The sequence below is a fragment of the Falco peregrinus genome, chromosome 2, assembly GCF_023634155.1.
Source record: "Falco peregrinus isolate bFalPer1 chromosome 2, bFalPer1.pri, whole genome shotgun sequence".
Classification (NCBI taxonomy): domain Eukaryota; kingdom Metazoa; phylum Chordata; class Aves; order Falconiformes; family Falconidae; genus Falco; species Falco peregrinus.
In genome coordinates, this window is record NC_073722.1 from 122,588,773 (window position 1) to 122,660,861 (window position 72,089).

General features: G+C 40.0%; 3 protein-coding genes across 4 annotated transcripts in view; 1 reads left to right on the plus strand and 2 right to left on the minus strand.

Annotated features, from left to right (window-relative positions):
- Window positions 1-24,124: 24,124 nt before the first annotated feature.
- Window positions 24,125-29,478, minus strand: COPRS (coordinator of PRMT5 and differentiation stimulator). 2 transcript variants are annotated; one of them, XM_055795373.1, is made up of 4 exons: window positions 29,159-29,478; window positions 28,270-28,357; window positions 27,436-27,690; window positions 24,125-25,426 (listed from the first exon to the last, which is right to left on the minus strand). In XM_055795373.1, exons 1-4 carry the CDS (start codon window positions 29,189-29,191, stop codon window positions 25,257-25,259), a joined length of 546 nt encoding a protein of 181 aa, XP_055651348.1. In that variant the 5' UTR covers window positions 29,192-29,478; the 3' UTR covers window positions 24,125-25,256. The 2 variants fall into 2 exon arrangements, with proteins under 2 accessions (XP_055651348.1, XP_027633060.1); XM_027777259.2 differs by lacking the exon at window positions 29,159-29,478 and adding an exon at window positions 28,758-29,086.
- A 1,515-nt stretch (window positions 29,479-30,993) lies between these two features.
- UTP6 (UTP6 small subunit processome component) lies at window positions 30,994-43,989 on the minus strand. Its single transcript, XM_055795371.1, has 19 exons — window positions 43,830-43,989; window positions 43,644-43,728; window positions 42,934-42,975; window positions 42,758-42,850; window positions 42,062-42,109; window positions 41,200-41,263; window positions 40,526-40,644; window positions 39,854-39,931; window positions 39,370-39,451; window positions 38,115-38,196; window positions 36,679-36,860; window positions 35,331-35,410; window positions 34,649-34,726; window positions 34,300-34,479; window positions 33,317-33,397; window positions 32,372-32,481; window positions 32,219-32,285; window positions 31,855-31,927; window positions 30,994-31,286 (listed from the first exon to the last, which is right to left on the minus strand). Exons 1-19 carry the CDS (start codon window positions 43,919-43,921, stop codon window positions 31,129-31,131), a joined length of 1,794 nt encoding a protein of 597 aa, XP_055651346.1. The 5' UTR covers window positions 43,922-43,989; the 3' UTR covers window positions 30,994-31,128.
- Window positions 43,990-55,686: 11,697 nt separating this feature from the next.
- Window positions 55,687-72,089, plus strand: part of SUZ12 (SUZ12 polycomb repressive complex 2 subunit) — a 31,288-nt gene continuing 14,885 nt past the window's right edge. The window contains exons 1-7 of the mRNA XM_055795370.1: window positions 55,687-56,151; window positions 58,998-59,044; window positions 59,130-59,194; window positions 63,961-64,029; window positions 67,189-67,238; window positions 70,020-70,105; window positions 71,523-71,754. Coding sequence (XP_055651345.1) covers window positions 55,830-56,151; window positions 58,998-59,044; window positions 59,130-59,194; window positions 63,961-64,029; window positions 67,189-67,238; window positions 70,020-70,105; window positions 71,523-71,754 — 871 coding nt within the window. The 5' untranslated portion in view covers window positions 55,687-55,829. The remainder of the gene's footprint in view (window positions 56,152-58,997; window positions 59,045-59,129; window positions 59,195-63,960; window positions 64,030-67,188; window positions 67,239-70,019; window positions 70,106-71,522; window positions 71,755-72,089) is intronic.

Genomic DNA, 72,089 nt, shown 5'->3' on the forward strand with positions numbered 1-72,089 from the left:
TTAATACCCTGTTAAGACTACTGGGGTGGTACAGCGCTCCACATAAAATTAGGCATTTGGGACTCTGCAACTTGCAGCGTGATTTGTTTCTGAATTATTAGCACAGAAAAGCAACACTCAATACCAAATAGCCTTCCACTGAGCTCTTCGCAAAGAGGCATAGTAATGCAGATCTCACCTATGCAGCTGCATATATTCGCCAATGTCTTTTGTGATATTTCAAGGAGAGGAGAAAACAGCCCAAGTGGGCAGGAAATGATCAGATTTCCACAGTCAAGAAGCGAGCCACTGTGTCCAAAACTACTGCTGTTAATGGACTAAGGTAATGTTGGGCTCAGTGTTGCCCCGTATCAGGCAACACAGGGATGAATGTGGCAGCGTTTGCCCAAACAGCACTGCCACCCCCCCCCCCCCATTGCACTACTCTTTACACAACTCCATTGCTATTTCTCCTTTCATGGCAACGAATAAATCTCCAAGTTTCAGTCACAGGAAAGGTTCTCCCAAAAGATCGTATGAGTGTATCAATTCCAAATGTTTGCAGGTCACATAACAGAAAAGAATAGAAAAAAATAGAAAGATTAACATAAGAGTCAAGAAAAAAGTACAGAGAACTGATCAATATGTAACCGGCATGCCCCAGTGCTTGAGGCCTTCCCCCAGCACCACTAAGTTCCAGCTAGTTACTTCAGTGTCAACTTGATAGTCATGCAGCTGTCTAGTATGGAGGAATTTACTGTGACCTTGGCCACCCTCCACAGCCCCAGCTTTGCCAAAAGCTACCTTCCTCAATCACGTAGCACCTCCCAGACAGATTACCTACAGATGTCTATGATGTCTCTCACTTCCCTAAAGCTGAAAACAGATGTAAGTCACAGGAAGCTGACAGAAAATAATAATATAAAAAACCTAACCAATTTGCACCAATATTCAAGAGGAACACATGGAGCTGAAAGCACCAGGTAAATTCTTGCACTTTGTAGATTTTTCAAGATTAGGACAGGGCCAAGAGCAATAGATTGAGGGCTGTGTTGGAAGAAATGCAGATGGACTCTCTTGTACTAATATGCTGATGTTGATCTCTGCTTTGGTGTGAGTGTTCTGAAATGAGATATAAAATAAACTTCAGGAAGATTGTGTGGCTTCCCTGTGCCTCAGTTCTCTGTCTACAGTTCCCTAACCAGCAGGGTATGATGAACATGCTAAAAGTCACAAAGCATTTCTATCCTACAGCAGGATCCATGCAGGGGTTCCACAACTCTTGTACAAACTACACTTAGCAGCTCCCTTCTCAGATATTTTTAATAGATATGCAAAAGGCTCATGCAGTTCCCAGGGAGTACTGTGATAATTTTCAGCTATGAAGAATAACCAATTATTTCCTGAAAAGTACTCAGGGTGCGTGCTTAGATCTTAACTTGAAAAATAACAGATTTTTCAGCTAAAATATGACAGTACCACAATAATTTTGACAATTTATGCCAGCTGAAGTTGTAACCTTGGACAGTGTCTTTTTATTTGTCCTGGTATTTGGATTATGCATCTACTGCTATTAAAAAAAAGGACACTTTGGAAATCTTACTTAAAAAAAGGCAATTATCTCAGAACAAGTTTAGTTTAGAGAAGAAAAATTAATTTACTAACAGCTGAAACCAAAGCCAGATTTGTGAAGTAATATTAGCATCAGACACAGCACTTAAATGACCTACACTGATTGACACAGCAGAACTAATACCAGTGGGCATTACAAGAGGAGCAATCATAAATTTGCAGAGGCATCTTCAACTCAGGCAGATGAGTTGTCCCTGTTACATTCTGAACATTAACCATTTTACCTTCATAATGAAGGGCAGTAGTTCAGCACTCAAGGTAAGAAGAAAACACCCACACATTCACTAACAGCATAGTTTGTATCTTCTTAGCACATCTCACATCTATTTGTCAACTCATTCCTTTTTGCTTGGAGACCTCCAAAGATCTTAATGCAGGCATTCGAAGGAAATTTTGATCTGTTCCCCTGTGTCTCTCCCTTTCTTTGTGTTCACAAAGAGGACAGATCAACTATTTGTATTAGGGAGATATTTGTGGCCCATGATTCAAGCCACACCTCAAGTAAGGCTTCAATCCATTAGATCTGGAAATAACCACAGTTCTCATGCTCTGGCTAGAAAGTAATTTTTCAGCAGAGTCCAACGTGCATTTTTGAGAACAAAGCATTTGTTTCATTTGCAACATGCCTGCTTTTTTCATGTTTCATTTGCAATATGCACACAGAGAAAAACTAGTAAACCAAGACTGAACATAACAAACCTATAAAATTTACAAGTTTATAAGGTATACGAGGCAGGTTTAACCTTTCTGCAGTCAGTATCTATACATGCATGCAACAGACACTTTGCAGTCCACATTCTCATGATGGTCCAGTTATTAGGTTAATTTACTGATACAGTTTTGCATCATTATAAAAATACATCACATTATTCACAAGATGTAAAAATAAAAAGAACAAAAGCCAATCGCACCCCCTCTGTCATGGGTAACATGCTTTTGTTGGAATCCACTGAGTACTAACCACAAAACAAAACTGCAACAAGGATGACACTTGTGGGAAACTGAAAAAGGCCAGTACACAGAATAACACACAGAGGTATGGGTCTCACTGCTGCGAACTCATTGCCATGATCAGGTGACAATAAGGTGCTTAGTTATGTGTTTTCTAGTTTGTCATTCCTAGTTTTCCAGAAGTTTCTTGCCTTGGGACTCCAAGCACCGGTTTTTCTAATATGCATTCTCAGTTTTGTTCATTCAATGAAAAACCGTTGTGTTTGTGGTAGGCCACAGTCACACAAGGACAGTTATGTTTCACAGAATCTCCTGACCATCGGAAACAAATTCAGTACAATCCCCCCTGAAGTGGTAATGGATAGAAACACTGCAGGTCTGAAACACAGTGGCTTGCCCCAAACTTGGAATTTTTATTCCAAACAGGATCTCCAACAACTCAATTAAAACACTCCAAATATATTGAAAATTTTAGTTACAGGATAAGACATCTTCTTGTTAAAGTCAGAAGAAAGCGAAAGCTCTTTCAGACAGTTTTTCCTAAGGGTTTCTCCCTCCCTCCAAGTGACCCTTCTGTATTTCCTGGAGAATCAATTTTTACTGTTATAACATCTACAGTCCTCCAGTTCCCACTTCCACTTGAGTCAGCTGCTGATACATTCCCAAAGATTTGCAAGTGCAGGCATTTTTGTCCGATTAAAAAAAAAAAAAAAAAAAATCAGGGAGTTTTGTTGTCTGGAGGCAATCCTGTAGGCTGCAGCACACAAAGAACAGACTAAGATCACTATCTAAAAAAGGCAAGTAGCCAAGTAACATACATTGGTCCCACAAATCAGCCCAAAAGGCTGCAAACTTTGGTTGTTTTTTTTTTTTTTAACTATTCACTAGGCCTGCACATATGGTAATTTGGTGAAGTTGTCAGAGGGATCTCAAACCAGACATTTATTCACAATGTGGAGCCACATAGATCAGAGGTAGAGTATGCAGTGAAGACTCACACTTACTACAATGATAAACATCTCCGAAAAATCTTCATGAGTCACTCAGACACTCCTTATTCTTAATCCAGAAGTTGCATTCTTAAAAGTCAATATAACCTTAAAAACCCTGACATGATCATTCTTCACAGTGTCTCTGAAAGGATTTATCTATCTTTCTGCACATACTGTCCTGAAACTTCAGTCTGATGCTGAATGTACATGAACTTGAAAAAGTTATGAGATACGTAATTTTATATGAAAAGCAACCCTTCCTAGTCAGTCTCATAAGATGTTACTTGTAATGCTTTGCATCTAATGAAAAATTAACAATACAGAGGAAAAAAAACCAGCTAGCTCCAAGCCAGGTTCTCTGCTGAGTTTAGCTTGCATTGATCCCCCAGAGAGAGCTCTTTACATTACAGGTTCCTCAAAATGCATGATCTGTAGCTAGGGTCTACTATGCTGTATTCTGACAACCTCTGACACAAACGAATCTTACAGCTGAAACACAGAACAGATTGAGAAGGGAAAGCATCATAGAGAGAGATTTTTGCAGTGCTCAGAGCAACCCAGTAGCACTGCGGGAACAAGATAAAGAGATCAGAGTGCAGCTCCATTCATTACTCAGGGAAGCCCAGACAGAAAGTTGTGCTGCTTGGACCTTCCCTCCATCCCAGGACAGAAGACGACCTCAACAGTACTGCCAGCTTCCCCCTGAAACTCAAATTGGTTAGAAAAAAACCCCGTAATGTTTAAATTTTGCCAAAAATGCCATATAAATGGCCTTTGACAAAGAGCTAAGTGGGTCGATTTTGGTATTATAAGAACAGCATTTAGTTCTCTGTCCGTTGTGGATTGGCCACAGTAGATTATCCTCCTGACACTTGTTCCCTTTGACTGCCTTTTTGTCTTGCCCACAGTGCTGGAGCTGCACTCATCCTTCCCTCCTCTGCTCCACTTTGCTGCTCTCTACCCAAGATAACACACGGTTATAAAACAAAATAGTGCCACTAAATCACATTTCCAACACTTGCATCATTCACTGTACTTGCATGTAACATCTTTTTCTCCCAGACTAAATCAGTTGTGTCTGTTTTGGAGAGGTCTGCTCCTTAATATTTACACTTCTACAGCACTGACAAGAGCTTTATCCTTGTCAGTTCCTAGGCTCTAGCATAACAGAGGTAACAAATCTATTGAGGAGACCAACTCACCATGGTCAAAATTTCAAAAAGTTCGCATCACATGATGACCCAAAGGGCTATTAAGGCACCACGTGGCAATACCCATGTGCTCAGCACCTTTCTAGACCAGACTCAAATCCATTCAGCTTAGCAAAACTCTTTTCATTCAACTGGAAATAAAGATGACTCACTGTCACCAAAGTAGTAGCAGAGAACAACCAAGAAGATTTAGTGCTTTGACTGGTATATCTCCTAGAGATGGTGCAAGGCTAACCAGACAACAAAACTCACATGCAACACCCCAGCTACGTGTTTAAGGCCTCTGTGAGTCTTCAATAAATCTGTCCTGAAGTTCTGGCAGGAAGTTATCTCACACCAGAGGTGTTAGGAGGGAACAAGCATAGCTTCAGAAAATAAATCATTACTGAGCTGGTGTGTATTGTTATGCAACTCAAGAGCATGTAGTGTACCTGGCATCCAGTGACACCTTGGAACGAGATGAAAGACATTTGCTAGCACACCAAACAACCACCACTCATTAAAGTGAGCTTCCTTCCTTCTACTATCCCCTTCCCTTACGGGATGAACAATTTCTACTTTTCTTGACATGACACAAAGTACTAAAAGTGAAAAGTTCTCTCCCATTCTCTTTGCTGCCGATGCACAGCAATGGTTTATGTCAACAGCCATTAGCTGACAAGTTGCCTAAAGGTTTAAACCCACAGATACAGTATGCAAACTGAAAAGACATATCCTTGCATCTTCAGTCATGCACACATCAGAAGGGGCAGTGGCACACTGTTAAGATCAGCCCGATCCTGGGATTTTCCACAAGGATTGGTTTACTCACTCAGACTCTGCTTTCATAAAGCCCCCTGCGGACATGATACAGTAACTGCTCAAACACATAAAAATACTTAATTCCTCCAGCCAAGTTTCTCTATGAGATGATCTGATGCAGAACAGAACAGCTCAGGAGTTCATCCCTACAGAGTAAACTGTAGCCAATACAAATTCTAACACACTTCTCTCTCCCCACTTAACACTCTAGGGGGGGGGGGGGGGGGGGGGCGGGGCAGGGAAGGTTTAAAGGTAAGGTTTGTTTTAGTCAAGGTTAGAGAGGAAAGACACTACTTTGCTGGGACGAACGACTGAAAACTGAACTCAGTTATCCCCACTCCATGTATCACTGAGAAAGTTATTCCTGGTCTCTGTGCCTTAGCTGCCAATCTGTAAAACAGAGTAAGACTTACTGTTTTTCCCACCTCTTGTCCACCTTGTCTTTTAGACTGTAGTTCTGCAGAGTGAACTTTCATTTATGTGAGCTAAGAAACAAAACAAAAATAACAAAAAACCCCAAACAACTCTCCCTCACCCACTTTTTCCATTTCTGGCCTTTTTTATTTTTAAAGTATGTTTTGAATGTGGCATTTCCATGGAGATACTGTCCAGATGTCACCCACACAGAGCACTGGCAAGATCCCAGGAAGATGCAGCGCTGATTAACAGCTGAGCAATACATTTCTTAAGAAGGAATAATGCTGCACTGCTGCTTTACTGCAGCTACTGCCTGTTCCCCCCAGCCTGTCCTGCTCCTTTGACTTCTGTTGGGGCAAAGAAAGGAAAAGATCACTTCTCCATGATGAACATCAGTCACAGAGACTGCAGCAGGCAGGCTGAAGGTGACAGTTTTCTACGATCGCTACTTCACAGAACACTAGCAATTCAGAACCAGAAGCTATGGCAAATGCCATGCTACTGTGTTTCCATCACACCAATGCTCTTCTTTGATCTCAGTATTTATTTTCATTGTATATGCAGAGCACTCATCTTTAGAAAACAAGAAGTTAATTCATAAGCAGTTTCAAAGCTACAAACATCTCCAATATGCTGCTTTCCCTTTGTCTGCAACTTTGCCAGCGATCTGAAGGCCAAGCTGGATAATACCATTAACAGGAATAATCAGTGGTTTAAAAGCCAAGGATCTCAAGGTACTTTCACAGAAAATAAATTAATAACATCTATAGGAGATAAGTGTAATTATTAGAGCATATTTTACAGTGGGGTAAAAATTAGTATAGGTTAAACTGAATTACCAAGAACATTACTAGGGCAAGCCAGAAATATAATGAAAATATGATTCTCAGTTCCCAGCACTGTCTGGGCTGTGCTGCTTCCCCTTTTGTACAATTACTACAGAATTTTGCTCATCTTCACTGCTGCAGAAACTGAGGAGAGCTGCTCAGAAGCAGAGTTCATCACAGATAAACAGAAAGGCATTTCTAGTGAAAATACAAACAAAAAAAATGCCCTTTGGCAGAAGAGATATTTTCATTTGGAGACGATGCCAGTGTATCTTACGGCAGTTGTAGCCAGGGCCCATGAGAGCTGACAATCTGCTACTGAATGGCTGCGTTCTTACCCTGACACAGTTTTAACTTCTTAGGCAGGCAGGACCAGAGCCTTCAGAAATGGGAGACAGTATGCAAACAGGCATACTAGGGAGCCCAGTCCCAGAGAATATAACATGAAGTGCCTTGGAAGCAACTTGACATTTCCTAAAGGAAGCACACTCCATTTCTGAAAGAAATTTCAGATCTCAGAAATGAGGACTTTTTTTAAAAAAAACAGATAAAACTTTTGGCAGAAAGACATTATTTTCACTCCCCCAAAAAGACAATGATTGTAACAACATATAACTTTATTTCCCTGAGAGTTTTGTTTTGACCAACAGTACTTCTGAGCATTTAAACTGATGCTTGGGAACACAAATGGAAGCTCTACACCTTAAAAAAAGCCATCATTTTAATGCAACACATGAGGATAACACAGCCACTATGATGAACTATTTTTCTCCTTCAGCCCTTCCAGTACTCTAGATCTTTTTGCCTGTTGTGTCCACGTCCTGCATTCTGTTTCACATCTAAACTAAACCCTAGGCACAACAACAGCACAATGAAGCCTTGATCGTGTGCTCTACTGTAAATATATCAGATAGGATGAGATCTTCCCATTTGCCCTCTATAAGCTCTGGATCAAGTCCAGGATGGAGAGAAGTTTATTAATGCACACACATTCTTAGTGGCCTTTGAGCTCTTTGGCAAAAATTGTTTTACATAGGCCCCTGCAGAGACTGAATGAGCAGTATTCAAATATTTACATCGAACAGAGTTAATTACACTTCAAGACATTAGTAAGATTTACTTTGCTGCAACCTCAGCAACATACTACGGCAAACCAGCAACATAAACTATTTTCCGCAATCGAGGCGGGCAGCTTTCCATCTGGGTTTCAGCTAAGGCAGGAATGTTTCTGTCGACAATAGAACCTCACTAATCAGCACTTCACTAATCCACACATTTTATTAACTTCGCCAAAAAACTCACAGCCTCTCCCTGCCCCTCAGCAAAGATTTAATAGCAGAGACCTCAAGCAAGGTCTTTCATTACCAAAAAACATTTTTTAGTCAAATGGTACGTGCATTTGAGTCAGTCATTACAAAGCAGTTTGATAAATAATTTGAGCAAAACTAGCATTGTCAAAGACAGAGCCAATTCTCTTGCATATCTGGAGAAGAAAACCCAAGGCAACTTGAAGTTGAATCTACAAAAGAACATTTTATCAAAAAACACTTAATCCTTAGTATCTCTCAAGATTTGGACTTTTATGAACAAAATAACATTCACAAATGAAATTTACTTCTTTCAAAGTTAACACTACATTTGTCCACTTACTTGCTGGCTTACAAATTCAGTAACTTCCAAAGAAGTCTCCCTCCAGCCACTTTTGACATTCATTCTTCCTTTCATATAGTCGTCTGCATCTTTTAAATGTAAGCCAATGAAAAAGCAAAGCCAACAACAACATTTAACTATACACTGGAATGAAAAGCTCTGTCGATCCCAGTGTCTTAGCTCTGTGTTTAGCAACTCTTCATATCTCTCTGCCCCAACAATTAGCACTTACAAGTTTGTGGCTATGGCAGCTTTATTTTTCAAGCCCATCAGGTATGCACATGCCATTCTTAAAAATGAAACTAAATGACAGGACACCATTCATTAGTCTTCCACTTCCACGGGCATCTTTTTAAAAGTGAGAAGACTTGCTGGGGTTTTTTCTTCCCCATCAATTATGCTTGCTATTGATATAGAATACGAATACTACAATGTACAAATTACATACATGCACTTATAGAGAAACATAAGGGAAATTCCCATACAGAAAACCAGTAAATTGGATGGCATTTATATTGATCCATTTCTACGTTTTTGTATGAAATATTTAAGACCACACAGAAAAGAATGCCATTTAAATTCTAGAAATGTTATTATAACTACTGTTGACTATTTAGTTGCAATTTTTGTTAAGACTCAAGCAATTCATTTTAGAAGCACGGATAAGTGCATGCAAAGATCATAGTTTCCATTATTTTCTTCATTCCAGAAAACTTATTATAAAAACTACCCTCAGCTGTAAGGAAACAGACAGGAAAAAAAACCCCAACAACAAATCAACCTACAAAACACACAACCAGCAATACAGAACTTCTTATTTAGTATTACTGTGTTCGGTAGTGGAGGGAGAAATTAATTTGTTTTAATGTATATATTTTAAAACAGTGTAGTGCTAAATATTTCTTCACTGGGTTTAGTTAAGAACCTTATGAACAGTGATGTACTAGGGCTCCTCCATGTGCAATGACCAGCACAAAATAAAGTGAATGGATCCAGCCATCAATGATTTCCGAGACCGTCTTTTCAGATCATCAGCTTCAATTGGAAAGCTATACATACCGAAATCTGTACATTCAGCCCAATAACTCGTGAATGTCTGTTTTTCAGCGCAAAGGCATTCAAAGCCCCACAATTTATACCTTTGCATGGGGTCTCAACAAACTGGCCAAGCACTGAATTTGCACAAAGATGACAGGCAGAACGAAGGAATACACGAAAAGCAGCTTATTCTCTCACATGAATTAAACCAATGGATCACAGGCCAGGTTTGTCCAAAATACAGTTGGGCACCTCTTTAAAAATTCACCTGCTCAAGAGATTTTGTTCCCCATGCAATGCTCCAACTGCCCTGCCAGTCACTCAGAGGGACTGTGAATGCCTGAACCCACAGGAATTCTGCCAAGTCCACTTAGGCTATGATCAGATTTGCATCTTACCAAAGCCACCTCTCCCCCAGCTCCCCTGGTGTATAAGTGTAAGCATTCACAGATTCTCCTTAGAGTGCCAGATCCCAGTTCTAGGCAAAGATACAATATAGAGCCCATATACTCTCCTTGTGAGCCAAGGAAAAACAGAAGGGAAATCCCAGGAAGGGGAGGAGGGGAGGAAGCTGTGGTCTCACATGTTCAGTCCAAAAGCTACAAACATCCCTGCTTCACATAACATCCACTGCATTGCCAAAGCCCAGAAGAGCACAGAATGAGGGCGCTTTAACACAAGCTCATTTAGAGAGCACATCTTTCAATTAGCATCCAGGGGTCAGAGTAGATGTGCATAGATACTGCCAGAGAACGAGACATCAGTTTGACCATCCCCATTCAGGTCTGAGCTCTTCACAATCTTACTTCCTCAATCTAGCAAAGTTCAGATAGATACATCAAAAGCATGGTTACTCCAGAGCTCTGAGCCCTGACAGCATTCCTAGTTGCAGATGCGTTGTGCTGGATTTACAGCAAGTAGAGCCACAAGCCTCAGGAATAAAATGGTTTATGTCTGTTAATGATCTAATTCAGTTTATTACACAGATCTTGACACTTAAAATTAAATTCAGCTCTTAAAGTAAAGAAGCATACAAGAAACCCTGATGAACCATAACTTTAAGTGAGACCAATAAAAGTAATCCTTGTACCAAGCAGTAACACTGTTGTTTGACTGCATGTTCACCCACTATCATCATTTATTCTCCAAGTCAGGATTTCGGTTCAATCCTTGCAATTAGCTCAGCAGGTCAAAATTGGAAAATACCATGTTGCATTTGAAGAGCCAAACGCTGCTTCTGTCCTTGAGAGTTAAAGCAACGTTGAGATGTTCAGGCTTTCTAATCCAATAGTCCCCTTCGCTTCTACTTGAAAACATTGGAAAGACAGGTTCTGTGCATCACTAGTGGAAAGATCCAGACACCCACTTATTTATATGTCATTCTCAGCTTCCCACTAATGTTTATTGGAGGATATTTTGATTTGTTCAAATAAATGCCCTGCAAAACACCCACCTCACCAGAACAGACCAAGATACTGCGGCAGGCTTTGACTTTGCACATCACCAGTTACCCCCAAAGCCTGTGTTGTCTTAATTTTGGAAAACTACACTGCTCATTGCCTCTTTATTTGAGCTGTATTTAATAATAACATACATTTTGAGCTTCCATAGCACATACTGCTGACGGGTAAAAAATTAGCTCACACACAACTCTACTGCATGAGATGGAGATTTTGTCAGGATCCCAGTGAAAGGAGTCCAGAGAAATTAAAAGATGTGTCCCATATGCACAAAGCTACATGGCATAATTAGGAACTGAACAAGAGAATAACTCATCCTCCTGCTTTAAACTTAAGCCTACCTATCTCTTTTAAAAAGGCAGATGTACTCCCCTCACAGGCCCATGAGGAGCAGAGCACACTTGGTAGCAATCCTTCTCAAGCTTTGAACCTGCAAGAAATCCCTTCTTGAAGAGTTGGTTAAATGGCTTCTGAGTTCAGGTCATCTGATCTACCCTGACATGTGGGCTTCTCTCCACTTCCTCCCTGCTGGGTTAAACTCCGCTTTGCATTCTTGCATCTACCTTGCCACAAACACCCACCGCCAACTAAACTCTGTCTTTTAAGCAGCATAGAAACTTTCAACAGACCACTCTGACGTCAATGAATGAGGGAAGCCTTCCATGATCTGTGAAATCACAGGGGTTAATATCAAATTGGAACCTTAGCTGAGCATAAGGGACAGATGCGACAAAGCCTCCTCTCCTAAGGCAACCTGCTTTGCATCCAATAGAACAGGAGAAATATACCCTGCACTGTTTTATATCTGGAAATGCATCTCTGGCAAGACTATTTCAATCAACCTCGGTACACATGACATGATGCATATGGCAGAGACCTCCTCTACCAAAGAAGCATATAGCAGCCCAGTGTAAATGATATTACGGAGAAGATTAAAACAAAAATATATCTACAGATTATTTCTTACTTGAAACAGCCAACCAATGGATCTGAGAAACTTGCAAGCTCCATTTTCCTTCTGAAAAAGCTCATAAAACCATCTTTCCCACTTTATGGATTATACCCCATTTGTTTTCACTACTCCAAATTACACTGTAAGATTTCAGTTAAATTTAGGCAGAGGCAGGATGCCAATGCCATATTCTGTGTTCCGGCAAGCATGCTGTAAGCATGCAAACACCCACCTGTAAACATGCACAGGATTTACATAAACATACATACATATACAAATTCACTTCATAAACAGAGGCAGACCACACCTCAATCTTCCAGTCTGCGCAGAGATCCAACTCCTACACCACTGGCAATTTCTAGATATGTTCAAACTTGAAGTCAATCCTGGGCGTGCTTTGACCTCTAAATTTCTGGGCCTAAGACAGATCTGAACTTGCACAGAAAGGTTTCACAGATACCTCCTCAATATCCAAATCAGACCTTATATTTGAAGGAACAGATTTGTCGATAATAGCCAGCAAAAGAATTACAGCATTTAACGTAAACATAAATTAACAGCCTTTGGAACAAAATTGTTTGATATTTGTTATTTTTCTAAAGGAATTTAATAATACCAGAAGTCAGGAAGGACCTAGCATAGCTAATAAAGTCAGTTTGAGGAGACATTATAAAACTCATTATATTTTCATTAGGTCTTTGTCTCCACCTACTGTATGGAGGAATAATATTCATAACTCCTTGAAGGATAAAAAGATATTGAATACCTTTCTCATTATAAAAACCCAACATCTATTCCACATAGAACACAGTACTTCAACCTTTACTAATCGTTACAACAGCTGCTGTTAAAAACTTAATATTGAGAGACAATCACAATGGCTTCTTTTACTTGGAACAGAAGAGATCATTAGCCCATAATTATTGCAAAGTAGCAACTGTTACCATTTTACAATACACTGTTACTTTCTAATAATAAGGTTTTGAAATACAAGAAACAGTTGAAAATAACTTATGTAAGTGGCAGAGGTGATCTGGAAACTTCCTGAACAGGAATGAAAATTAAAAGTCTTCATAGTATTTACTTCAATTTTTTTTAATGACCAACAATTATATTAAAAAAAAAAACTGCAGGATTGCAGTGTAAACCTCCATAGGCCTGTGAACGCTCTCGGGTGTAAAGGCAAAAGGAATTAAACAAAACACTCTTAATCAAAACTGTCAATCTGTCAAAATCTGGAAAAGATTACTGGTAAGTCTGATCTATGGTTGCTCTATACTTTGCACTTCCTAATTTGACAAAACAAAATGCAGGTTATGAACTTTTTCTAAAGATAGTGCTTTCCTGCTATTTTAGCACTCAACCAACCAGTTTATTTCTTTCCTACCTGTCACTAAATTTCTGTACAATCAGAAGCTAAAATAAAGCTTTTCATTGCTATGGACTTGGAAAGACTGGTGCCAGGCTCTGCTTGAAGAGAAACTGGGGAAGCCCCAGGAGTCCATTAAATACTTGATTGAAATTGTCAGGCTGATGGCAGAGAAACAGGCAAACTGCACAGCAAGGGGGCACAGATGCACCCCAGGCAATTTGGTGTTTTTATTTATTCAAGCCACATGATGTTTCCAATCCTCACAATGTGTTCAGGCAGCGGATTCAAAAGTGCCAGGAAATTGAACTTTGAGACACACTGGCATTGGCGAACAGGTCTTTCCGAAATACGCCTTAGATGTACCCAATTACACACTTGTAAAGGTGCATATAGAAATCACTTTGCTTTCATAAATAACTATCTTGACTGCATGCTGCCAATCTGCGAGGGCTTTCAGCTATTTTCAAAACTGTTTGTAGGATTTAAATAACCAGTACCCTGTTTATTTAATATGAAAAAAAGGATAGATATGGCAATTTCAAATTTTAATCCCTTTCTTCTCTGTGTACAAAATTATACAGATTTTACTTACTTCAACTAAAGAGCATGCAAAGCGGATAAAGGCTCTTACAGAAAGATGGACCTAAGGCTATCAAATGCTTAAAGAAACATCTTTCATTCAACTCCTTATAAACCTCAGGAAGATTGGTATAGCAACCACCCATATATTTCACCTGAAATAAACAAGTAGTTTTGCATAAGGGGTAGGAGATTTTATAAACATTTCCAAGCTACAACAAAACTCATAGGCAATATTAATCTTCATCACTTGCTTCTCATCTTCACTCAAGGAAGCCTTCAAGGCACTTCCAGAACCCAGACCGATCCACTATGAATCTGGCCGTGAGTGGTACATTAGAGACCCACACCCTCCTCTTCTGTGGATGCAGCAGGCTGAAAGACACCATTGCACGCCCCTCCACCTGAACCAGCCCAGCCCACATCAGACAGGACAGCATGGAAGGGAATAGGGAATTGTGTCACCAGGAATGCCATGGCTTGGCCAAATGTGCACACTCACAACTAACAACTGAATGCTTTCATGTGCCTTGTCAATTGTTTTACTGAAGGACACAAAGCTTTGCAGCTCTAAAGCAGATTAATTCAGCAAACACTTTCCCTCCATTAGTTATTTACACAGGCAGGTATGTACATGTCAAAAATAGTTTCAAACCATAAGCAAAAGCTCCACATCGGAGAAAAAACGTTTGATAACTTGCAGAAAATATATGGCCACAACAAGAGTCATCTTTGCATAACAACCCTAGAGGACACAATGGGAAATGCCTAAACAGACACTCTTTTGTGCTCAGTACAAAGGGAACAATCCCTGACAAAAGTAAGCAGTGTCAGAAGCACTTGATCTTTGACCTTTGCTGGGCAGATGTGCTGTCATTGCAGGCCAGATCCCAAGATGACAGAGCAAAACCCTCTGGTTTTATTTCCTCTGCTTCATTCTGTATTGGTTTTATAACCTTGCTAGTATTATAATTTATTGAGCTCAGTGAGGAAAGCTGCATAGGAAGCGTCTAACAGGATCTCACCATGGAGCTTATGTCCATCCCTTCACATTAAAGTAACAGGTTTTACTTTCCAACAGACCCACAAACAGTCTGCAGCAATCAGCCATGATGACAATGGTGGCAGCACCTGCAGCTTCAGGGGAAATGAGCCCTAATGAAACAATAATGGCATATCTTGACCACAGAATTCATTTGTCCTTAACCTTGTCATTTACTAGTCAAGGCATAATTTACAGTAGAAATATTCAGTGGTGCAAGACCTGCTTTAAGAACAAGTGGGCATAAACCTAAGCCACTCAAACGCAAACGTGCGACTAAGCATTCTCTTAATAACGCACACAGAAGACCCACAGCAGTATCTGCTAGAGCTCTACCCATATTCAATGGGTCACTGTGAGTCATACTTGTCCTCCCAGACACAGGATGGTTACCTTTGTCCTACAGTACAAACTGAAGAATATGACTTAATGAGATTCAATTCAAGATGTTGTGAAATAAAAGCATACGTTTTGTATTTCCATTTTTTTGATTCCTCATGGCACCAAGTTTCATCAACTAATGCATGCAAATTAGAAGCACTTTTGCAAGTTCTATTTGATTATACTGAAAGAATGGGGGAAAAGGGATTCTCCTTTGAAGTGAAATGCACTGCAGTCCTGGAACTAAGGAAGCTTTTGTAGCCATAGCAGCAATGTAATTTTCATTATAAATTTTAATAGATATTTAATTTGGCAAATCACATTCAAATGGCATTCAAGCCATTTTTTTTCCATCAGACCCATGATTTTCAATATATGAAGCTATTCATGTTTACTAGCAGTGGCCTCTGAAGCACTTTACAACATAGCTACTTTCTAAATATAATTTTCATATCAGTCTTGACATGGAAAATTTTCTAAGTGCTTTCTACTTCTGCTGTTACTGTCCTTGAAAATACTTTTTTTTTTTAAGCCAAATGAAGTGTTTGCAAATGTTCATTTTTTTAGAAGACAGAACAAGCAGTGTGCTGTGGTGACTAACTCATAAGTTGTTAAGAGTAGCTGAAATACTTTGTCTTCCAAATCCTGTTCAATATCAAATTTATTTTAAAATAAGTACGTAGCTGAATGGATAGAAGAATGAATAAAGCTGACACTGAGCTATGTTGGAATGTTCTGTCAGAATGAAATCCACCTGCAAAAGGCTTTCTGAAATTCACTGCTGAAGACTGCTAAGCAAGAAAAAACATGCTATTTATTACTAGTGAATTTGATTAAGCACTTCAGTAGCAGAATAAGTTTCCATGCCCAAGAATACACTGCATTCTTCTGTTGTATACTGCAGACTGTAAAAAGCGTGAAAACAAGCAACTATTTCAGAAATCCAGAACTTTCTCTAGATAATTATGACAACTCTTAAACATGACGAACTCTCCACTGAAACACACATCTCTACCAGATCTTAGGTGTGTAATGGTTTAAAAATCCACAATAAAAAACACCAGCAATGAAAATATGAAGTCAGAAGGAATTTGGGATCTGTCACATTATCACAGTTCTGGTCTATCAAGGTATGCCAACGCTGTTATGATCAATAGGACTTTGCCCTAGAGTACTAGTTTTCTGGTAGAGTACTAGTTCATACTACCCTGCTTCTGGGTGTGACCACGGCAATGAGAGGTATGGTACACACGTCTGTCATGTCCTGTCATTCAGCATGGGACTCCTATGGACCACCTGAAGGACCAGTTAAATCACATACAGTCTCGTCCAACAGAAAAAAAAAAAAGGATACCATTTAACAGTGGTGCAGACACCATATTTTGCCAGATAATTATCAGAGACACCTCCTGTAAAATTAGACAAATCACTACAGTATCAGTTTCGCGATAGTAAACAGGCAACAAAAAGGATAAATGGAAATACACAGGGGAAAAAAGGAATCACAAAACAAGAATCTGTGAAGAGTAGCATAGTCAATGGAAGCGTTAACAAAAACAGAAATTACTCTAAATCATCCCTACAGCATCTGATGGCAAAACACACTGGTATACTCATTTTACCAAAGCAAGAAGATAGTTAAAACTACCGAGCTGTCAAAAAAAAACAGCTCTAAATGTCAATCTAGATATAATGATAGAATCAAGATAAAACTAATGCTAAATCCTCAATCATACTTAAATTTTTAAAGCAAAGAATCTATCTGTCTATTTAGCCACAAGTATCTATTCCTAGATTGCAGTCCTCGTAAAGAGGTGCAATGAGATCCCTCGCGTAGAAATTCGGAATAGCCAAGAATACAGAAACTTCTTTGTTATTATTAGAACATGGAGGATATTTGATAAGACATGGAGAAAACAGCTGTTGCCTACATCATTAAAATAGCATTGAACAGTCAAACAGAACCTGCAAGGGAAGAAGTGCTAAAAATAAATATCCCTTTCACATCAGTGTCATGTCTGAGGTAACAGCAAATACAGCAAAAAAGGATACAAGGCGCTCTACAGAAGGGAAAGCTCTCCACTCAGTTAGGCGAGGTTTCAGATAGAGGAAATAATCAAGTCAAACTTGAAGCATGCTCCAGCTGTAAAAATGAGCACAGTCACTGCACACTCTTTCTCTCTCTGTTCTCCCATGTTTACCTCATTTCAGCTTCCTCCCACACTCACTGTTGATACAATTCTCAGGTTATTACACAAGGTGGGCATTGCTATAATAAAGAATGCATTTCTTCTTAGTACTACAGGTAGAAACAAAACCTAAATTTAACCACAGGCAGAAGCAGCCACTAGCTACAAAGAAAAAAAAAAAAAAAAAGGACAGAAAAGGAAAAGAATTCTTCCAAAATGGAAAATCCAAGCAGAAAGTGAAACACAAACCATAGGGATAAGCCCCCAAACCAGGAAAGTCCTACTGCCAAGCCTAGAGGACTGAACTGTGGTGGAATCTAGCATTAAAGCCTTAGCAATGTCCTGAACAGGAAACTGAACAGGACTAAGCCAAACTTGAAAGGATATGTAGTGAAAAAGGTTGTTTCCCAAGTACCCGGAGTCTCAATTAGGAAACAGTTAAGTCCATTAGCAGTACACTGAACTTAGCCCTTTTGTGTACAGGCCACCAAGATCACAGAGGCTGAGTGTTACTAGTTTCCCCAGTCCTATAACACTGAACAGCCACGCTGCCATGTGCTGGCAAAAAATCCACATCTACCCCATTTTCAGATGGAATCAAATTAAATGACAGTAATGTAACCTCTAAGTGACAAAGATGCGGCAGATTTAAGAAGTCAGTAAATACATCCTTTAATGAGTTACAGATTGTGGAGCGATGGCAGGTGCCTTGTGCAGCCAGTGTACCTGAGAGGAGCTTCCCCTCACTGTTAATATTAAGAGCAGGTTCTAGGCAGTCGCCCCTTTGAACAACAGAAACCCTGCTGCAGTTAATGGGACAGATGATGAAACTCCCTGTTCTTTCATCTGAGAATTTCCCTCTGTACATAATTAGAAGCACAATCATTAAAGTTAGCGTTCAAAATGGCAGGCAGGAACCAGACACACAGAGCATTCCTATAGGGCTACAATGCACTCTACAGACCACATAAGAAAGCCTGTCCTTAAACCAAATCCCAGATCTGTCTGAAGAACAGTTCACCTGCTTCCCTCCAAAAGACCAAATTAAATCTAATCCACCTACTAACACAAGTGCAGATAACAGAACTAAATGTAGTTCTGAACTAGTAGACAGGCAGTCTCTGTCTGAGAAACATTTATCTAAGTGGCTTTATCTATAATATCTGCTCAATCCCAACCAGACTTCTGGCAAACTACAAGCTGCAGAGCTACAGGCCCAATCAAATCAAGAATGAATGATGCAGAAAAGCTAGAACAAAACAGAAGGTAAAAGGTGTTTCAAACCAGGAAAATAATAGCCTGTTCGAAAAGTATGGAACTGAAGGTACCGATAAACATAACACTGAGAACAAGGCGGGGTCTAGTATTCTAACAAATCCAGTAGCACCAGAAGACAAGAAAATGACGACGACTTCTGAATTAGCACTGTGGCTATTTACAGGCTCCACCTTTGTGCATTCATTTCAGATTACCACTTGTCCCGCTTCAGTTTGTGATACGAGCTAACCACAGCTGAAATAAAATTTGCAAACTCCCCTTATAGATTCTTCTGCTGCACAAGGAGAACACAGCCACAGCTTGCTGTACCAGACCTGTTCCCCCGACATGGTGTTCCTCAGGCATACACACAGGGACAAGGGCTTGTTCCAGCAGATCAACACTCCAGGTACTATTGTGTACATCATCTCACGTGTTTATACTAAATCATTAAATCTGTATTTATAGCTTTACTTTTTCTGTGAAGTAAAAGCTTACAATATGGAAGAAGCATTTCTTCTGCCACAAGAATTCCTTGGCTGTACCCTGGAGGATGGAGGGCTAGGCTACATGACCGAAGTGATGCCTATCTATGTCAAGTTTAAAATAGCAGCTGTATTAATTTCCCCGCTACACCCTTCCCCTTTTCCCTAGGGGAGTTTTAAGAACGGTTCTGAATTGCAATGCAATATCAGCTGTTTTTTCATATGACATCCAGTATATTTTGGCAAAATGCAGTAAATACAGCCACTAGGGCCCCAGAAATCTCTCTGGCTTCAAGCAGAAGAATCTAGCAGCCCTGCAGAACTTAAAATCTAGATGTTCCTAGTTATCCTCCTCTACAGATATTTCATTTTCACAAGGGATGCTATTTTGGTTGCGGTTCCTAAGTTTTCTAATACTGTCCACTTCACGGTATATCAAATCCAGACCAAACAGGTTAACATGCTTCTCTCCTGACAGAAAGGGTATTTTTGGAGCTACTTACAGTCCCCATCCACCTAAGACACTACCATCTCAGTATTCATTGGTGCCAAATAACTCAATATGAATTGGCTTCAAATAGCATCGCTTTCAGTGGCTCCTACCTGGGCTAGAAATTCAGATCTAGTGCTGAACAAGGTTCCAGTTTATCACCACTTTCCCTAAAAGTTACTAAGATGACCACTAATATAACCACTAATATATTATTTTGATTTGTTGCTCATGCTTATGTTGCAATATCAGCCACTCCTCTGACTTTGCTATTCCAATTCTACTACAGTACTGTCACCAAGAGTGACAAGACCTGCCCAGCTAAAATACTTTTCATTACTATCTGGAACTCCAGTTACATAAAAGGAGGTTGTATTCCCTGTTGAGGAGTGTAGGTCCTGTTTATCAGTCACACCTATTTACTTCCCCAGAAGCCTTGGAGCATGTAACACCGGAGATGGAGTTACACAATTTCCAGCCAACTGTAGCCAGCCAGTACTATATTTAATGTTGCACATTTATTCATAAACCCATAAGGTGTCTGGACAAAGATTACAGATGAAATTATATTAGTCTATCGGTGATCAAATCATCAAAACCCATCAAAATATTTTCTAGTATGCATTAAGTAACTGAAAGAACTTCTTAGTGAAAAAGTTCTGGAGTAGTTCCCAAGCTAGAGGTAGAAATACTAAATGACTTGTTTAATGTCAGAACAAACATCTGCAATACTATACCAATTAAAACTGCAAAGCAAAGCAGCATGATATGAACTTGGCATTCTCTGGCACTCTAGATCTCACAGAAAATGTGTTGACCAATGTAAATTTTACTAAGGACTGCTCAAAAAGGGCTGAGCAGAATTAACTTGCATTTTACTTTGAGGGAAATAAACTGAGACCTCAGGCTCATAAACAAATACATACAACTTACACAACTCAGTCTTACGTTCCTGCATCATACAATGAAAAGATGTTCCAGGTCTAAATTCAGAAGTTGCAGGCAGATCAGAAAAGGTTTGATTAAAACAATTCAGGCCACAGAATCAAGACTTACTAAGAAGTTAATTTTCCTAGGCTGATTTCATCTACGTGTCCTGAAATTTGTTATCATTGAGGGGCAGGACAAACCACACAGACTCCACAACAAGCTGAAAAGAAGCAAATACAGACATTGAGCTACAATCATGGTTCTTGCTCTGAGAAGGTCAAGTTACAAGGAATTATATCAAAAACTAAAATCCACAGCAATAATGAAACACTGAACGTGAACTTTAGCTCAGAGGTGACACAGGCATTGCATAGGGGGCTATACAGGGTCAGAGCTTCTACCCGCATAATGAGCTGCAACAGTTCATACCAACTGAGGACCTATAACAAATGGTTAAATGAAGCTGTTTCTACCACTAAAACCAATTATTAGGGTTGTGTACTTTGCAGCATTTTTTTAGTAGGTTACGGTTTCTTCTGCCCATCTAGGAAGCTAGGCTATGAGCAGCTGGTACTCCCAGAACTAACAACCCCACCACAACTTTATCTACTCAAGCCTCCCATGTCTACGTTTGTGATACAGAACCACAGAGGGTAAGTATCACAAGTTCCTTCCCCGTGCCCACAGAGACTTACTCACTAGATTCACAAAACAACCCCTGTTACAATGGGATTTACACTGGTGTCCTTGGAAGCAGCAGACGGTGAGGATGAGCTGCTGTGATCAGCACTTTTCCTTTAGCCTGTGAAATTATTCACATAGTCCCCTCAACAGTGGAAGCATTTTCTCAGCTTAAGAGTGAAAGCACACTAGTTAAAAGATGGGACAAAACAACAAATCAAGCAGTAATGTCTTTAAAAGACACTAAAATGGCCTGGATTTTGTGGTTATATAAGAGCAAGAAACCACTATCTCAATCTGATGTATGAATTAAATGCTGTGCCTTATCAACAGGAAATATGAACACATTTCCTTCAATTATTTCCTCCTGCAAATCATTCCCTTTAGGTCTCAAAGGAAATAACAGATGCACCCAAAGCAAGTTTTCATTTCTTTGCTGGCCTGTTCAAAGAAAATGCAAAGTTCTGTTTTGTTTTTCCAAACACCTCACTAGTTAGAAAAAATTTCTTGCTCGGAGTATCTGAAGTACTTTACAAACAGGCTGGTATCATTATCTCTACCTGTAAAACGGGAAGAAAAGCAATGGCACTTCAGTGCTGTACCCAAGTCTCCTTCTGAGTCACCATTATTATGCCACACTACCAAGCCTCCCTCACAATATAAACCCAGTAACCATACTAACCTGTAGTAAAGCCTTCCATCCTTTGAATGGCATCTTACACCATAGGTATAGAAGGGGGAAATCTTGTTAGATATATATGCACATTTATTTTATACATATATTAACTGAGAAATCTTTGACACTTCTGATAAATTAGTTGGAAAATTTATGTACTGCCAATGCGTTTCTTGTGTGCATAAAATATTTATGATCTTGATTCTGTAACGGGACTCTTTTCCCTCCAATAATTTGAGCAGGCTGAAGGGTTGACACTCTTGGCTTGAATTGTTGGCTTATGTGTTAGCTTATGTTTTTAATTGCAACATATTCTTGCCTAGAATGACATGCTTGTGTCAACACAAAACAGGTTCAGTGCAAGATTCACTATGGAATTTGAAACACTCTGTAGTGCAGAAACATTGGAATCTGTGAGCTTGGTTTCAAATCCTTCCAGGGAGATGCTTTCTGAGAAGTCTGCATCTGGTTTTCTAATCCCACTGAAGTTTGTGAGTATTCAGATCAAGCTTTACATTAAGCCCCTTCCCTAACAAGCAGGGCCAAGACAAATGAAGTTACATTTGCCAACATATCCCTAGAGAGGGCAATCCATCTCTGCTCTAAAATCTTCAGGTTTTTTCCAAAGCTGTTGGGGGTGCTGTCAGTTTTAACCTTAAAAGGTACTGAAAACAGATCTTTTATGTTTACAATCATTAAAAACACAAACAGCTTGGCAAGGGAGCCATTCAAGACAATTTCTCCTCAAATAACAACAGTCAAGCTAGACAATGCTGATAGCAATTAAAGGTACAAGCTAAAAAATATTTATAGAGTGCATAGAAAATGGCTTGAAGACTGTGGTACTGATGGAATTTAGGAACCACGCAGAAGATCATCCTGTTCAATGTTATAAAGGCCTTTTGGTTATCCTTTTAAAATAATTCTAAAAACGGCAGGTTTGCCTCCACAGAATTCTGTTAGTTTTATCTTTATTAAATACAGTGGGACATCTCCCACAAGCACACTAAAAAAATATATTAAGCCTGAAGTCAAGTGATGTTCTTTTCTCAGCCATGGGAGAAATTTTTCAGTCTGGTAAGTATAACTTCAGAATGAAATAAAAAAATAAAAAAAAAAAAAAAAAAAAGAGAGAGAGAAACTAATCAGGGCCATGAATCAGTCTCACTGGGGAACAACAGGACTACGCAGAACACAGATCTGAACTCCTATCAATGCTAGAAATCAGCTCGGGGATCTGACACTGGCTGATGAAACTTAGCGCCAGTCGAAAATCCGCTGAGCAGGGTAGACAATTTTTTGCTGCCCTCTGCAGTGTGGTGTTGAGCATTGACATCTACAGCTGAAGACTGGGAAATGATAAATAGGCTCACAAAATCATCTGTGCTTTTGCAGAGGAACTTCCACAATTTCCTAGTGTATTGTTACTGCAGCAGTACTCAATTTTTATTTATTAATAATGCAGTTATAAACACAAATCAACGATTTTTCTCTAGCTGATGAGTCAGTTACAGTCATGCTCATAGTTCCATTCCAGTCTTCTCAGTCAGAGAAAGAAGCTACTATGTATCCAAACCTGATAAGCTGAGCATAATCAATTCTCATTTCTGTTCCACAGGGTGGAGCGCGTGTTCTAACTAATGCAGGACTCAAAAGAGCTGCACCCCTCTCTGACACACAGCAGGCCACAAAATAAAAAAGCATGTCCAGTGCCTTAGAGAGCACAGCTAGGGCTTTCTAGCTGTGCAGCGAAAGAACAGTCTGTTAGACTGTGCTTTCTGCTGTATGTCCTGGAGGCATGCCAAGGTACGTTTGGATGGAGATACTAATCCCTATATCGCTCCAATATATAAGAATAAAAGAACAGGCCCTCTTTCTTGCAACCTCAACACCAGGCTTCCACTCTGCTTTGATTGCTGGGTACTTAGACATAACCAGGAATTGCAAGGTACCAGAAGAAAAGACTCATCCAATCTCTTGTCCTCTGCTCTTTAGGAAAAGATTACGCAAATATCACTGTCATTCACTTCCTCCTTCCAAACTAATGCATGAATTACTTCAGTCTCAAGCAACAGATTATTTAAAAAAACAGTCTTCCAGTGATAAAGATTCTCAGGCAAGAAGTTAACAAACAAGCATGAGTACTGTGCTCCAGTGTGTCAGTGTCAAAACAAAGCCTTCAAAAAATTCTTGGGAGAGAAGTGATTAACGAAACGTGAGCATTAGTTGAAGATTACTGCTATTCAAGTGACCAGCCATTCACTCCACTTAGGTACTTCATTTGAGAATGTTTCCTTTAACTCCAAGGCAAAGGCAAGAAGGATATGGTTCTAGTTCCAGCTATTCTCTTAAGAGACTTTATGGAGGTGTTTTGCATTCTCATCTCCTCATTTGCTACAACACACCACCACCAGAAACATACCAGCAGTACCAGGAACCTTAATCCACTACTGTCTGCAGGACACAGAGATTATATAGTGCAAGACATTATACAAGCATAGATACTTTCTTCATCACTACATGTCCGATGTTGCATGAGACTGTTATAAAGACAACTGTGAGACCTAAGGATAATATGCCCATATACAAGGTCTGATGTAGAGAAATATTTGTCAGGAGGCAGTCTTAAGCACTCAGCATTCCTACTGGCAGCAGCAGGCCTAACTTACTACGTGCCCATGTGTATTTGCAAGATGCGTACCATGTATTTGTAATTCCTTTATACTGAAATACATAAAAATAAAACCAAAACAACTCATTCTGTATTTGTCATGGCTAATTTTGTTAAACACCAGAATTAGACAGGAATCACAAATGGCAACACAGAAATACAACAGAGATGCTGGAAGGAGTTTTCAAAGCTACCTGAACCAATTTGACAGCATCAAATGAAGAGGAAAGAAAACTTCAAGTTACATGAACACACAGGGATCAACATGTCAAATCTGGCAAAGCTGAAGTTTAGAAATTAAATACTTCCTCTCAAGCAATTAATTAGCAACAACATAAATCTATGTAATACAAACAAAAAGTCCAGAAATGCAATGACTCCTTACAGCTAGCACCTGCACTCTTGTTTCCAGAGGTCAAGCACAGTCAACTTATAACCAGCTCAGAAGCAATCTAAGCAAAACTTCAGAGAAGGTGTAGCATTTCTGGCCTTACGCAGAACTCTGCAAGCAAGCCAAAGGACTCGACATGACTCAAACGGTGAAGAACATAATCCAACTCAGAAGCCAAACTTGTTTCTGACCAGGGTCAACCTCATTCATCAGCATCATCAAACTGGCCAGTCTCAGTCATTCTAACTGGTGGCGTAAAAACAAGGCAAGCTGCATGGTGACAGCCTGGGTTGTAAAACGAATCCTCTCGCCATGAGTATGAGGCCAAAAGATTACTTTCCTGAAAGCTTCCACAGTGGAGATCACCAGCATCTAAAGAAGATCAAAGAAAAGATTTAAACCATGGGAGATACTTGGAAAAGTTGGTATAGTGTAGCAGGTAATTTTGCAGGTTTACAGCATCTTCCAATTAACTATTTCAATTTGATCCACCAGCACTCATGAATTAGGCCTACAAAGCAAAAAAGAAAGCTGAATTTGGCAACATCTTCATTTTAAGGAAGTTTTTTGCCAAGGAAGAAAAAGCAGTTTTCTACAAAGCTCAACAATAAACCTGGATTCAGAACACCAATCACCAGCTCTTACGATGTGTGCAGCTCTTCTACGTTTTCTCCAGGCATAAAAGGCTCATGAAACCATTACTTTTATTTCCCCCTACACCTTCCTGCTGCCTCCGTAGGCACATCCCAACCCTTTAAGAACAACATAGGCAATCCCAATCCAATTAGGAACCCTCCAACCCTTTAAGAACTGGGTCACTGGACAGAATGGAAGGGTGGGGTCCTGCAAAAACTAGTTCTGAACATTTCCACTAGGCTAAAATTAAGCCAAATAAGCCTGTTATTTAACCAACTTAGCACAAAAACAGGGCAGAGTCCTTTAATATAAGCAGATTTCTAGCCAGCAGACACTGGAAGGACTGAGCAAATGAAAAGCCTAGAGTACGGGGCAGCAGAAGATCGACCACAGTATATCCATGTCTCAGCCTTCCAACAGCACTGCCAAACACACCATCAAAGCAAGCATTTTTAAAAAGCTTTTTAAAAGCCATAAAATGGCTGATCAAGTACATCTTTTATTTGTGCTAGTTCACCACTCAGACACTTATACTCTGTATCCTTCACAAGCACCTGAATCCTATAATCACAACTTCCTCACCTGTAGCTTATGCTCTCCAAATCCTCACAAAGGAAGGATGTGTTAGTTAAATAAAGGAAAAGAGAACCTGTGGCAGTTCAAGTGAAAAAAAAAAAAAAATCAAGATGTTCCATAAATTTGAGCAGATGGGAGATTAAAAGGAAAGCCCAGAATGGAGGAGAAGGAAATATCCAAAAAGGATTCACTCAGATTACCCAGTGTGAAAAACCACTACTGTATCTCCATTTTAAAATCAGAATGATTTTATAGGAAAGGCTACAAAAACTTTCCCACTTCCTTCCATTATCAAATGATGGAACTTGAATACAAACAGCCATTTACGGAATTAAAATAAACAAAGACTTGACAATTCCTAAGCAAAGAAAAAAGCGTTTGTATTAGTTACAAAAGATACGTATTAATGAGAAGAAAATGGAAATGGTACTACTCTGCATCAACAAAGTCACAGCAGGTTATCAGCTACTGCTGGCTAAATTCCATCCACTTGTTTGATGCTGACATACAGCCTAGCAAACGAAGACTGAGATTCAGTTCAACACACAAGTCACTGTAAAACAGTTTACAAACTGGAGGATTAATACAACCCTAAAGACATGGATAAAACTGCTTCTATCCATTGCCATCTTTGTCCATGGGACTGACCCCAAAACAGCTACCACAAAAAAAACCAAACCCACAAACCAAACAAAAAACCACCAACCAGCCTACAGCAACAAACCATACACTGAGACCGAGCACTTGCACTGCTCCCCTCCAAAGGACTTCAAGCTCTAAGAGGGCCGTTACAGCGTACAAACTGAATGAGTCTTCATGGAGGAAAAGAAAAATTCCTTTTACACAAAAAAAGTTACATTCCTGCACTCCATATAGGTTTCTCTTCTGCTTCAGAATAACAGATACACCTCTGAGACCTAGCTTCCCCAGAGAAACTCAATCAGCACATACAATTCTTCTCCTTACTATTCCACTCCTTAAGAATTCAATTCCTCAAGCAAGTTTCGTGTGAATTTTACAACACTGCCTTGAAATCCTGTATTTGACAACAAAATTATGCATTGAAAATCCATGCAGCCAACAGCAACACTCGCTCTCCTGCAAAGCACCTACCTCCAAATCACATACTAAGCAAAACTCAAATGAAGCACAAGTAAATCTGTACTCACCATAAGGATTACTTTCAGACTCCTCCAATTCTTTATCCCAGTCCTCCACCTCATACACAGTAGCAGTTTGCAGCTCTGGAAAAGTTACAGCCTCAGGCATACCAGAGACTTCACCATCCAAATCTTCCAGGTCAGGATGTATATGAGCACAGTCAACAGGAGAACCACTGACATTTTCATTGTGAGAGGTATCAGAAAATTCACTTTCTTCAGATTCACTATCAAGAACGCTTGGAATATTCTTCAGTGGACATTCTAAAATGAGTAAAAAAAGAGTCAACAGATACTTAGAAATTAAACTGGAACAATTAAATGCTTCACATGCGTTAATTCAGACAGCTATACAAATGCACTTTGGGACTACAAATCTAATTATAATATATGTAGTTTCTTACATATGTAATGTCACTACAGTGCTCCTTCGGGTTTCAGATGCTTGGGAACACTGGACATAGGCTTGTATCACAACACTTGCCCAAGTCAGGATTTTGATGGAAAATGATGAAGGACTGTTGATGGAAAATAACTTTTTAAACTAAGGCAAAGGACTCAGCAGTCTTGTTTCACCTCATTCACCTGTTGGTATTTTAAAAAAAGTATGTTGAAAGACCACAGCTCTGTTTAAAAAATATATAAATTTAAAAAATAAATTTTGTAGTATTAGTAACTCTTGCACCAAGGCATACACAAATTATATACGTGAAAATAACTTAGTGCAGTAACTGAGGAGACATTTCCTATACATCACCAAAAGTTTTAAGCGTATTTCCTCAAGAGAGCACAAGTTTCATTACTCACCATCTGCTTTGCTTTGTCCTGGTATTTTAGGCTTACCTTTTCTGGGCTTCCAGGTCATAGTTTCTATCTTATTAGACAGCTGTTCCTCATCAAAGCTTGCAGACTCAATGACAGCAGCCATCACCTATGAGACAGTTTTAAAGAATCCAGTGGCACCCTTCGTTGATTCCTCCAGCAAAGCTCATGCAACTTGTACTGCATTTGAGTATTTCTGAGCCCTTGAGCCTGACCCATTTGTTTGTTCCTTTGATGAATCTGAGGTTCTAAACCTGACAGGCTTTCACTTCAGAAAACAAACCTGCCGAGGGGTGGCTCATCCTGCTGCCACCCCAGGCGGCAGCCAGCACAGAGCTGCCAGTCTCCTCACTCACAGACCTAATCCTGCTGCCGCCATTTTGGGAACACATCCCAAACCTGACCCAAAACGTGCCCGTTAGGGACAGCGGCAAGATGTGAAAGCTGCAGAGGTAACGAAGACACACAGATGGAACGAGTACAAGCACTAAAGCCTGTGAATCAACTACCTTGTGGGAGCCAACGTGCCAAGGAGGCAGGAGAGGGCCAGATCCTCCTGCAGACCTGAGGAGCTGGGCCAAGATGGCGGCCACGCCCCTGGAGAGCAGAGGGGAGCAGCCCAGCTGGTTTGATAGCCCCCAGAGGGAGAGGGCAGGAGAGGCGACTTATGCCTGCCACTGCCACCACAACACAGGTGAATTCGCCGCCGGACAGCCCCCGCCCAGGGCGGCGGGTGCGGGCTCCAGGTGCCTGCCGCCGGGAGGGGCCTGACTGGGGTCGCGGCCGGCGAACGAGGGCAGAACGCCGCGGGCAAGCCCGCACCGGGGCCCCGCCGCCTCGCCCTGCCGGGCCGTGCGAGGATGCGAGCCCGCCCGACCCCCGCTCCCCGCCCCGCAGGAGCCCACCACACCTGCCGCGGCGGCGGTGCCAGCAGCCGCGCCATGCCGGCCAGCCTTGAGGGAGGCTGCGGGCGCGCAGCCGCGGGGCCGGGCGAGGCGCCGCCGTGAGGAGACGTCCGGCGTCCGCGCCCGCCTTCCCGCGCTGGCGGAGCCGCTCGTCCACTCGCGGCGGCAGCAGCGCCTGCGCCCGCGGGCACCGTCAGGCGGGCGGGCTCGGGGGGGGGGGGCGCTGCTGCCGGGCCCGGGGGGCGTAATGGCCGTGCCTCGGCACCCGCGGTGGGGGAGGCTGGGCCGGGGCAAGCGGCGGCTTCTCCCGCTCCGGCCTCGGTGCCCGCCCGCACCCCTCAGCCCCCGCGGCCCCCGCCTCATAACCTCTCCCCCGCCGGTGGAAATGGCGCCCATCGAGGGGAAGCAGGCCGGCCGCAGGGCAGGAACAGGCCATTAAAACAAGTGGAGAAAAAAGGAGAAGTATAGACAGAACAGCTATAAGAAAACACTTTTACGCTTATACAGTTGCAAATAAAATATCAGTGCCTCTCTAGGCTGTGTGGCTTTTTAATCTTGCCAGATGCAAAGCACCTGCATTGGGCCTCCTGCCTGAAGGGTGCGGAGTGCTGGTGCTGAACACAGGTGCAGGTGCTCCAGGAGCAAACCTGCTTGTAGGAAGTGCTTATGGCTCAAAGGTGCTGCAGGTAGGCAGGTGAGTGGCAGCGTTCTGCAAGGAACACACAGCAGGTAAAGAAAAAGGGCAGACTTTCAGAAACAGCAGTTAGCAGTTACCAGTTTTGCTGGACATCGCCTTCCCCCCCCCAGTCCCCAAACTGCACTTCAAAGCTTTCGGTTGTGCAACTGAAGAAGCAAGGCAAGGGGTTCAGGTGAAGGGAGCAATGTAATAAAGGGCAGACAGAGTAGGAGAGGAGTGATTGCTGGAGTGATGCCAGACACAAGACAGCTGGACTGGTGGGGAGGTTGAAAAGGGCCTGGCTAAAAGCTTAGGAAAGATGGAGCTTCAGATGTCACCGGAGCAGTCGTAAGAGGCTGTTGCTCCAAACCTTGCTTCCAGCTACTCAAAAGTTACTGGAATTCATTGCTTGAGAGAAGCTGCAGTTTCTACTTGTGTGAAAAAATGTTAAATATTTCTCTGTATTGTCATTATGCCACCAGTCCTGGGAAATGAGATAAAGGAATTACTGATGCACGTTCCTGTACTCTCCCCTGGGTATCTTCTACTGGTCTAAGGATAGCATTTATGCTGATTTAATGGGTCTGAAACAGGAAAACACAGCTCTGCAAACAGCCAAAGACAGTACTGTCTCAAAAACCTGTTACCCATTTCTCAAGCATTGTGGACATGAAGTGTAGATCAGAACTTTATACTGTCACATGAGGGACATTTGTAACCAATTTCAGCTCCCCTCTACATTTCATAGTCACTCAGAATTACAGGTTAGGATGCAAACACCAAGGTGGTTGCAGAGGTTGCTTCTGTTTTTGAAAAAAGCATTACAGATGTCTTCAAGGCGAGGAAGCAATAAATGCCATAATTTTAGAGATTGTTTCTCCAGTGTTCCACTTTGCATTATTCAACTTAGTAAGATAAAAAGATCTCCCACAGGTGTAGTTTCCATAGGGTTGGAGGTTTTTTTGCATTTATGTGCTGTAATATTAGCTCTCCAGAGTGTTAAAGCTGATGCATGATGACTATTCCATCTGAATGATTAGGCAGGTGGAAGAGTTTGCTCTCAGAAGTCTCAAGGAAGAACACCCTCAGAGAAGCCTCTGCTTTCTCTTGTAACTGTGCACTTGAACTTGCTCCTGGCAGAAGCAATACTAGAAACAACTGCAATAGGGTAGATTATTCTTTTTTTCCACATATACATGAATGTAAAGGCGGCAGACTTTAATAAGACCCAGAAACTTATTTACCTTTGCACAGAGGAATGAAAAAAAAAAAGCACAGTCATGTTGTAACTATAGTTTTTCATAAATGTCCTGTTTGCAATAAAGTGTATTTGGAAACAAAGTCTTCCACCAAGTCTCCCTGTAACATCTTCATAGCTCTCCAGTGAATGTTCCCACAGTTTTCTGGTTTGCCTTGGGGATGACTTAGCTCCTCTTTGATATAATCCAGCCAGAGATCTTAAAAAGAAACACAGAAATTCTGGCGTTAGATTTTGATTGGATATTATTTAACAAATATTCCAAAGCTAACCTAGTAACTCTCTTTTTGTAAGTGTCCTTGATGTTAATGCACTAAGGCTTACTTTGTGAAATTACAACCATCTGCCCCTTGAGGACCAAAAGCCTGGGTTCTATTCCCAGCTGGAACAGTGATGTCTTAAGAAATAATGCAGCAATATTGACCTGTTTACTTTCTTAAAAGGAATACTGCAGTAATCTTGATTATAAAAACATAGCTCCATACTGTTGACAAACCCAAATAAAAGGTGATACACATTTCTTACGCCAATGTCAAAACCTTATTTGCTAGTAGTTCAGCTGAAGCCACCCCACTGTGAACAACAACCCTGGACTGAAAGTGAAGGGTCGCTCCAAAGTGTCATGCACTTAACAGCACAGAAGAAATAAGCTCCACGCTGCATGACAGCAATCACAAGGACAGAACAAACAGCTACCTTTTGAAATGGATGGAAATAAAAGAGGCAGGAATGAATGAATGAATAAATAAGTAAATAAATCCTCTTACCAGAATCTGTTGAACCAAACTCTCTCAAGGCACGTTCATAGTATTCTCTCAAATGAAGCATTTTGCAGGATTCCTAACAAAGGAAGGTATTAAAAGGCCATTTATTTTGTACAGAAGCGAATCTGCAGCTTGATTAGTTTCTTACAAAGAGAGAGAGTCATGGTAATTACACGCGCACACGCACACTGCCAAAGATTAGTTACCATGGAACTTGGTTTTGTGTTACATGCTAGACATAGAAGACAAATATGAACTCATCACAAACTAAGGACGCTACTCATAAGCCCTCTGTTTCCTATTTAAATCCAAAGTTTGAGGTGTATTTTACTAATACAAGGCAGTAATTGGATATTCAACAACTTACTTGCTCCTTTTCTATTTGGATCATCTTCCTGAAGAAGTCAAGTGAAAATGGACGATTTTCACACAGCCTGTAATAAAAACCTAATTAACTTTAGACTTCAAGCCTTTTAACATACACCCTAGAACAACCTGGTTTGAAGGTTTTATTTGTCACCTGGTAAAGGCTCTCTTAACTTTCTTATAACCGCCATTTCTGTAAGTCCAGTCAAGATACATTTCTTTCATAGTCACAGATTCAGCAGGAGTTGTGGCATGTAAGGATCTCTGCAAGTTTAAAAGGGAAAAACCAAAAAACAAACCAACCACATAAGCTACAATTAAAAGGCAACATGGGAGAAGAAATCAAATACTACCTTCTCCCTAATTAGGCATCTGACATAAAGTAGATCTCATAAGTGAGACACAGTACTGGAAAAAAGCATCCCAAAGGGTGTCTGAAAGACAGCATTAGGTAACACATCCAGTATTTTTCAAATTAAAATATTAGTTGTAACCTAAAATACGTGTCTCTTCCACTACTTCATACAGCTGGTAAATGGCATTTCCCTAACATCCTTCAGGTGGAGGGTTTCACAATGCTCTACAAACAACTGAATTCAAGCTTCCACCTGAAATAGATGGTTTATGTTGTAAACAGGGAGGAAAAAAACCCACAACCCAACATGCCAGGCAAAGAGGAAACATTTTTCCCTAAGCTATTTAAAGAATTTACAGAGATTAAAGTCCCAGTTTGTCCTTGAGTTTTCTGTAACGAGGCTGATGTTTATACAGATGGAAAAAACACTTTTCTATGTTCAGACAGGCATCTGAAAACGGAGCAAAAGTTCTAGACCACAAAGTAAAAGAACAGCAAGAGTCCAACACTGGTTGCGCTTACAAACATCTACATGTCTTAGAAGCATGGGGACAACGTTTGTGCTGATGAGCCCATATCCAACTGAATTTTGGTATCGTACAGAGTTCTACTTGAAATTCTTTGATATCAATGCATCCATGAAAGAACTGCAGTATAAACCATTTGTTACATGTTCCATCCACACACATTGTTCCTGTTTATTTAAATGCTGTCATAAAAAGTAGATTTCTATTAGCTAAGTACCTGGTAGAGAGCTTCTGTGTCTTCCTTGCTGTTTGTGCCTTCACTCCATTCCACCCAGAGGATCCACAATGGCAAACTGCCCTGTAAGGTGAGCAGATAAATCCAATGACTGAAATACAGGGATTCTGATTTACAGGAACAGCACACATCCACCGGGTTCTGTATTACAGCTGCTGTAAAAAAAGTCCTTTAGACATAGCTCTTAGAAAGACAACTTCAGATTGAACATTAAAATCACTTCTTGTTTCCTTCCTCACAGGACAAATACTGCTTAGCTGGATAACTGCAAGACACGTTGCAAGGGATGACAGAGAAGTAGTTCTGCGTCACCAAACACTGCAATGCAAAGGGAACTTCCAAGAACAAGGAGGAAAGAAACAATCACCTCCTTGTTTCCTCTCCTCACTCCTCATGCCCACAGTTTGAAATGGAACAGGAAGAAAGCACATAGCTAACTCAAGGCTTGAAATACCACACAGGCAAACTGTATCAGGACAGTGAAGAACAGGAGACACCTGACTGCTAGAAGAGTACACAAAATGTCACCTGTGAGCCATTCAGACTTTAAAACTGTTAATTTGAAGTGAATTTACAATTCCCAAATGCTCCTGAATGCAACATGCATGTGAAATGTCAAGTTATTATTTTTTACTTTTAAAATGGTTAGGGACTTTGAATGCCTTGTAAAGGAAAAAAAACCACCTCAAATAAATACACTGGAAAATAAAAAAAATAAAACAAATAAAAACACCGGAACAAGTTTCCCAGAGAAGCTGTGGAAGGCCCCATCCCTGGCAGTGTTCAAGACCAGGTTGGATGTGGCTTTGAGCAACCTGGTCTACTGGAAAGTGCCGCTGCCCAAGGCAGGGGGACTGGACTAGAAGATCACCTTTAAGGTCCCTTCCTATCCAAACCATTCTATGATTCTATGAAATATCAGAGGTTTCCAGCCCAAAACTAATGCATGCAAGTCCAGCACAGACCTTAGATTTGACGTGCTTAAGCGCTTCTTCAAAACACTGGGTCACATCATCACTCTTCAGTTGGATCAGCACCTGCAGCCTCATCTGCCATGTTTCCACTGACAGGCGGAAGCGCTCAGTTGCAGCTTCTGCCAGCTCCGTAGCCTCCTCAGGGAGGTTGGACTCCAGTAACAGTTGAAGCTAAAACCCAGCAGACACAGCTAATCACCACAAGAGATTTGTAGTAGATTTGTTAAAAAGCAAGGTGTTGAAGACAGTATTACCTGCTTTTCTATCTACTCAAAATGTGAAGATAGGCATGCAAGCAATGCAGGACAGTCTCACAATCTGTATTTCTGTCAACTCTTACCCACTGTTTATAGAGAGCTTCTGGCAGCAAACTGGATTCATGGGTTTTGTTGAACACACTAAGTGTCCTCTCCAGCCTCTAGAACCAACAGAGAAGAAAAAGTAAAGAAAACAAGCATTATTCCTGCACATATCAGATCCCAGCATTACAAGAAGCCCAGTGGATTAGTGTATCAACATGTCACTGAAATTCAGTACAAGTAACTTAAATACTTTAGGTACCTGCATACATTCCAAGATAAAGGGGAAATTTGAACATTTGAATTACATCTGTTCCTTAAGGAACAAAAAACAACATCACAATGCTCTTTTACTGTATTAAAAGGGAACCAAACTGCACAGGATAATTAGTTAAGTCAGTCATACCAAGCACAGATGCAGATGCCCACGTGCCAGCACCACACGGCTCAGACTTATTTGCAAAAGTCATTTTAATTCATCGCTTTCTTTAAACAAGCACAGGTTTGCAGGACTGACAAGGCTGGTTTATGCCCAAGTTATTCATGTTCCAGCAGGCCACATGTGAACTTGACAGTCAAAGTGATCCCCTTAGATGAAGGCTAATGATGCCCACAGGTACTTCTGATAAAATGTCAAAACATATTTGGTTCTTGTCTGATGCATTACAGAAGTGAGTTAAGATACAGATGACTTGTTACTATGATTTCCAAATCAGCTTTTACCTTTTGCTTTAATTCTTCACTGTTGGTTTTCCTGTTGTATCTCTCTAAGCAAAAGGTGATGTAGCATTTCCACATGTCCTCTGTAGAATCAAAGGCATAATATCACACTTCATAGAATTACAAGAGTAAGCACAAATATTAATCTTTAAGGAATAAGAGAATCCAAGCACTAACGGTTAATGCCTATTTTGTTTTAAAATGCTGTATTATAAAATAGGCCCTACATTTATAACATTTAAAAATTACTTCCTGATACAAACTGCAGACAGCTACTCTAGTAACGAGCATCAAGCTTAGTTCAGCTGAAGTTTCAGTGCGTGCTGTCACTTAATGCTCAGTGCACCCTGTGCCTGCACTTCTCAAAGGGCCTGCAAGAGTAAGGACACTCACAGGCAACTGAGAAAATCCTTCTTTGCCTGACTTTAGGGCCACAAAATCAGACTGATGGAATAGCTCTTCTATGAGGACAGGCTGAGACTTGAGGTTGTTCAGCCTGGAGAAGAGAAGGCTCCGGGGAGACCTTATCGTGGCTTCTCAATACTTAAAGGGGGCTTCTAAGAAAGATGGGGACAGACTTTTTAGTAGGGCCTGTAGAGACAGGACAAGGAATAGTGGTTTCAAACTAAAGGAGGGCAGATTCAGACCACGTATAAGGATGAATTTTTTTAGGAGGGTGATGGGACACTGGAACATTTCACCCAGAGAGGTGGTAGATGCTTCAGCCCTGGGAACATTCAAGGTTGTATGGGATTCTGAGCAACCTGAGCTAGCTAAAGATGTCCCTGCTCATTGCAGGGGGGTGGACTAAATGACCTTTTAAAGGTCAGTTCCGACCCAAACCATTCTATGATTCTATGACTTCAAAGGCTATATAAGCAGCAAGTTTGAGTCTGCTTCACCAACAGCCCCTTGATAGCTTCCTTTGAGAATAAGGACAATGCCAGATGTTGGGTATCCACTCCACTGGCAACTCAAAACATTGCTTACTCACAGCTAACTAGCAATATACTTGAGCTCTACAGGTTTCCTTTATTTCGGAAATTTTCTCTATTTACAACTCCCAAACTTTTGTTCATCTGTGGGCTTCTAATTCTCCTCATTGGTTAAGTCACATTAATAAAAGCAAACAAAAAGCACTTTCGGTTGAGCAGCTCGTTCAAAAGCAAGAATGCACTGGAAAATAACCCCATTAACACATAAAATAGATCCCCAAAAGGTAGCATCTAAAAATGGCTTGCTTTCTTTTACGTACAGTAGAGCCTGCCAACACCTACTTCAAACCTTTCACAGTATACAGTATGCTAAAGTACCAGGAAAAAAATGCTACAACGCAGGCAGAACTTGGCACCTGTTGGGACTGCTCTCACAGCCTCTTCAAAGACTGCACAGCACCGTTCCTCTCTCCGGGCCATTTCAGATACTTTCATCTGTTTTGTGGTGTGTTTTGTGGACTTCAGGGACCCCAGCTCCAGCTCACGACGGGCCATGTAATCCCATGTAAGAGGATCATCAGCATACTTGGTCTGCAAACTAAACACACTATGTCTGTAACAGTCCTCAACTACCATTCTTCCCTTGTAGACATGTTTAGAAGGGTTATATTGGTATAGAAATGTACTTAATTTCAGAGTACTCAAATGCCAGAGAAAAAACATCTTACCTTTCCACAAATGAAAAAGTATTAGCTTATTTTGGTTTTTTATTTAATATGGATATTCTCCAGTAATAGCATGAACTAGATAGGAAGCTTTCAAGAGACCTTTCTTATGAGAGAGGAACAACTGAAGAAGCTAAAGATCTATGTCCTGGTTTCAGCTGGGGTAGAGTTAATTTTCTTCTTAGTAACTGATTGCAAATCTGTGTTTTGGATTTAGTATGAAAATAATGTTGATACCACACTGATGTGGTTGCTAATTAACGCTTACTCTAAATCAAGGACTTTTCAAGTTTCCCATGCTCTGCCAGCAAGCAGGTGCACAAGCAGCAGGGAGGGAGGGCAAGCTGTCCAGCAAGACAGCTGACCCACAGCCAAAGGGATATTTCACATCATAGAACATCATGATGGGTATATAAACTGGGGGGAGTTGGCCAGGGGCCACTGACCACTGCTCAGGGACAGGTTGGACATCAGTCAGTGGGTGGTAAGCAACTGTATTGTGCATCACTTGTTTGGTTTTTTTTCCCCTTTGGGTTTAATTCCTCTCTCTCCTTTTAATGAAAGGTATTATTATTATATTTTCTTTACTTCAATTATTAAATTGTTCTTTTCTCAACCCACACGTTTTTACCTTTTTCCTATTAAATTGTTCTTTTCTCAACCCACAAGTTTTTACCTTTTTCCCCTCAATCCTCCTCCCCATCCCACCAGGGGGACACAAGGGGGAGTGAGTGAGCAGCTGCATGATCCTTAATTACTGCCTGAAGTTACACCACAACGATGCAAAAGAACCACAAAATACACTAGCAAAATACATGGTTCCTGCAGTAAATTTATGGAAACTAAGTGTAGCAATTATTCAGCAACAACTATATTTTATCTAAATTTTTCTTAGCAGTTTCTCAAAGCTTTTTCTGAAGTTACAAGTATCTTTCTAAAAGAGCATGCTTGCCTCATGTTCTGTTTTTCAGGGATTTCCCATACACCTTAACATTCTTTTTCCCTAGAGGAACAGCCTTTGGTTGTTAACCTGTCAACCCACTATAAATTAGAGAAGTTATGAGAACATGTTTTTTACAAAACAAAATAATTTAAAAAAAACCCACCAAAACAAAAAACAACCTCACCTTTCAAGAATTTCTTTTTGCAAATCTTCAGTAAAATCAAAGAGCTTTGCAATAGAAAGTACAGCCAGATGGAATTCAACACCTACATTTCAGGAGAAGAAAAATAACCCTATCAAGTGGAGTATTATATCCATTACACACCAAATTTCTGTATCTTTGCAAGCTTTTGTCAAGACACAGATAACATTTAACTGTCTAGATAGATAGCCTTTTCTTTCCTGACTTGTTGCTTGCCTGACTATATTCTTTACGACTTCCATGTTAGGCAGTTACAAAAGAAGGCCATGAGAGACAGGACATTCCAGACTCCAAAGTGATGAACTAGGCCTGTCCTGACACGCTTACAGATCCTTCCAGCACGGTTCCACTCGCAAATGTAATCACCGCCTCCTCTACTCCTTCATTTGACTCTGCCATGAAAATACAGAGGGGTCCGCATCCAAGACAGACCTCTCCAAAGCCGCACATGGTATACATCAAGTAGTTATGTCCCTCCATCTTGTATCTCCACAACTTATCTTTGAAAATGCTAAGTGACATGACTTGACATAATTAGTTCATTGTGAATCCCTATCAGACATTACTCACCTCTTTATTTTTAGGTGCTTACAAATCATTTGTATGCCTATTTATTCAGGATATTTCTCCAGGTATTTAAATACCTGTAATTTCCTCTTATGTCCTTTTCCACCCACTACTTTTCAATGCTGCTGTTGTATTTTGACGATTGTCTTCCAAAATATCCTCATCGATCATGGTTTACCAAAGATACCTGCTACTACTTTATTATTTTACCCAATTCACTCAATAAAATGGGTGAATTTACCAAGCCTGGTTAATATAATCTGCTTTATTATTAGTCTGAATTCTTACTTCTTTGTCAGTAGTACTAGCTAATTAGTTGTGATCTAATGTTCAGTAGACAAAGCAAAAAAGGTGTGTAATTCTGAACTGTCCTCCCACTGTGGTTTTTTAAACAAAAAAAGTCTTGAAACTGTAAGCCCAGCACCTGTGCCACTTCAGCCCAAAAGCTGCTGTACTGGAAGAGGTGTCAGCCAGCAGAAAAGTTATGAAAAACAGAATTATCAGCACTATTTATACTTCAGCATTATCTAGGTTCTACTGAAGAAATGTTATATTCGAAAACGTATCTTAGTATGTACGCTGGAGTTAAGTCTATCTGTATTACCTACTGGAGAGCGGAGTTAAAGGTGACAGCTTTCCTAGTAAGTAAGTACAAAAAATGTTAAATCACCTTTAATTTTCTGAGCAGCATCTCTGTAGATTATGCGAGCCATTTCCCCATTAAGAATCTCTTCAGAATAATTGAATTCCCCCTGCAATTATCAAGCAGAGTATTGTTAAAATGTCTTCCTTTCTCAGCTACCATTTTTGGAAACATTGACAAGACATCAGAAGATGGTATTAATGTTTTGCTTCACCCAAATCTATCTAATTTGTACAAGTCAACTATAAAGAAATAAGAAGCAGTATTACTAACTTTCAAACTGGGGGATGTAACAAAAGACTTTACAATTGTAAAGAAAAATCAATGTATGAAGTATTTGAGCTGAGCATCTCTTGACGCAAACACTTGAAAAAATTGACACAGGACATATACAAAAACTTTCTCTAACCTGCTGTCAAACAAACCATTGCTACAGATCCCTTGAAACTGTGCATTCAGATGTGTGATACACAAGCAGACAATAACTCTTCAGTAAGTTTAGCTGACCTACCAAGTCCATCTTTGCTCGTTCAAATTCTTTCTTTTCCTTCCTCTGTTTTTCAGCATGCATCAGCTCCATTCTGAAATACTGCAGAAGAGAGAATAAAATGAAATGATTGTGGGGGTAGGAATAATCTAAGTCCACAAACGTGGTAAAACAAACTACCTGAAGAGCTACAAATCAGGACTTGGCCAACATCCTATGTATGTCTGAGTGCCTTGGTTTTTAAAAGTGTGTCCGTAACAGCTATCTGCCCTACATATTTACTCAGGAGTTTCCCACATGTAGAAATTACCACTCCCTAGTCATTCTTTAAACCTTAACTTGTCCTCAAAGAAAACCATGTTTCCTAGCAAAGGCTTGGAATGCCAGATCTAATCCATAGAACGATGTCCTAACAGAGCTTACAGTACTTTAAAAGGGAATTCTGACACATTTCTCTTTGAACAGTGTAAAAACCTCATTTCACATAAACACACACAGTGTTTGCTAAACAACTGAAAAATGCTACCAGTACTAAGTTTTTTTGTTTCCAGGGGTTTTTTTAAATCCTTCTGACATTTCCCCACTAATGAGAAAACAAGTTTTTTCCAGTTTTCACAGACTGATACGAGAAATATCCTGGACTCATTTGCTCTCATTGATAAAGTAACTGGTTGTAGAAGAAAACCAGGAACTCACTTCTTGATAAAGTTTTGGGCACTCTGGATGGAAGCGCAAAGCGCGAAGAAACAAGTGCCTAGCACTTTCTGATGAGAGTTGTGTCTCCATTTCCCATTTCGCTGCCATAATCCACAGTGCTGCAACAGGTGATACAAATAAATTCATTTTAAGGCAAAGCAAGTGGTTGGTCATGAGAACCCATTCTGAAGCTACTCTCCAGAACGCACAGGTTGTTTTTGTTTGATGTACCCACCCCAACATAATCCATGATCTCAGCAATGGAATAAGACTGATTATCTCCCACATAAAACTGAGTTAAAGGACAGATGTAACCAGCTAGGCAGATCCAGGAAGTTTAATCTGGTATAGCTACAGATCCAATGATGTACAATGTCATCTTCAAAAGCCAAAAAGCTGCCATGAGTATTCAAGATCTACCTCTGAAACATCTACCTAGTCCCCAGTCCACCTGGGAAATGGTCACTCAAACCCCGAGGACTCCTATTTCACACCACCTTTTGATTGCTCAGCACAATCCCTGTCAGAGCCCTTTTCTCCGAAGTAGCAGCAAAGCAAAGCAAAGCGAGTAGCAACTTTTACCCTAATAGCTTGAAACAGAGATCTGCAAGAACTTAAACCAACACTATACAATATATAGTCATTTATGCAGCATTCACCATTGTTTTATTTACCTGGTTTATTGGGATGAATGGCCAACATGGAAGAAAACACCTTACTAAGCTGATGTTTTGCATTCTGTAAAAGAAGTTTTGTTTTTAGTACCAAATTGAGCCACCAGCAAAGTTTCATTATGAACGGTTACAATTTGTAATGCAATTCTACTGGAAAAGACACTTCTCTGCTACTTTATTTTCAGTAGAAAGTTTCTCAGATTCAATGCTGACCAGCTTTTAAATGTGACCAGACTAGATCAGCATAGTTAACTCAAACCATTCTGAACTACACAGCTAACACAAATGTCACCTAACTCACAAATCCATAGTCTCACAGACACTTTTTTGAGTTAAAGACTGCATTTTTCTTTGGCCACCTGCATTACTATGACAAGGTCACCTTCTTCAGTACAGGAAAGGCAATGACCACATGGTAATAATAATAATGTGAAGACTTGCACAGGTAAGTTTACAAAGCACACAACTGCCAAAACTACACTTTTCAGCATTGCCACTATAAGACATGTTTGTAACAAAATCACAATTCACAAACAGGTGATCCATTCATTCCAGAGAAGGTATAACCAATATTATCATTCCTCCAAACCAAACATTACTCCAGATTCTGTGCAATTAGCCTCACCTTTACCACCTGCAAGCATCAAACTTCATACTAATTCATTCTGACTCATACTCTACATTTATATGTATCAGTGAAAATCCCAGGCAGCTCCAATAATGCTATCAAAATCGTTTCAGTATGACAACATGGGGCAATAAAGTTTGTAACCCTGTCTTGTAATTCAAGTTCCAGATGCCTGATTATAAACACCAATCCAGTATCACAGCTCTGGTTAAGATTAGCATCTTGAAAACTCACCCACTGCTTGCAAAATGCAACATGTGAAAGCCAAAGCTGGACATCTTCCTGTTGGAAATGCAAGAGGGAAAGAATCAACCATACAGTAAGACAAGCACAAAATCACTTGCACATTGACAAGCAAATATGCCCTTGGTACAACAACTTGGCATGCAGAGAGAAGGAATTCTGAATCTCAAGTTCCCTTCTTTTTTTCCCAGATCTTCAAATTCCTGCAAAACACCCAAAGAAAACCAACCCTTCCATCTCATCATACACTCTGAGCCTCTCCAATCAGATCTACGTTACACTGAACTCAATAGAGAACTCACTGTCATGGTTCCTGAGGCACCTCATTTAGATCTTACCATGAAATGTATATCAAGACAATCTTTTCCCAAAGCCACTGAAAGTTCTTTTCATTCCGTTTCTAGACCTTGTAAGGAGTCAGACCAAACTCACATTGCAATATGTGGTTCCAGACAGTTGAGGACTAACAATTTTGAAAGCACAAAATATCATTTGTATACAAAATACATCTATCCGTTATGAATGATCCACTTCTAGGCTACTGCTAATTGTAAGAGCAAACATACACTTAATTTTTCTACTACATTATTCTGTATTACTGCAAGTATTTGGTGGCAACGGTATCCAGGTAATTTTACATACCAAAAGGGCATTTTTCAACCTACCTGTACAAATAAGCAAACTTACTTTCCATTTTCCTGTAGCACGGTTGAAGAGGCAATGGACTCTATGCAGAATAGAGTTCTCAATTTCATCCTTCTTGAATGAATATCCAATGCGCTAGGAGAGAAAAAAGCATTGATTTTATTGCAATAAAAATTTTAGCCTAAGTATTCTGCACTCTAAAGAACTGATAAACTTACTGCTCTTCTCTTCTTGATCAGTTCCAGCAGATTAATTTCATACTAGAACGGGGAGAAAAAAAAAATTAAAAGCAAATGAGAAGACAAGTAAGGAAAAAAAAATACAGATCAAGGCTTTTTTTATAGCTAATCAGGTGGACAATACAAATTACATCCAGGAAAACACAAGCAATAATTTTTTGGCCAGACCACTACATTTCTAAGGCTGACTAAAATTAAGCTTGAGTATTTGTATTGAACATATTTCAGACTTGAGCTGTTAGCAACCCCTATCTCTAGAATCATAATACACAAGGCAAACTTCTAACAGCACAAAAAAATTAATTACGCTTAACTACAATCTCCACATCACATCAAGGAACTGGGGTCTCTGCATCCCTAGAGAAACTACAGGAAAAAGTCACGAGAGACCCTCTCATCCCAAACTAAGGCTCCAACTCCTGGCTACACCTCATGCTCTGGTGTGTACTGATTGTAAGCCAACAACCGCTTCATACGCTGGTGTGTATCGATACAGAGCCTCAGCCCGTAACTGCCCCATGCTCTGGTCGGTCCTGACACACAGCCTGAGCCCGTAACCGCTTACAAGAGCCCAGGCGAGGAGAGGCCTTCGGGAAGCCGCCGGGTTTCCACGTGTGTAACTACAAAATAACTCCTGAGCTGGCCCTACCACGTGAGTTAGGCTCGCTCTGCTCGTCAGTAGAGCCTACCTGAATATAGTTGATGAAATCCTCCTTCCGAAGCGCTCTCCGCTGTATTTTGTACTCCAGAGCCGAGGCTTTCCTCAGGACGGCCCTGCGGGACGGGGGAATCAGCCAGCGGAGAGATCGCGCCCCCGCTGCGTGTGCCGCCACCCCTCGCCGGGCGCCCGCCTCCGCGGCGGCCGCCCACCTCACCTGATCTCCCGACGCGTGAACAGCCCTACCCGCTCCAGCTGCTCCAGCTCCGGGATGCGGTCCTCCAGCCGCTGCTCGATGCGCTCCGCCATGGCGGCGGCACGGACCCCTCACGCCGGTGTAGCCCGCCGCCACTTCCGGCCGCCGCGCTGCCCCGCCCCCAGCCTTCCGGGACCGCGCCGCTCTACCGCCCCCTGCCGGCAAACGGCAACGGCGCAGCGAGGCGACCCCGGGGCGGGCAGGCAGCGCCGCGGTGGCTGCTCACACCAGAAACCGGTACCAAACGGAACGGCCCCGGGGCAGCAGAGCCGTTATGGGTACGGACGTCGCGGGGCTGTCGTGACCCGAGCGCAGGGCCTGTCGCCCAGCCTCGCTGAACCTCTTTCACGGTTTAACCCCAGCCAGTAGCTAAGCATCCCAGAGGGATGGGGAGAAGAATTGGAAAGGGATGTGAAACTCGAGGGTTGAGAAATGAAATAAAACAAAACCAATAATAACGATAACAACAAAAACAATTATAATGAAAAGGAGGGAGAAGAGGAGAGGAATGGAATCCAAAGGGAAGGGAGAAAAGAAAACAAGTGATGCACAATACAATTGCTCAACACCTGGTGACCCGATGCCCAGCCCCTCCCCAAGCAATGCCTGGCCGGCCCCATCCAACCCCACCAGTTTATCACCGAGCATGATGTCCACGTGTCCCACGGCATGGGATACCTCTTCAGCCAGTTCAGGTCAGCTGTCCTAGCTGTATCCCCTCCCAAGTTCTTGTGCCACTCCAGCCTTCCCACTAGCAAGGCCTGAGAAACTAAAAATTCCTTGACTTACATAAACTTTACTTGGCAACAACTAAAAATATCAGTGTTATCAATGTTGTTCTCACACCAAATCCAAACCGCAGCAATAAGAAAGAAATTAACTCTTATCTCAGCCGAAATCAGGACAGCCTCACACAGTTGGCCTCGGCCCATTGGTCCAGCCTGTCCAGATCACTCTATAGAACATTCCTACCCTCAGATTGATGCTCCCACCCAGTTTGGTGTCATCTGCAAACTTACAAATAGCGACGCTATTTTCCAAGAAGTGATCAAAACAGGAAAGTCACCAGGAAACTGAGAGGCACCTTCCAGTCACAAGACCAAGAACTACAGACTACTGCGTTCAGAGCTCAGTGACTGAGGCAGCTCTGAATCGCAGCTGTGTCATGTGAAGGGATCGGTTACCCACCTGGAAAGGACAATAGCCGTTCGTGATGTAGGCTGTCCACCCCAGAGGCTCCCATGTCCTACACTGAACTGCCACAGTCTACGGTTTTGTATATTACAGTGCTATCAAGTGCTATTACACCTTGATATGCTCGCATATTCACAATAGAATTGGCAAAATCCAGCAGCTGCCTCAGAGTACTTGAGCCACCCCTGCAGTGGAAAGAGGAGCTTCCCACAGCAAGGACAGCTGGAGAGTCAGAGGGGGGATCAGCACAGCCATCCCAGCGCAAGCCATCCCAGCACAAGCCATCCTTGCTTCTGAGCCAAAGCCTTAAATCTCTTGGGACCTAAATTTCAGTGAGTTCACCTCCCATTGAGTTCAGCTTTCAGTAAAGCAGACAACAGATAATCCTTCTCAAAGTGGTGGTGTAAGAGTATTATTCATAATCATCAGCAACACTTATTAATTATATCACATGTGACTTTTTTTTGAGGTGCATCAGCTCAAACAGATTCCCATGTAAGCCCAGACTTTATTTATTTTCATATTTCTGCATCTCATTGCGTGATTTTATATTACAAAAGCATTCTGTATTTAGAGCTTATCTATCATGGTGCACTTAGATCACAACATGTAAATGAGAACACCACATGCAGTGTAGGAGTGCAAAGCTTAAAAGGTAGATAGATGTCAGCCATTACCTGGAAACCTCTGGGATATTCTATTTCTATCTTCTTGCTCTCCTCATTCTTTAAACACTAAGCTCTCCTTTGGTTGAAAAACAGAAGCAGCTGCAAAAGAGAGATACAAACATAAACAGCAGTCTTCTCAAACTTTAAGGTTGATCGTTCTATCAGTCTGAAAACACTGTTTTGTGATCAGCCTACAGTGTTGTGCCACCTGCAGTCAGTTAGGAACTTTGAAACTCAAAGCCCACCACCAAACAATCTATGACTGTTTTAATCTAGATGATAGAGAAGTGTGTGTACCCTAAGGGGCAACAGCAACCTCCACCTTGAATTGTGACTCCAGGAGAATTCAGCCATATACACGTATCTGCCAACAGGTCTTTGATACATGCAAGTTATTCACATACTATCTGCATACCGGTAACAATGTGTGTCCAACAATGCATCTTAGAGTATTAAATCCCTTGTTAGCACTTGTCAAAGCCCCACAATATCATCCGATAGAAGCACACAGGCATAGCACAAACCACTCTGCAGGACCCATCACTGCGGGACTCAAAGAAAGAAAGAATGGTGTGCACCAAAACAATAGACTCCCCAGGTTTCTAGTTTAGAGGACTAGTATTTCCCACTGAAAACACACACACAGAGTGAGTAAGTTTAAAATACTGAACTTGTTGATGACCTCACAGGATTATTTACAAATAAAATAGATCACAAACTGATTGAAAACATTTTCTGTTCCCTCAGATATCCCCCCTTTCCTGTAAATGGAAAAAGTACAAAAATACAAATGCCTTTCCTCTTCTTCCCCCAGCAAAACAACCCTTAGAACAATTAACATAACGGACTGTCAGAAGTGTTCAAACCAAAGTGACAAATGCAGTGAATGGCAGGCAAGCCCAGCCCGACCCACCAGAACACTGCATGCTGGATTCGTCATGCAAATCAAAATGGAACCTGACATGTTCTTTGTTCATTTTCCTTTCAAAAAATCTACTTTAAATGCCTCCCATGTGCCTTGTTTTGGAAGCTGACATTCCAAATGCATCAGTGCAAATTAAGAGAGGGATCAATTTCCAATAAAGACGTTGTGATACAGAGTTTCAACAAACCTTGTTGGGAAGACTGGAGAGACAACTGCTGCAGATTGCACCTGTAGGGTCACTCAATTTGCTGCTGCTGCTTCATTTATGAAGCCTCTTCAGAAAAACTCCATCAGTAGGTCCTTGCAGGAGAAGTTCTGGCAAGCTATTGCAGCTTAATATTTATAGAGTCTGCAAGCAATGGATATATTGTGAATTAGGAATAGTAAGTGTTTTTTCTGTAAGTCTTGCCTACATTAAAATGCATGATAGTGAATGTGTGTAAGGCAAATATTTAAATTATAAATAGATATCTATATCTTATTTATTTCTGCTATTTTACTGCCTGAATGCACAAACAATTACAGCTTTTTAGAAGATGCCACCAGATACACAGTATTTTATATATTAACTTATACTATATATGGAGATGCCTTTTAAACAATGAGAGTGATGTTCTGACCTCATGAAAATAATTGGGAAACTTGCACTGACTTCAGCTGAGCCAGTGGTTCATCATTTTTAACAAAACCCTCAAAACATATTACTGAGCATGTGGAGCTTTGGTTTAAAAATACATGAATATATCTGTTAATAAAGCAGCTTGGAATTTGCTCTCAAAAAGAAACTAATCCAAACTTCAGACTATATTAACTTCTCTAGTTTTGTAATTAAAGCAATTTACATGACAATTTGGTTTTGCTTCTGCCAAACTTAGCAGTCAATCTGCATAAAAAGTGGTTTCACATTTCCACTCTGAACCTCCAATAATTTATATTTAAGACTATGCAATTGGTCAGTTGGACTGCTCCATACCTACATTAATACTGGTACATGTACCCATCCTACACAAATATTATTTTTTCCATTCTGATAGACAAATGCTTGTCTTTGCCAATGCATTGCTTTACTCTTACTGCTTGGCAGCCCTTACCCTGCAGCATTAGATCTGAATGCTTTCCAGAATTTCATTGACTCACTTATCTCTTCTGCATATCAATCATTGCTAAAAAGAAACCCCCAAAATAGTATTTTCATTCAATGCCTTAACAGAACTATTATGTGACAATTTACTCTTACATATAGTCTCTTAAAAAAGGCAAGACCTTTACTTTCTTCTCTGCATTAGCTCTGAACTTCAATTTTTATGAATCAGATTTTTCCTCCTACTCATTTTGAGGCTTTCTGTTTCATCTCAGTTGCCCCCAGATCTGAACATCCATATACAGGGAATTTTCAGTGAAGGGGAATGACGCCTCTGGAATTGTTTCCTTGCCAGTTCACATCTGGTACTCAATACAAGATCCATCTGTTTATTCAGAGTCTCCAGGGGCTTGTACAGTAGTGGCTACAAGTGTGCCTTTTAATTTGGTTTTGTCATTTGGCTGTAGAGTAGTTGACAGTCTGTCTAAATGCAGCAGGGCAGTTATAACTAGTCAGTCATCATATTCTAGTTGCCAATTCATAATCCAATGGAATGCCAGTCACATTTCAACAATTTAAAACTACATCAGTCATCTCCTCCTACATACTCCCAAACTGTCAACACCATGAAATGTATTGCTTAATTACCTTTAATTTAATTATTCCTTACACATACATTTGCACTCACGATTGTTGCCAGAGCTCTGGAGAGCAGTCTCATGCTAATCTTGATGCACCTCACTAACCTGCCTGGGTTTAAAGAGTAGATGAAATTGTGGCATGTCCTTAGGTGACCTAGATTGGGTGACCTTAGGTTACTAGCATAAGTAACAAGGAAGGTAAAGATAAAACTTGCTCAGAGCAAAGCCTTATATCTTTTAAACACAAAGATGTCAGTACCAGCATCAATTAAGCTGGAAAGACCACAAATTATGCCACATATACATTTATTTCTCCTTCCAAAAAGTGGGATTAGTATTGGTCACAATTTGCCTCCCGCTATGTTTCTCACGTCCTTCTGTGGAGATGCGTTTAGCATGGTAATAGCACTTCGACCACAGTCACGGCAACAACCAGTAAAACTACTTCAAGAGTATGGATAATTCAGATTGTAGCGTGCAGAATTATGTATCCCAAGCAGCATTCTGAAAACAAGATAAACCCTTGTAAAAGTCTTCCGAAGCAACATCTAGCACATAAAACCACAGACAACATGTTAACTTTCATTTGAAACACTTAGGTAAACTCTCTTGTGTGTGAATTCTGTATACCTGTGTTAAGTGGAAAACATTGGGGAAATAGTTTCTGCCCTGATCTTATCATTTAAGTAGTTGCTGATGACAAAATTCAAAATTCTCATCTTATTAAGCTGTACTTGGTTTAGCCACAAAAAAAAAAGAATTGGTCCTGTTAAAACTTACCTCTTACTTAAAGCTGAAATTAATTTGTTAACTAATTAATCTGAGGTTTCATTTTACTATCTATTGGCATATTCTTTGATCCTCCTATTTTTCCTTTTGATTGACTGAAGCTTTCATTCTTGCCCTGTCATCAGACTTTTTGGTGAGAAACTTCTACTTTCACCTGTAACTGACTTAATTCTCCCATCTTCCATCAGTTTCTCCTCTGTATTTCTCAGTTTAATAATTAAGTTTCCATCAAAAGTTTTTCAGTTGCTGTATCTTTCACAGTTTCCACGACTCCAGAGAACACAATTCCTGAAAGTTCATTTAGAATTATTTTTTGATAGTTCTGCAGCAAGTACTACACATGCTGGATCTCTGAAATTACAGTATGAACTAGCATGAGTCCTGTTCCATTTCCAAGTATTAAGCATTCAAACTTCAAAATCTGGCATTTTTTTATTTTTTCTGTGTATTTTGTTTGGAATCATACATTAAACATAATCCAGTGTAGGTGTTTTTTGTGACCTGGAACTATAGAATCATTTAGGTTGGAAAAGACCTTTAAGATCAAGTTCAACCGTTAACCCAGGACTGCCAAGTCCACCACTAAACCATGCCTTTAAGACTTTATCATATACAGGAGATCTACAGATTTTCTGTCAAAAAGGCAAACAATTCTGGATTAAAATATTAAAAGTCTACAATTCTCTTTTCTGAAGCTCAAGTTTAAAAAGGGGGCTCACAACAAAGATCCACAGTTTCTGAGGTCAAAAGGGACGTGAACTTTTATATACCTCACCTCAAGCACCTTCCATTTTTTGAACACTTATAAATTTGATGAAGACATTCAAAATGAAGGGCACAGACCGACAAGTAAGCCAGATAAAGGTCTATTCTGAGTGTTGCGTGAGCAAAACTGAGCAACAACAGTCCTTCTACACAGAGACTCCATGAGTCCTTTTCCTACGTATGGAGTCTTCAGTGACACATGGAATTTATTCAGGTTTTAACACAGGTGAATAACATTACCTTGTTTTCTTTCAGCAGACACTTCCTTCTGATTTTGATCCAAACTTATATGAATACAGATCTTATTTTAGACTGTCTTTAAAACTAAGTGGATGTTATCCTGTATTTACTGCTTTTACCCTATAAACATTTTTGGTTTATTTCATTGTAGGAGATTTATTTTTCTGTAATTAATGTTTTTACTGTTGGTACATTTCTGGGCTTACACTTAAATTGATGTCCTGCCTTTCTAGAGCAAATGAATATGTTGGGCCTAGGCTTTTCATAATACTTTTGAAACAATTCTGGTATTTTTAGTCTACTATCTGAACAGTAAAGACAAACACTACTGCTATAAAGCTACCAATCAAAAATAAAACATTAACTGAAAATCAGGAAATAATTTTCACTGTAAAGAGTCATGAAAGAGACATTAAAACATCACTAAGAGAACTCCAACAAACAACTCCTGAGCACTCACTTCTAGTAAGCAATAATGACAAATAGTTATCACACCATGTGAATGCAGAAGATAGGTTACTCAATGGTGCAAAACATACTGTGCATTCACTTTTCACTCTCTACAATAACTCAAGACACATAAGCAACCTGCTCACTGAAAGCTGTGCATTATGGGTGCATTAAGATTCCCTGAGGGCCAAGTTCCTGGAGTACTGTGCTCCTGGAATACATTTGAACAGCTCTGTACAAAAGCAGTCCTCAGCCAAAAACACATGAATGAGAATCACAAGTGGCTGCTCTGTCAATCTTCCGCACATACCACATTCATAGCTATACGTCAGAACACTTAGACTGCTGTGTAAGATCTTAGCTCATCCCTTTGCCTCGCTTCACTACAGCTGTTCCCTTACAAGTAAAGTTTATTTTCCCTTTTCTTAGTTCCCTGCTTATAAAAACAGGGCAGCACTAGACATTAACGTGCAGAAAACCGAAGCGAAACAGAGCTGCCACCCAAACAGCAAATATGATCCTGCCATCCTAAATATACCCAGTACTCCACCTACGCACTCTCACGCTGTTATCCAGGCAGCTGTAGCTGCTCCCTTTCTCCGGTTGCAATACTGCGTAGCCTCTGTTGACTACAGACTGGGAAAACACCAAGTGGGAGTTGACTTTTGCTTTCCAAGCAGGTAGGGAAGAGTAGCTTATCTAATTATTTCCATGGCCTGTTACTGCTGATCAACATTAAATTAATGTTGAAATAAAGAAGATGTCTTTATTCTGAAAAATGGTTTAGTAAATACTGCAGTTGGAATTAATTCAGCATCTAGTGAGGTTTGTTCATGTAAGTGAAAGAAAGGGATGCCACTGAAATGGATCTGTATTTGGAGTACAGTGATGCAGCTGTGGGACCCATATCTTCCATCTATGCATGAAGTCTCAGTTCTACTGCATTTATGCATTCTCCTTCTCTGGGTGAGAAACTGTGGAACACCTGGGTTTGGTGGGCTGGACAGAGTGGGAAGGAGAACCTGGAAGCATGAAAACAGAAAGTAGTAAAGTTCGGATGTAACCACAGAAGTGGAGTGTGTAAGGTCTCCTCCATGCTGGATGCCCTTGGATTCCACTGAATGTGGTCACTGGCTCGAGGCCAAAATAACAAAACGGAGCTACCCGGAGACACTTAATGTGGATTTGTTCTCCTCAGCAACACCCTCAATAGCAAACTTGAGTTCCTTACCAATGTGATGTAAGAGTGCTCCCTAATAAATACTGACGCTGGCTTTCATGATGGCCTGAATCTGTAAGCAATTTTTAAAAAAGATTGACCAAAAGTTTATCCCCACCTACTAAGCACTACTCTTTTGTTCCAGTTATATTTAAAAATAAGTTCTCAGAAGATAAGCTAGATCTGTAGTAGTATTTAGGTAGTTATTGACAATATAGACAGACCCATGTTTAAAGATGTGAGCAAAAGAGTATAATTATACTGACAGAACTTTCATTTAGACTGAGCTCCCAAGTACAGAGGTATTTATTTCCCCTTTAGAAAAGGATTTACTTTGTAAATATTCCTGTGCTGAGATACAGTAAGGATTTATTTTGTAAATATTCCTGTGCTGAGGTATAGTAATCTGGAGAACTGGAAGCTGGAAAGTTAAGTAGGATAGCTATAGGGGTACTACAGACAACGAAGAAAAGCATGTTACTATGAAATGAAGAAAAAAGTCATAAAGTACTATAAAATATGTGTGCACTTACTCATACATATCTGAAAAGGTAAAAATTGCTGCAGTTTAGCCTTTCAAGATGACAGGAATGCTGGGTAGGTACAGGCAGCAAAAAGCCTTAGGAAAAAGGGATTTAGAAGTAGCATATGCTGTCAATCTGCAGAAGACAAACCTGATCTTTGGGATATAAAATGCAAATCCCATTAACAGTACATGAAAACAAGAATGGATTGGCCATCTCAAGACATAAAATCTGATATATCATAAAAGCACCTCTGCCAGCTACTTCTGCTTTTACTACCATGGGTTTGTTCCAATAGCAACCCTGGTTTGCAAATGATTGTTTCTGCCATTTATCATATTAAACTAATTAAACTGCCCTTTTTTGCATTATTGTAGGATATTTTCTATACCTATAGCAAAAAAATACACTAGTTGTCATAATCCTTTACTTTTTTTAATTTTATGAGTTAATATCAATTTCAGTAAGGTACAATATATTTCACTGCTTTTTTTTTACTACTTTATTAGAAAACATATTTTTACTGGCTTGTAGCTATCCTGTCATTTGCTAAATACAGTCAACTTCTTTGTGTTACCTGATGTATACATAAACAAGAAAAAAATTTAAAATTATGTTTTTTTAACAAGTGCATTGTAAAATCTATAGGGGTCTATATTATCAGGCAGGTCAAGGACATAACAGTCTTATGCCACAGCTCATTTCTTCTGAAGAAACCATAATGATTTCCACTTTCTAAAAAGGAATATGTATTTTCTTGCTTCTAACTCTGCAAGGTAAGTTACTTGCTATTTTATGCCCTGCACTCTTTCTAGCCATCCATACTATGAAGCCCCAAATATGACATTTCAGAGCTGTTGAGGCTCTTTCAGTTGAACGTATCAACCATACTCTATGCTCTTTAAGTACATATGAACAGCCCAGAGCAGCAGCAGATCTAAACAACTTTAAAAATGAAGGGTCTGTCTATTAACTAAGGAAAATGGGCTCAAGCTATCGAAGCTCTACTGTTTAACAGTTTCCAGAGGGCTCTCTGTATGTACTCATTTTGCGCTGTGATGTCCTGTCCCATTCAAGGCTAGAGTCTCATCCTTAGTTCTTCTGTTCACAAGCATATCCGACTCCAATGCCAGAGATTAATTGCCTAATTATCTTTCTTACTCCTGCTTGGAAAGTTGCCCTCTGGCTCCTCCTCCTGGTTTTGAAATTTAGAAGGATGAGCCACCAGAAGCAGCAGAGGCTTGTAAACAGTGGGGAAGAAACAGGAATAGCTTTTAGGCAATAAACAACTTCCAAGGACAAAATAGGAGCCTTTCTCACACATACTGCAATATTTGTTACCTTTTGTCACTTGGCACTGGGTGTCGCTGGCCCGAAGATCAACCCTGGATTTTTTTTAATTTGGTGTACTGCTGATATCAAGCCTATGAGTTCAGAAGACTGGCAAATACCCAATGCATCAGAAGGCTCACCAGAAGTCCCCTGGCATTAAGAGCAAAGAAGCTACACATAGGGTCTGCAAAAATGTACAGTGCATTAAACACTGCTGCTGCTAGTAAGTAAAAGTATATTCAGCAACAAGAAGTGGCTGTAGAGAAATTTAGTAGGAAATAGAAGATCAAGAAACTGGAATACTAAGCAGAGACAATTAGGAGAAGCAGGCTCTAAAATGTATAACAGTATTTTAGAAATAGCACTTTTTGTTAAAAGGGAAGAAAAACAGAATGTAGGTTAAATGGTACAAAGATTAATTTCTAAAAATGTAATAAAATTAAGGTTTAAGCAAATGACAGAAAAGACTGCGTGTAAAACATTAATGCCTGACAAAAATGTAAGGAAAACGAGTAACAAAAAAAAAAAAAGCACAAGGGAGGAAAAGATCTTCCCAAAACAAACATGAAAGAAAAGAGAAAAAGAGGGGAGGACACTGAAAAATAAAAAGAAAGTTTCAGATATTAAATAAGTATTGAGGAACTGTAAAAAAAAAATCAGATGGGGGAGGAAATAGTAGCCGATGAAGACTTGTGTATATACGTACATTTTCTTAAAACATAGTAAGGTTAATAACAGACAATTGAGACATCACATTAGAATCCCTCTCTGTTGATAATGTAAGGCACATTTACAGCACACCTGACTTTTAACATATGGTTTTCCTCTTAACTATTATCATTCAGTTCATTTTCCTTAACACTAGAATTAGAAAATAAACCAAGATAGTATAGTGCCAGCATCGCAGTTGTATCTGGTTTGAAAATTCAAGGCTGTGTTTTCACACACAAACCATTTTTCCCCTACCTTGTACTCTCGAAAAGTTTCGCAAAAGAAAGCAAATAGAACGCGATGGCTGTCAAAGCCTTTTACATATCAAGCTTGCCGCACCACTGATAAGGACTTAATTAAATAAAGCCATTGCTGAATTTTCTCATTGCACAGTTGGACTCTATCACATTTTCTCACACAGGTGAGGCAGCCAGGCTTCTGCCCTGCAGGCCCGACCCAAACGCGTGGCTCAGCGTCCAGGGCTCCGAAGATAGCCACAGCAGCACAACTTTTATTACCCCATGGACTCCGCGGGTTCTCACTAAGCAATGAAAGGTGGGAATAAAACCAGAAACGTTTTATTGCACCTATGGGCCATTTCTTGTGCTGTCCTCTGAGGAAACCTCACGGTTAACTAAAGTTAAAACTACGGGATACCAGCAGCACCTCACGTCTGACCCAGCGTTAACCATTTTTACCAAAAACGGATACCGACTTACACCCAAGCCTCTATTTCGAATAACTTGGCTCTTTCAACGACGGTGCCGCAGCTCCTGCGGGCAGCTGAGCGCTCCCTCGGGGACGCCGTCCGCAAGGGGCAACTCCGCTCAGGCGAGAGGTGCACCTGTACGGCCGCGGAAGCAGCGGGACATGGCGCTCGGAAAGGGGCGCAGCCACGGGCAGGGGCACGGACAGTCCAGCTGGGGCACGAACGGAAAGCCCGGCGGGGGCGGGCAGAGCCGCGGGGCCAGGGCAGGAGCCGGGATCGGGGAGGCGAGGGACAACTCCGGGCGGCAGGCGGAGACGGCCCGCTCTACCCAGCATGCCCCGCGCCGGAGGGCGAGCGGCGTTTCCCGCGAATTCAGTTCAAAGGAGGGGGAGGGGAGAAGCGCCAAGCGGCGAAGCGCACCGACCAACCAAACTCTTCCAGAACCATCCGTGCGTCACGCGGGGGCGGGCCCCGCGCCGGCCAATGCGGCGGTGCGGCGCCATCTTCGGAGCCAATGGGCGAGTGGGGGAGGCGGGCGCGTCGTGGTCGTCGGGTTCGGCTGGTCGTAGCGCCGAGGAGAGCGGAGCGGAGGAGACTTAGAGGAGTTGGAGCTCGGCGCTTCCCCTCCCCCCTCCTCACCCCACCCGCCCCAGCCGCCCCCTCCCTCCCCGCTCGGTCTCCGTCCTGCCGGGGCCCTCTCGGGGGCCAGGCCCATGGCTCCTCAGAAGCACGGTGGAGGTGCGGGGCCCAGCTCGGGCTCCGCTGGCGGCGCCGCCGGAGGAGGAGGCGGCGGCGGAGGCGGCGGAGGCGGCGGCGGCGGGGGGTTCGGGGGCTCCGCTGCGGCGGCGGCTCCCGGCGGTAAATCCGGTGGTGCCGCGGGCGGCGGCGGCGGCGGCGGCGGAGGAAGCGGTTACTCGGGCGGCTCCTCGGCCTCCTCGGCGGCGGCGGCGGCGGCGGCGGCGCTGCCCCCCGTGAAGAAGCCGAAGATGGAGCAGATCCAGGCCGACCACGAGCTCTTTCTTCAGGCCTTCGAGAGTGAGTACCGGGCCGGGGGAGGAAGTAGGGGCCCGAGCCGGCGGGACCGGCCGGGGCCGCCGCAGAAAGGGCGGGAGGAGGAGGAGGGGAGGGCTGTGGAGAGTAGGGGCTTCCGGGGGTAAACACGGTCGGGGGAGGGAGGGAGCTGGGACCGGAGCGGGGGCGCGGGGCCGGCAGGGGGCTCGGCCGGGGAGGCGGGGGCCCGGCGGGCCTGGGGCGGAAGCGAGGTCCGGGGGCCGGTGTGCGGGCAGGGCGGCGAGCGGCTGCCGGGGCCGGGGCCCGCTGCCTGCGGGGCGGGGGCGTGCGGCTGCGCCCAGCCCGTGAACTTGGTGTCTCAGTCGCAGTTCCCGTCGGGCTTTCGGGGCGGCCGGTTCCCTGCCCTCCTCTAGCAGCCCGCGGGGGAGCCGGGAGCCAGGAGGCGCTTCCCTCCCTGGCGGCTGCCATTCGAGCCCCTTTCGGGGGCAGGATGTGATGAAGACTTCACTGTACTTGGCTCTTTGTCTGGCAATAATTGTCCCTTAGTTGAGATTTTGTATTGGAAATTGACCTTTGCGACCTACTGATCACCCTGTGGCGGCTCCAGATAGGAGGAAAAGCCCCTTGGATGCACCAGAAAGTTGTTTTTGGAGGTCTGATTCAGAAGCACAGTGTAACAGTAAACTTACAGTAAAAGATTTCTGTTCAATTGCTAGGATCTGAAGGAAATTTTTAATGCCCTACTGAATGTACGATCCTGTTCTGGTGTTGGTGCTGTCACAGCTCACACTCCCTTGCTATAGACAGTGACGGTGAGAAAGCGTTGGAGCTTTTGATGGTGACTCAGACCCTTAATAATGTGGGGTCCTTTGAACCTTAGCCTTGTTAACAAAGCTCAGTGTTCAAATACATACTGTATTGCAGATAGGTGAAGTGCCGAACGAGTTTTAAGAGGCTTGCACCGTGTCGGTGTCCGAAAAGGGGGGAAAAATTCTCTTGCCCACGCCTCTGTCAGACAAGGGAAGCACAGAGCAGGGCAGGTAGTGATCAGGAGTAACTTACAGTATAAATGTGTCGTAGTGTGTCAACTCTATATCGTGGGAAGACTGCAGTAAGTAAATAGTGGATTAGAAAATCTGAATACATGTAGTATGTATTGAATCACGTTCTTCCCGAATGTTTTTGTCCTTTTTCAAGGTCATATGCTAGAAAAAGATAAAATATTTATTTTAAGCTTTTGCTAGGTAATACGAACTTGTGAAACGTATGTCTGTCTGCAGGTTGAAATGCGTGTTTCAGAATTTTGCTGCTTGGGAAAACTAAAGTCGGTGCAGCAGTGCGCTGTCTTTGAATTAAATTGCATCCTTCTGAATCTAATTTAACGTTTTCAAACCTCTCTAGATTATAATTGTGTCATGCTCTTTTGACCACTAAAAAAACCTGGGGTATTTCTTTAAAAGTGGTGACTATTCTGTATTTTCGGTCTCTAGCAAACTGCATGTTTCTTAGTTCCTTTCTTTCCTGTCTTTTATCTTGATTTGAAAAGTAGAGATTTTATTATGATAATTTGCACTAAGAGAATTTTACTGGTTTTCATCAGACTTCTAAAAGGAAATACTGGGATAATTTTAAGATTTTCTTCTCTAATAATAGTATGTCTCTAATAATAGATTCTTTGGGGTCTTGTAATTGTAAGTGTAGAAATAAGGCTGCATCCTATCTTTAAAAAGGGATAAAGGACATAAAATGCTGTCGTCTTTCACTTTAATCATGGAATTCCATAAATCACAATAAGGTTTCCAGCTATTTGCAATAAATGTTTTGCAGTCATATGAAAATAAAGTTTTATATTTCTTTAAAATATAGTTGTTTGTTTTCTTTATGTGGGAAGTGGAGGCAGTGTTAGCAGCCTTAGCATAGGCATCAAGGCATTGTCCATTCTCTTTTTCTCCACTAATGTGTTGTATGCAGTCATTTCTAAGTTTCTTGTTGACATTACCTAATGAGGCTGGCTTTTATTTCAGTTAAAAAGGGTGTATTTCAGTTTAGGTTGGAGGTCTTGTTAGATACAGCCTGATCCAGACAAAAACCTTTTTTTGTCTTGATTTCACTGAATTGGTTAAAACCAAACTTAAGGTCCTCTTTTCTGTAGGCAAGTCTTGATCTTTTCAACTTCAGTTATTGCACCTATTTCAAATGATGCTGCTACCCTTTCGTGTCGGCATGGCTGTATTATCCTCCCTTGTTTGTGCTTTGAAACTGTAGTTGCTTTACCAGGTTCAACAATTTCCTGATCCTATGAGTGTGAAAGGTTTGGGGAATTGATTTCCTAGCGTGGTCTGTAATGTGTCATAGTCAACTGACAGTCCCTGTTCTTGTTTTGATACCTTGTAGAAGTGACCTTGGTATTTTCCAGAAGGATGAAACTGAATCAGAGACAAAATTGTCTGACTATGTAAACTTAATATATACAGTTTTGGTATTATATTGGTTATGTTTGTTAACTTCGTGAAGGAAACTTTACCAATTCAACAGTAGGTTATAATGTGTTGAGGTACCTTTTTCTGCCCTTTTATGATATAAAGCCAGTAAGAAATGTATTTTGTGGAAAGCAGGAGCAGTCATAGTTGAGTTGTGACTACTGATTTATGGTAGCTTAAACAAGAAGTTGCTTTGTGTTATACAGTAGGTGGAGTAACCTTTGACTTGTTTACTTGGAGTTCTTTGGACACAGTGATGCTTCACTTAAATGTTGTGTAAACTTGTTTAACGAAATAAAATCAACATGCTATATTAGATGTCTTTTATCATTATAAGGCTGTATTTCAGGGGGTATAACAAGTTGGATAACATGTGTTTCTTTTTCTTAGAACCAACACAGATTTACAGATTTCTACGTACCCGGAATCTAATAGCGGTGAGTAATTGGTCTTTATCACTCCTTTACTTCAGTCTTGTAGGAAATTTTAATTTGAGCATAACCTTTTTTTTTTTTCTTGCAGCCAATATTTTTGCACAGAACTCTCACTTACATGTCCCACAGAAACTCCCGAACAAATATCAAAAGGTAAAATTGGTTTTGAAAGGTATTCCTAAAATGTTAAGCAAGTAGCAGAAATCCAGAAAATAGTGAAGGGTGACTTCTTTTCATGTGGTGTGTAAAACATTACCTTTTCTTTTTTAATAACTTAAAAAATGTATACATCGCTTTACAGTTGATTTCTGAAACCAAAGAACTCAGCAATGTTAAGGGGGTGTGTGGCTTCATGCTTGTGACTTCTGTTGATACTGGGAGTGCTTGAATGTGGATAGTCTGCAAAATGCTAACTTCCTTGTTAGTTTTCTGTTTTGGGGGAGAACTTCTTAAAAAAAAAAAACGGTCAAGGTCTGAGCTCTGGTAATCAATGATGCTTGATCATAATTATATCAAATATTTTATTTTAAACTGTAACCTAACCACTTCTTTTTTTAAAAAAAAAAAACCGAAACAAACACAAAACTGTTGGCTTTCTTAATTAGTCTTGGAAGTATCCAGTGATTATTTCTGTAATTATTTTAAAAGTGAATAATGAAGGAGGTCAGTTCATAGCACTTTGCAAAAAATCCAGCAACATGTTTAAAAGGTTGCTTTGAACTGGATACATCTGAGAAATGGGCTTCGGTTTTGACATTGCAAAGTAGACATTCCTATCATGTGAGGTGCTACAGCTGCATCTCAGTAGACGTTAAAATATATATATACTGCGGCGTGAAAAGTGCTGTGTACATTATTAGCAGAATTGCTAAGTCCTTTCAGTTATTTCCCCCTCACTGAAAACTGGTTGTAACACTTGGGATTTTTTAGTAGCCTGAACACTTATTTTAAAACATTTTAACACTAAAGTTCTTATAGCTTGGAAACAGTTGCTGTGGGACTGGAATATTTAATTGTGAACGTTTAAGGAATAGCAATAAAATCTGATTATGCAGACGATTCTAATTTAAACTATTTGCATCTAAGGAAGGTCATATTTCAATGATCTGTTGAGCAGTAGAATTTGTATGTTTTTATTTAAATTAAAGAAGCTGTATTTGGCATTCTTGGATGTTGTTTAATGTTCTTGCTGTTAGTTTTAGTGCTACAATATAACTTGTTTTGAAAATTGAACCTGTAACATACAACTTCAGGTACTTGGGTAATGATCAGATTTTATTTCTTTTTAAAAAAAAAACTTGAAGTTGCGGCTTGCTTTTTCTTACGAAAGTTACCGAAGAGAATTGTTTGCTTATTACAAAATAAGGCAGGCCCAAATTTTAAGAATAATGTTCAGGGTGTTTTGTGTTGGTTTTTTTTCTTTGTTTGTTTTTAAACTAGAAGTGTGCAGCAGGAAGTTCTTGCTTACATTAACTTATAGCTGATTGAATTGCGTATGTTCTTTTACCTGAATCTGTTTCTTTGGATATCTGCTGTAGTTGCTGGGAAACAAGAAATGGTACTTTGCATGTACATTGTGCTGTCCACTGTTCCAAATTGCAGTTCAGATTCAGCTGCGCAAGTAATGCTTATTTTCTTTTTGAAACCTACCTACTGATTTTTACTAGTTCCCTTAACACTTTGTTTTAGAACTGTGGTTTTAGTGAGGTGGTGTTCTAATAACAGACAGATTAATAACCGTTTCACTCGCTAGTACTGACTTCCTGAAATCATTCTGGCAAAATACGTTTAGGAAGATTAAGTAAAACATTTCATATGTTTTCTTTGTAAAAACACAACAATGCAACAGAAGTGAGCTACCATAGTTGAGGGGGAGGAAAAACAGAAAATAATTTCGAAGGTGTTCTCTTCTGGGTTACACCCTCCCACCTTTCCATGCTCTGTCAGTGCAGTGGTCCTTCTCTTGCAGCCTAGTTAAAACCACAAAAGCTGGAATTTAAAGGTAGTTTGGACTATTCAGATGTAGTGGCAAAACAGTCAACTGAATTTACAGGGTAGATTAGCAGGACAGTTGTTTGCTCATCTGGGCTTGTAAACACTTTCAAATACGAACAAGACCTTAATTGCCATTCTTCATTCAATAGAATAAGGTGTGTGAGCCTGTTATTCTAGTGAAAAAGGGGGTTTGAAAGAGGAAAAATACCCAAACTAGAGTAGAACGTCATCGTGAGGCTTATATTAGGGAAAAAAAATATGTAACTGGCTTCAGTATAGTGCAAGTGTTAGTAGAGTTCTCTTTGCAAAGAAGTGTCTTTTGGAACTGCATCATGATTAGCTTGCTTATGTGGACCATAACTATACATGTATATTTATTTATTCCCCTAAAACGTCTTAATTCTGCCATTTTAAAATTGCTAATTGTTGTTTTGATTGCCATTTCAGTAAACGGTATCATATGTGAAATATAAAGAACTTATCTCCAAACTTTATAGAACTCACCTATCAAAACTGTAATTATAGCTCCACATCTTTTATCTCTAGCTCTACGGTAGTCTGAGAAAAATGCCAGACAAATTTGTCACTTGGAGGTAGGGAAGTAAAACTGCATTTTTACAAGAAATTATCTGTTGATATTGATCCATGTGTTTAATGCTGTGAAGGTGTTTATAAAAGACGAGAATGCTTAGAGTGCAGAGACATGTTGATAGGAAATAAGTTAATGGGCGTGTGTCAGCTTGGGCTAAAAAAGTACTGAAGTTGCTTATCATTAGAGAGGCAATGTGCTTTGGTTAAGTGTTAACTGATAGAGAATTAAAATGGGCTTTCCACCTGTGGGTCTGTTTTCAGGTGTTACACTACATTATTAGACCAAATGACGGCATTGGAAATGAATTTTTAACTGTTAATAGAAGTTGCTTCCCATACAGTATGTGGATAAAGGAATAATTTTTTTATTTATTGGCATGTTGTGATGTGACTTTTAATGCTTTGTTAATTATTACTGTGCTTCACTGGAGGAAGAGTGGGTGGAGAAAGGAATGCGCAAGATGCGCATACTTGCAGCACAAGTAAATGCTGTCTTGAAAATCCTGGGTGATAGGGATGGTCATTACCAAAAATTTTGTCTGTTATGCATGGGAACATGGTAACATAAAAATAGTAATTCAGTTGAAAGGCATTTCTCTGTTTTTTATGTTTCTTACAAGTTAACTTCAAAGGGAACAGTAGTGATTTAATGAGGGGTTTGGTTACTTTTTTTTTAAAGTTTTTCTCAAATTTTTTTTTAGGGGGACTCTTGTTTTGACTAATGTGAATTTCAGATTAGGAAAGGTTGTGTCGTTTTTCTTTCTTAGGTCAATAATGCTAAGAAACATTAAATGCAAGCTGTGTCAGTTATTAGTATATTTTATGAAAGATTGTTAAACTTTCCTCCATTCCTGAAACATGTTTGTCTCCTAGCTGCCTTCTGGCTTATATTCCAAGGATGACATAACTTTGCTCTAGAGCTGTTTTAAGCAATTCTTTAGTCTGAAGAAAGCCTACTAAAGAGAAGCGTGCTGCTTTGTGATACTGATGAGCTTGGGCAGAGTGCGGGCAGAGATTTTTTTACCTTCGAGTCTGAAACTTGCCACAAAGTTCATGTTAATCCATGTTTTGGTCTAGGTGAACCAGTTCTTGAATCTGTCATCTGTGTGAACTTTAGGCTGAGTAGAGCTTTGAATCGGTGATCACCACATAGACCATAATTATTTTTCTCCTTGTTATCTGACTGCAGCCGTGCTTAGTGTTTCTTGTCCAGTGTTACTATTCGGTGACAGTGTGATTTGTAACTATATCATTCAGTTGCATTACATGCTGAATGTGAACAATGTTATGACATCAGTGTTTCTTCAGTCAGAATATTTCTGTAGGCGACGCTTCCCACTTCCCCAGAGCACATCATCATCGTGTGTTCCCCCCTGGCCCCAAGAAATCCAGTATTTGGCAACAGCTTATTTTATTATTACTTCATTTCTCTACGGCATAAATGTAAAGGAAGGATGCCTCCACAGCTCTTGCGTTGTCACTCTCGTCTAGTGCAATTTTGTTGGCACCTAGGTCCAGGCATTAACTTTTCCTTTAAAGAAAAACTGAAAGACTATTCTGGGAACTCAAATAACGTCTGTTCATGAGTGTACTTTATTTAGCAATGAACATTAAATTGCACGTATGGTAGAACAGGCTGAACATATGAGCATGAACAGACTGATGTCAGAAGTACGGAGAAAAATGATTTGAAGTGATTATTCTCTGTGACACTCTTGTCATTGGTTGTTGCCCCCCCCCCATTTCCTGTGAGTGTGCTCCAGAAGTAGCTTCAGAATTTGCTGTTCCTTGTGTTATGTCCATTTAATATAAATTTGTGGAGAAAGAAGGTGGGGTTTTTTTATAATTGAGGTTTTAACTGTTCTGTCAGCTAAGGTTTAAAGTGTTTTTCATTATTATGTTCAAGATTAAAATAGTAACAACTGAAGAGCTGACATGTAAATTCCTAGTAGGTATAAGTGTTACTAAAGTGGGAAGATTTTCATTGACCAAAGCTGAAATGTGGTTAGACGTGTTCATTGCAAGGTTGGAGTATGGTGCTGTTACATGACACTTACGAGCAGTAGGATTACTTCTGAAAGATGTTTTTAATTCTTTGTATTATTTTGATACTGCTTGAGAAGCTGTATTGCAGTTGTATATACCTACAACATGGATGTGCTACTAAGCCTAAAAAGGTATGAAAAGGGTGCTTTTTGAACAGAAGGCTAAAATCATATAGAGAGACCGTTTTAGATTGAAACTCAAGTCAAAGTTCAGGCTGAATAAATTTTCTTGTTATATGTTATGGGAGTAGGGGCTCTGTGAAACTTCTGTCTGCTTTTTCTTCACAGGAAAACATTCAAAGTAGATGATATGTTATCAAAAGTAGAGAAAATGAAGGGAGAACAAGAATCTCACAGGTATTGTCCTGCATACGTATTTGTGTGTGTCTGTACAAATGAGCACGTGCATGTGCTAAATCAGAAGTCATAGAATCATTTAAGTTGGAAAGGGCCTTTGAGATCATGGAGTCCAACCGTTAACCCAGGATGCCAATTCCACCAGGAAACCATGTCATTAAGCACTGCATCTATGCATTTTTTTAATACCTCCAGGGGTGGTGATTCCACCACCTCCCTGGGCAGCCTGTGAGTCTTTTTGACTGATAAAATGAAAGTGATAAAGAGTAATTATTAGAAAGAAGGTATTTGCTGTTTGAAATGTTGCTTCCAAAATCTTAAAATGTGTGTTTGTGTGCTGGTCACTTAAAAACATGAAGAAAGCAATATAAGATAAACTTCCAATATTTGTTTTGCTGTTTCTTAAAATGTGTATAGAAGTGTCAAATAGATATTTGTCTTAACATTTTTTTTAAGATTGTCAGTTGTGTCAGTAACAAATCTGTGTGTGTTGGAATTAGAGAAAAAAAAAAAAGGGAGGGGGGCAATTTGGGAAAACTACCATGAAGTTAGACTATTTGGGGTTTATATGGTTGTATACTTGTTATGTTTAACCTTATGTTCATAGTTAGGTTTAAAAAAACCCTACAACAAAACAAAACCCCCTGAAACGTAACAATATTTAAAAAGATCTTGCCTATCTCAAGCCATAATAGGATAATTAGTTATAAAATGTTTCTATTAAAGGCAGTAAAACTTTCAATTTTCCCTTCAGATTTTCTTGTGAGAAATATTGCTTAGTCTGAAATTTTTCTTGTGGTTAGACTTCACATATATCTCATGTTGAACCTTTGCATAGTTCTATTTGAATAATAGTGTTCCCTCTTTAACAAACAGATAATTTCAAGTCTTAATTCCATATGGAATTGTCATTAGAGGGACAGCTTGTTCTGTGAATTCTAATTGTGAAATAGTAATTACCTTTATACTGGTGTACCTATTGGTTTTGTCATGTTAATTTTTTTCTGTACAAGAGTTTACTTTATATAACACACTTAAATGTTGGATAAAACTCAGTATTGCATTTTGTGGTCTTTCAAATGTACAAAGGAGATTTTTTTTTCTCCCAGAACTTGTATCTAAATATTGGTGATTAGTTAGGCTTCAATCACATACAAATCAAGGTACCAGAGAAGTTGCCATTCATGTACATTTTCAATGGTATAATATTCGTTGGACTCAATCTTGACGGTCTTTTCCAACCTTAATGATTTTATGTTTCTGTATTTTATCAGGTCTTACTTCTGTGCTTCAGAAAAAAATACTGAACTCTTGCTGAATTTGCCATATTGTATTTGGCAAAAGTCAAAGTTCAGCAGAGATGTGAAACTTGGGAGTGATGCATTTCAGTTCATTTGCATCTTAGCCTACCTTTGTAATGATGGCAAAAGAAGGCATAGCAAATGTGCCTGCTGTGTTGTTTCTCGATGTGTTTCCTAGTGATGAAATAAAATGGTATGAAAAGCTTAATCACCAGGAAGTGATGTGGCATACAATGTGTTTGTGATAGATGATGACCATAATCTATTTTTCCCATATTAGTTTCTTTCTGTATGAATTAAACACCTAAGCTTTTTGTGAAAGTATGTATGATGGAAATTAACCAATGCGTTGTAAGACTTTCTGAATATTTTATTTTTCTAATCCATACAGTTCTGTCGGGGATCTAGTTTAGTCCTGCAGTTTGGCTTTGTGTTCTTTTCCGGTAGAAAAACTATAGATTATTTGCTAAAACTCTTCTATTTAATATACCTAATAGATCATGAAATACAAAGCATTCTGGAAATTCTAAAACAAACTCAGATCTTTTAAAGATTAATCTAAGTTGCTGAATGTGTGAAGACCTGTTGAGATGGGTTTTTTGTGGTCTTCACTTGGTTTTTAACCAGCTGTTCTTTTTCCACAGTGTTTGCAAATAATTATAGATTACTCCAGAGGCAGACATGCTAGATGCAGTGTAGTCTGCTGAAACAAATGTATAAATTTTGTGTTCTAAGAGGTTTTATAGATTTACTAGATACTATTTTTCTTAATTATCATTTGCTCTGTATATTGTGGCTACTTGCTAGGTAAATATTCTCTTTTCAAGGATAAAGATAATCTTGAAACAAAACAGTCATAATACTGATTTGTGTGTTGGTTTTGTGCTTTCAAAACTGTCAAAAAATGTTAGTCTGGAATTGGTCTGGAAAAGTAAAGTGGTTGAATGATGAGAGGTGGTATAGATGCAGTGTTTTGAATGCTCAAGATGTTGGGCACTTTCACTAATCATCTCAGTGCTCCTGGGAATGTTTGAGTTGAAAATCAGGCATTGAATGTCAGGTTGTGTCTTGTGGAGAAGTCAGTGAAGGTGCTCAGTACTGTGGTGTTCTAGTGTAACATATTTTGTTCAATATTATATACTTCAGAAATACTAAGTGTTTTTGAGGCTCATTTTGATGTAGGTTTATGAAAGCTTGCTTTAAGCTGAAACGTATTCTGAAATTAACAATTTGAAATAAAATGCATCTACAGTCAGCAGAATAGTCTAGGCTGTGAGCAGCAGTGCTGTGAAACAAAACATGCAATTGTTATTTTGATTGCATGTGTTGTGGATGACACAGACTTGATGTGACTGCTGATCTTTATTTCTAAGGCTATAGCTTCCTCATGGTAAAGATTCTCCTTGCTAAACTTAATACTAGTTAAAAAAAAAAAAAAAAAAAAAGAAAAATTCAATACCAGGTGCATGGTTGAAGGTGAAGTTCTAGAAAACTTCCACCAAAACTCCTCTCTGTTGCTGATGAATGTCTAGGAAATACGTTTGTTTGTGAAGGCAAGATCTCACGTCTTCAGACGATGCTTTCCTACTGTAGTGTTTAAACCCCTACTCTTTTTTTCAGTTCATTATCAAGTCATAGAATACACAGAGAGAATCAGTCTGTAAAGAGAAAACTGGTCTACATCTCTGCATCAATTGCAATTGCTGTATCCAGGCAGTTTCCAAGTTAGAAAGATGGATGACTTAATTATAGTATTGCCTCCTGTGTAGGCCTGTCCTAAACAGCGGTGAATGGAGTGGCTGCTGTGAGGATAAAATATTTATTTGATCTAACATTTCCTTTCTTTTTTTCTGTTTAGCTTGTCTGCTCATTTGCAACTTACATTTACTGGGTTCTTCCACAAAAATGGTATGTTTGCTAATTCATTCATTATACTGTTAATTTGTAGAGCACCTTTGAAATTAATGTAGATCTGTGAGGGGAATATTTGAGTATTTTTAATCTCTGCTGTTTGGATGCAGATTTTAACTCATTTAAACTCAGACTGTCCCATTAGTTACAATACTTTCAGTAGCGCTTTAAATATGTTGTAGTGTAATTGTAATGTTATGCAGATAAGCCTTCTGGGGTTTTAGTCGAAACAGTGTTTTTGCGAAATACTTAAGGTCATCGTCTATTCAAACTGAAACAGACCTTGAGAAGTTCCTGAAGAAAAGTCTTTTTCTAGGAGTGTGTCTTTTGGGATATTTGAAGTAGCTTTAAGATACTCTCAGCCTTCAAATACTTAAAAGGATCAATGTGTTTTATTTTTGAGAATAATTTTTGTCCAGTAGAGCCTAGAAAGGAGGCAAAGGCTGTGTCAGCGATTGTAAAAGCAACAGAAGTCTGTGTTTTAGTGACTTCCAGTCATTCTGTTATGTCTTCTATGCACATAAGTCAAAATAGGCATACTGGAGTTCACGGACCAGCATGAAGGGTTCTGTTCCTTTAACGAAAGCAGAAGTGACGTGTGTTGTGCTGTATAGGCATGGTAAATTCACTGTCTTTTTACTTCCCTGAAAAAAATCAGCTGTTTATCTATCAAAACAAAGTGATGTTTCTAATTTTTTAGTTAAAAATATTCTGAATGGCATATTAGTCTTTGAATGTAAAAGATGATAAGAATCATGTAACAGGTTTTGTACTTTTTTCTGGAAGTTGCTGTGTTCCCTCAAAGTATCTTATGCTTAACTGGATCTATTCAGTAAGATATTTGAAAGTTTTATTTATTTTTATTTGAAAGTATTAAAGTTGCAGATGTCTAGATTTCAGAATCCCCTCTTTATCAAACTGTAGTATTCTGAGAAAGTTCTTAAAATCTGTAGATAGTGAACATTTTGCTTCTGGAACTTCAGGATACTGCTGGTCTCAATGGATAGTATTCATCTTGTTCCTGCTCTCGGGAATGTCATGTTACATGTTGTTGCCTTGAGTATTTAAGCTGGGAAACCACAGGAGACTTTGGGGGCAGCCAGTGATAAGAATAGAGAAGTATAGAATAAAGGTAGAGGAAAAGGTGTGCTGATGTGTCTTAAATTCAGATATATAACTTCAAAATCTGATTCTTCCAGGACAGTATGTAGTAGTAAACCTTGCATATGGAATTTAAAGTACCTAGTGGATAGGGTAGTTGTTCAACAGATTTTTTCTGACAGGCTTTACTGCTTTTTTTATTAGTGTCATACACAGACATGGGCAGAAGTAGGTTTTTCAGGTGTTGATGTAGTTGATGACTTTCTATTTGTTTTTGAATGTTTAGAGTACGTGACACTACTGTTAATTATAAAAACCTCTCGCTTTGGGAGTACTACATACAGTGAAACCCTGGTGATAACTTGTTCCAAAGAAAAAGATATCACCACCAGAACTGATGTTGTAGTGGATATTAAATATAGGAAATATTTAAATTAATGAAGCTGGTGTAATTAATATACTTATTTGTCTGGATAGAAATTATGTTAGAAACTCTTGAGAGTGTAGTAGACTTTTGGCTGGGTTCCCCCCTGACCCAGCCTGAATTTCTATGTGTCTTGTGTTTAGAATAAAAAAAAATCCATTTGTTTCCTAAAACTGCTGGTCTCTCTAGATGAGTTACCAGAACTTTCTCTTAACTGAAACACATCAAGTTTGTTCAATGTGGATGTAGTGTAGGGAGAAAACCTACTGAAGAGATGTGGGTTATGTTGTCTTTACTATGCTAAAGCTTTGCTCTTTATATTCTGATCAGCATAACAAAGTATTTCATTGAATGTTAGATTCTTTGTGACATGGACTAAGTTGAAGCCATTGAGTTTTTTAACTTAAGCCCTTAATGCTGTTTGTAAGATTTTAAAAGAGCAGAAATAACTTCTTATAGATTCATTCAGTTCTGACTGATCCTTGTTTTTCAGGATTTTCTACAAAATGTTTTTTAACTAGATAAAAAGATAAAACTTGGTTATGTATTATTTTTCCGTATGAGAGCATGTTTTTGGGTAAATATAAATTCACATGATTAAAAGTTCTCTTACTATACAGTTAAATTCATTTTGTAAGGCAGTTCTTAATTCGTATTGCTGATCGTACTGCTGGTAGTAGCTGTCTTGAAGATTCCAGGCTCTAGGAAATTTATACTGCAGAGACTGTGAAGGCAAGTCTTTTAATACTTTTTTCAATTTTTCCAGGAGTCCTTTAACAGCTATTGTGCATACACTTAACCTTGCACAGCCTTTAATTTTTTTTTTTCTTTTGCTTGTCTAATGGCATCTGGGTCTTGAAGTTCTGATGCAAACCAAATTCTAGCTTTACAAGCTGTAAAGAAAAAAAAAATACAGGAAATGTTTTGACTCCTCTGAAATTCTGATTTTCCTTAAATCTACCTGTGTCTTTTTTTCTCTCCTATGAAAGTTTGGCAATGCCAAAGGTAAAAAGCATATTCTTTTAAACATTGGAGATCAACTATGCTTTTTTGATCTGCTAGTATTTGAATAGTTAGGTGGGATATGTTCTCAGCTGGGAGTTTGCAGTAACTTTGGGAAGAATTGAAACTTGGAATATGGCTAAAGGTCTTTGTTTAACTCGGGAGGTACCTGTAGTTAAAAAATTAGAGGTGGATTTACACCATTGAATAGATCTTGGCTTTCTCAGAACTTAAAATATTTTTCTGTTTAGATAAGCCATCGCAAAACTCAGAGAACGAACAAAATTCTGTAACCCTGGAAGTACTGCTTGTGAAAGTTTGCCACAAGAAACGAAAGGTAAAAATTATTTGACAAACTGTTAATTTATATTAAATCAAAATATTTATCTGATTCTGGAACATCTAATTAACATTACCATACAAAAAGATGGTGGAATGATGCTTTGTTGCGATTAATTTTGTCTTTAAATTTAAGAACCAATCTATTCAAGTTTTCTACTGACTAGGTAAGGGATTCTTAAGAAGTGTGTACATATATATATGGATTTTGCTCTGCTTTGTGAGAAATAACTGGAAGTTTTTCAAAAAATTCTACTTTATTCACAAAATTCAGCACGCTTGTAAGTCAGATTCACTCTGAACTTCAGCCACCTCTATTTTTTACTTCAGGGTTTTTGTATCACATCATGAAACTAATTCTGTTGTGATATCCAGTGGCTTAAGTTAACCAGGCAATCACAAAATCATAGTCTATGCCTTTTGGACTTGTTCCTTTTTATTTATGAACTCTTAATTGTTTTGAATTCCCCAGTCATGTGCCAAGTCTTGTCTCTTCCCTTGTTTTTTCTGTACGTATGTTTTTTACATTGATAATCTCAATTATTGCAGATTTTAGCTACTATGAATCATAAACAATTTTCATCTTTCTTTTAAAGCATCTTTGAAATTGCTTGCTGTTTTAGCTATGTTTTTCACACCAGTTGGCAAATTATCTTCACAGCTATGGGAATATGGGAGGCTCAGTAATGCAGGCTGTAATTTTTAACCAAAAAGGCAAAGATTTGCAGTCAGAACGCTGTGTATTTTCTCTAAGAATGTTAAGCTGTTTTGACATGTTTTTAAGAGTTAATATTGTTTCTAGCCATTTTGTTACTTGCTATAGTATGGATGAATATGGTAAAAGCAGGAGGTGCTGATGGTTATTTGAAATGTTTTGCTGCAAGTTTCATGCTTAGGCCATCTTGCCTTGTTTTTCCAATGCTTCACAGTATTCAATGATCTATTTGAGAGATACTGAATATAATAAATCCTAGGTAAGTGGTTCTTTATCTCCCAGATAGCGCAAAGTGCACTTTATAATATTGGAGGGAGAAGATAGGAAGCCCTTGAAATATATATGTATAACCAAAACATTTAATTTCTTTAGGTAAACAGAATTAAATTAGTATTAATGACTGTTCTACAGTCTTTCTGAGTGACTCATGTTAGTGTTGTTAATTCAATCACTTAGAGAAAGATGGCTATTGCCAGAAGTGGTTATAAAATGCCAGTTTTATTTACACTTTCAAATATCTGTTTTTGTATTTAAAACCTGGGATTGTTATTCCAGATTTTTTTATTTACATCTGTTACAAGGCTTATTTTCAAAAAGATGGCAGGACAAGTACAGTTCATAAACGATACAAATTTTAACACTAAATGTCTTTACTCTGTATTCTAAAAACCTAAACCTTAGCTTTCTTGTTTTCCTACAGGATGTCAGTTGTCCGATAAGACAGGTTCCTACAGGTAAAAAGCAGGTGCCTTTAAACCCAGACCTCAGCCAAATAAAACCAGGCAACTTCCCATCACTTGCTGTTTCCAGCAATGAGTTTGAACCAAGCAACAGCCATATGGTGAAGTCTTACTCATTGTTATTCAGAGTAACTCGCCCAGGAAGAAGAGATTTTAATGGACTGATCAATGGTGAAACTAATGAAAACATTGGTAACTTCAGTCTTTAAATACGCTTTTACAGGGTTAATCTTGTAGGCACATATACGGTTGTCTTGATGTGCAGCATAGGTCATGCTTTTGAGACGGGCCAGTAATAGATGAGTGACTGAACTGGCTTTCACGTGGTTTTGGTCAAGATGGGGCTAAAATACAGCTGGTAGCTGGAAACTGTGCTTCTATCTTAGTGTAAATTTAACACCAATTTTTACTAGCGTGTGATAGTGAAGGAGTGAGGCAACCCTGTCGGAGGGCGGATAATGTAAGAGAGCCCTGTGGTTGCTGTGAGTATCATTAAACCTGCAGCAACACTGGTCACTACTGACTCG

Coding starts and splice junctions, on each gene's coding strand:
- COPRS (XM_055795373.1), bottom strand. CDS start 29,191: ATGGCGCGGCTGCTGGCACCGCCGCCGCGGCAG. Junction 28,358..29,158: donor TGGCACCGCCGCCGCGGCAG/GTGTGGTGGGCT, acceptor ACTGTCTCATAG/GTGATGGCTGCTGTCATTGA. Junction 27,691..28,269: donor GACCTGGAAGCCCAGAAAAG/GTAAGCCTAAAA, acceptor TACTCATTTTAG/AATGTCCACTGAAGAATATT.
- UTP6 (XM_055795371.1), bottom strand. CDS start 43,921: ATGGCGGAGCGCATCGAGCAGCGGCTGGAGGACCGCATCCCGGAGCTG. Junction 39,932..40,525: donor GCCCAAAACTTTATCAAGAA/GTGAGTTCCTGG, acceptor TCTCTTCTGCAG/TATTTCAGAATGGAGCTGAT. Junction 34,480..34,648: donor AAGCTCTCTATAAACAGTGG/GTAAGAGTTGAC, acceptor GCTGGGTTTTAG/CTTCAACTGTTACTGGAGTC.